This window comes from Neovison vison, chromosome 2 (genome assembly GCF_020171115.1).
Source record: "Neovison vison isolate M4711 chromosome 2, ASM_NN_V1, whole genome shotgun sequence".
In the NCBI taxonomy this organism is placed as follows: domain Eukaryota; kingdom Metazoa; phylum Chordata; class Mammalia; order Carnivora; family Mustelidae; genus Neogale; species Neogale vison.
In genome coordinates this window covers 239264575-239325522 of record NC_058092.1, presented here as the reverse complement: position 1 = coordinate 239325522, position 60948 = coordinate 239264575, and the positions used below count along the sequence as shown (strand labels likewise).

Below are 60948 nucleotides of genomic sequence, written 5' to 3'. Positions count from 1 at the left end.
CAAGCTGGGCCCCGCGTGGCACGGGCTCCTCTCCCTGCCCCCGGCGCGGGCACCGTGTCCCCCGCAACAGCAGCCCTATTTTTCCTCTCCCCGGGCTCACCTTCCGTCTTGCTTTCCCCGCTGGCGGCACCGGCTTCTGAAAGGGCTGAACTCCAAACCCCGACTCTCACGGGGACCCATGGCGCCCCTAAGACCTTGCTGTTGGGTCGCCCCTCTGCCCACTGAGGGCGAGTGCTGAGCTGGAGTCCGCAGTGCTCAGACATTGCCTAACGCTGTCTTTGGATTCTGGGGCATCTGCGCAAGGGCCGTCCCTTGGCTTTGTCCGCCGCCGTGTGTGGCGTGAGGCCCGCCTCGCACTCTGGGGGTGCCCTGCGCTCTCTCCCTCTGGCCACCCGTGTCCCGGCGGCCAGGCCGGAGGGTCAAGTCAGGTCGGGTCTTGGGGAAACCAGAATGATTTGCACGGGTCCCACTGGGACACGGCCGTGGGAGTGCGGACGGCCCTCCTGGGAAAGCCGCTGGCCTTCTCCCCGGGGGTGCTCTGTCCCCTCACGAAGCCCGGTGGCGGCAAAGAACCTCGGAAATCACGCGAAAGGCCCCGTGGGAGTTCTGTGTGGGCGCCGGACCTCACACCGGCACGTGGAGAGGTGGTGCCCGGATCCCTGGGCTTGGAGATGATCCTGGGGCATGCCCAGGGCGCTCCTCTACCTGGTCAGAGAGAATCAGGACCTCCCGCTGCACCCCGTCATTCGGCCTCAAGATGACCTATTTTCTTTCTCTTAAAAAAACAATTTTTTAAGGATTTTTTTACTTATCTGAGACAGATACAGAGAGAGAGAGCGCATGAGCAGGGAGAGAGGCAGAGGGACAGGGAGAAGCAGGCCTCCCGCTGAGCCAGGACTCGATGGGGCTCGATCCCAGGATGCCGGGACCGTGACCCAGGCTGAGGGCCGACGCTTCACCCTCTGAGCCCCCGGGCGCCCCAAGGTGACCTATTTTCCTAGCAATGCCATGCTCTGGGATTGCCAACTAGGCAGCATAAAAGCCTTCCTTGAAGAATAAATATTCTTAGACCTTTGTGTTTTAAGTATTCGTCTGTACCGGGAGAGCCGGCCGCACGGCAGGAGGGCCCTGGTGGGTGCCGGCCGCCCCTGCAGGCTCCCTCCTGCGGCCCTTGGGTTCCTGACAGGGCGCGTCGAAGCCACAGGACCGTGGGGGCCACATTCCCTTCTCCTCCCGCCTGTGACGTCAGAGGTGTCTCGCGGCGACGAGGGGAGGGGAGCGTGTCCACAGCTCGCAGGGCGACACGGATCCGCGCAGGGGCGCAGCAGACGCCTTCCGCCAGACACGGTCCGGGCGCTCCCTGCTCACCTCCTCCTCATCTCTGGGCCCAGACCTCGTGGGAGATAGCACCCCGCGGCTTTATTTCCTCTCGGGCACCACGTTTGTTTGCTGGCTCCCCACAATGGAGGGCCCACTCTGGGCGGACCCCTTGCTGCCCTCCCCTGGGTCAGGCCTGGCCTGTGTTTGGCGTCGCAGCCTCCGACCTTGGCGCACGAGGTGGGGCTGCGCGTCCCGTGCAGACCTACGGCCAGAGCCCTCAGTCAGACAGCGCCGAGGCCTGGGCCAGAAGGGCCCAAGAGAAGCAGAGCCTCGTCTGTAAGCTGGGGTGTCCAGGGCCCCCCGGGAGCCGTGTGCAGGGCAGCAGGGTGCCATGAGCCTGCAGGTTTGCCTGGGACAGACGGTTGGTTGGTCCCGTTGGACGCACACAGGACCCGGGGTGCTGACCTCCATCTGTGAGGAGCACCAGGTGTGCGGGCCGGACGGCGGCTTGACCCCCGGGACAAGGTCACGGGGAGCTGGACCCGAGGTGTTGCGCCCAACTTGTGTCTACAGGCCCCCGGACGCACGCCCTCCGGCCTCGGAGCAGGGTCGCTGTGTGTGTCCGGGGGAGCCTTGCTCCCAGCTTCCAGCCGCCGTGGGACACACACCCGGCCCAGTCCTGGGCCTGCCCGGGGCTCCTCCCGGCTCACTGGTCTCCCGGTGCCCAGCAGCTACGTGTGGGATTTCCGTCCCGCCCAGGTCTCCCGTGAAGCTTGCAGGTGGCCGACACAGTGTCCTGACGGCCGTCCGGGAGTCCCGCTGTGTGCCCTCTCCCACCCTGGGGTCTCAGGAAGTGGGGATGGTTGTGCCCCAAGCCACAGGCTCCGTGCAGTGGGATGCACGCTCTCCCTTCCCATTCCTGGAAGCAGGCCACTTCCGTGCCTGGCCCACCTCCGCCCGCCTCTTTCCCCCAGATGCCCTGGGCTAACCTCAGTCTCCGGGGAGTAAGAGCGGCGTGGGGGGCACAGAGTGGATTTCCTCTTCTCCTGACCCACTGTTTAACACACGCTCTGCTCCTCTCCATCCGCTGGGAGTCTGGAGTCCCGCGTCTGCCTTTCTCTGAGCTCTGTGATTGCCATGGCTGAGCCCCCCGCTAACCTCAGTCCTGGGGTGTGTGGCCGGCCCAGCGCTGTGCTGGCACCCGGGGGAGGGTGCCGGACCCTAACGCTCTCCCTTCCACTCCCGGGCGGGTCCTCCCACACCACGTGCTGGGCCACGCGCACAGGTGCCCCCTGAGGCTCCACGCGCCATTCTCCGTGTGGCACACCAGGGCCCTCGTCCCCCCGCCCCCCGCCCGGGGAGCAGCCTAGACTGCACTGACTGCAGGGTCGTGGGTGTCCGGGGCCCGTAGCGTCTCACGAGTGCCCAGGGCCCGCATCTGGAAGTGGAGCCGGGCTCAGCGGGTGCTGCAAAGCCCAAAGCGAGAGAACGAGAGCTGTGAGCCGTGGAGCAGCTCTGACCGGGGGGCACAGGCCTAGGGGGGACACAGGCCTGGAGGTAACAGACCTGGGGGGGCACAGACCTGAGGACAGGGACTTGGGGAGGGTTCAGACCTGGGGCACAGGTGGAGCCATCTGGCCGTGTGGTAGTCAGCTGGGGGAGCCGCGTCCTGGGGGGCGGGCAGGTGTGGGAAGCAAGACTGGTCCAAGCTGCCTGGGGCACTGAGATGCCCATGGGAAGGAAACCAGTGGAGGGCAGCTCACATGTCAGGTTCAGAGTGAAGCGGGAGCCCTAGAGCCGGTCCGAACTGCTCTCACTCCCAGATGACCACCCCCAGGCACCACGTGTGCGTGGCCCGTGTGCGTGGCCCGTGTGTGGCCCATGTGTGTGGCCCGTGTGTGGCCTGTGCGTGGCCTGTGTGCATGGCAGGGAGCATCCTCCTTGAGGACCGGGACAGTTAGTAAAGCTGTAATTTCCAACGACCCCTTTCCCTAGGAGGGGCTTACGGCTGGGGGAAGTTAATGGAAGTCAGGATTCGGGTGGTTTCCCGCAGGCCTGGGGACCGCCCTTCAGAAAGTGCCCCTTACTCGTCCCCGGGCCATGGCAGGCTCTCCCGTAGCTCACCCTGTGAACCCCACGGGAGACTCAGCGGGAGGGCGGGAGGCAGGCTCCGGGCTTCCTGCGCGGGGGCAGCTCAGGATGGGGGTATCTAGGTGCCTGGGACTGAAGGGCACACCCTGTCCTCTGCGTGGTCTGTGTGCGGGGTGGCCTGGCCTCGCAAGGAGCCCGGGAAGAGGGATGGCACAGCCCCCAGGACCCACCTCTCAGCCTTGGCTCAGGCCGTCCCTTCTTCACACACAAGCCTGAGCTGAGCCTCCTGCCGGCACCAGGACCCACTTCCGGGGTGCAGGGGAGGGCTCCCTGCAGTGGTGGGGGGCAGCCCCTGGACAGCGGCTCCAGTGGGGGCTGGTGGAGGGCCCTGGGCCTTTCTGCCAGCTCACCTGGTATGTCTCTGTTTTTTCTGCAGTGAACTTCGACCACTTCCAGATCCTTCGGGCCATCGGAAAGGGCAGCTTCGGGAAGGTAAGGCAGAGCCAGCAAGGAGGCCATGGTCGGACCGTCCCCGCAGCCCACCGGCTCTGTGAGGCCGGGACCCCCACGTCTGTCGGTGGAGGATGTGGACAGGCTGGCAATGAGGGGGGTCAGAGTGGGGTGTCAGCCTCACTCAGGAGCACTGGGGTCTTCCGTCCAGGTCTTTGCGGGTCTCTAACACGGCTGGGAGCTGATGGCGCAGATGGCACAGCTGTGGGGCTTTGTGGGACCAAGACCCCGACGCCTCCTCACTTGAGACTCTGACGCCCACCCCGCGGTGGGGCCACTTTCCTCAGAGGTGGGAGCCCACTCAAGGCCGCAAAGGAAGTGCCTTAGAAGCCCCTGGTGGGGGAGGAGTGGCCACGGATATTCAGTGTCTGGGAGCCGCCGTGACCCTGTGACACCAGGCTGCTCCTGCAGGGGTGCGGGAGGCAGGGCGGACAGTGCAGCTGAGCCTGTGTCCTCATCCTGGCCGCTGCGCCGTCGAAGACGTCTCCCTGCTCCTTTCGTTCTCTCTTGTCCACATCTAACTTCCTGATTGCTGCCTTGTAACGTCTCGAGATTGGGGGTAATTATAACTCAAAGAGGCTTAACGAGCACTCTGAGAAGGTTAAAATTAGCTCTCGGGACTTGGCCTTGTGGGCCTGCTGTAGATGGGTCACTTCTGGGTGGAGAGTTTCTTCGGAGCAGAGGAGGCGGCTTGGCAGAGGAGGCCTTGGCTCCCCTCTCCATGCAGCTGCATCTGGATGCCGAGCCTTGGGTCCCCCAAGCCTGGGAAATTATAAACGTTAGCAATGACCTCCTTCGCAGGAACCCATTCAAACACTCTCGTTAAGAAGAGTATTTTTAAGATCTGCTGGTTGGGTTGCCCCCTGCCCACCCTGCTTCTCCCAACCGACTGTAAATTCTGTCTGCTGGGGTTCCAGAGGGCGTGGGGAAGGTCGAGGGACAGACAGGGTGGGGCTTAGGTTAAGGTTAAGGTCAAGTTAGGCGTTGGAGGGCACTAGCCCTCACCAGGTTTCAGGAAGAGTGGCGTGTATGGGGAGACACGGAGGACGAGCAGTGTTGGGGACTGACCTGGGGCAGCCACTTCTCTGTCCCCTGCCTCCTCCCATCCCTGTCGTCCCCCTCAGGCTCCTTCTACACTGCTAGGCGGCACACATGCCCCCACTCCCGTGTCTGCAGAACCCCAGGATTCTGGGTTCTCTGACCAGTTCTAGCTTTGAAAAGCTAGCTGGCCACAGGTCCCGGAGACGGGACTCTGCAGAGCATGCAGGTGTGCCGGCAAGGTCCTGCTGAGACTTCAGCCTCAGACGCGAGCTGCCTTGGAATGGCTCCCTAACGAGGCCGCCTAATGAGGCCTGCAGGGTCTCTGGGCTGTAGTCCCAGGGCGCCCTGCCCTCAGTGGCTTTCTGGAATGTGGAGAAGCCAAGGGCCTGTCACTGACCTGGGCTCTGGGCCTTCCAGCTGCTCTCAGTGGCTGGAGCAGTGACCCCGATGCAGAAGCTCCCCAGGACTCAGAAGGTCAGCTCCAAGCGTGTATGGCCGAGCCTGTAAGTGCCTGTTTGTGGCCTTACTTGAGATGTGTGTGTGCAGGCCCTCCATGCCCGACCGCACAGGGAACCCTGGCTCTCTGCGGACAACTGGGTCGAGTAGCTGTAAACACCCCGAGTTCACTGATGCCCCCACTTCCCGAGGGGAGGCAAAGTGGCGCCTGTGACAGGACCAGCTCTTCCCAGCAAGGGCTGTTCCCTCGGTGGCTGCCCCACCTTTTGGGGACGCATTTGTGACCGCCCTTGACTCCCTAACAGCCACTCCCAGGCTTGCTGTTTCTGGACCTTGGGTACAAAGTCTGCTTAGTGTTTTCGGTTTTTCCGGGTTTTTGTTGTTGTTGTTTTGCTGTTGTCGTGGAGTCATACACAGTTGCAGTCACCTGGAGGTGCGTGGCTCCGGACTGCTGAGTGACCACCTTGTCCTTGTCTCGACTCCCTTGTCTCGGAAAACTGGAGCTCTGCCCCCATTAAACGCCCCTCCCCTCCCTCCCAAGTCCCCCATGCCTGAGAAACCACAGCCCCCGGGGAGATGGCTTTGTTTTGCAGAGCAGAATGGAAGCTGGTGCTGGAAGCTCACAGTGTGTGCCCAGAACCCCGGCCCCACTGGCTGGCAGGTGGAGGGCCCTTGTGCCTGGTTCTTCTGACCAGGCCAGGAGTGGGTGGGGCGATTCTCAGTGCAGGAGGCTCCTCCCGGCTTGCTCCTGTGACTGGGCTGGGGGCTAGGGGTGGGGGTGTTGTTCCCAAGACGCCTGAGCCCATGTAAGCCCAGCAGTGGGCCTCACTCCTGTGGGGCAGGTGAGCAGGCAGAGCAGGTGAGCGGGTGGAGCAGGTGAGCAGGCGGAGCAGGTGAGCGGGCGCGGGCAGGTGAGCGGGCGCTGGCAGGTGAGGGGCGCGGCAGGTGGAGGCCTCTGCGGTGACGACGGTGACCACCCTTGGCAGGCGCCGTACGCCACTGCCGGGGGCCTCGGGTCGCAAGTGACACTCGGCCCCAGGGAGCGGCAGAGGTGACGGGCGGATGTGCGCGAGCAGCGCGGGGAGGGGAAGGGCTGGGGCGCTCCTCCGCCGCGGGGTCCGGCCGGGCCGCCCTCGCCAGCCGCCGCGGTCTCGGCCCCCCGCCGCGGTGTGACAGGCCGGCTGCGACCGTGCGCTTCGGCCCCGCCCAGTCACGCGGGAAGCGGCGCTCGGATTGGCCCGGGAGGGTCATGTGACCGGGATGGGGCCGGCGTTTTGGCCGCGCGGGGGTGGAGGGGCGGCGCGGTGCTCTGGGCCTGCTGGGCTCTGGGCCTCGGGGCAAGGGGAGGTCCTGCTTCCCTGCGGCGAACGGCGAGGGCCAGGCACAGCGCCCTCCCCGGGGGAGCCTGCGGGTGCGCCCCGACCGTCCTCGCCGCTCCCGCCCCGGCCTCCCCCTCTCTGTCCCCGGATGCCCCCTCCGTGTCCCCAGCCGCCCCTTCCCTGCCCCCTGTGTGCCCCCAGCCATCTCCTCACCACCAGCCCAGCTCTCGGCGCCCCTGCCTGACCTGTAACTAACGAGTATTCACGCCAGCGCCGACGCACTGTTCTGGAACCCGACTCGGACGCGCGCCCCCGGCCCTGGCGCGCCCCACCCAGCTGTGCTCCTTCCTGCCCTCCAGCCCCCACCCTCTTCCAGGACGCCCACTGTCCTCATGCTTGTTTTAACATTGGAACTTCTACAGAAGTGTTGTCACGATCAAGACAAAATCATGAAATTTGGGTAGGAGCTACGGTTAAAGGTTAAGAGAAAGTTGCTAACTTACCCAACTCAGGCTTCTCCATTGAAATGTTACATTTTTGGTCAATCTTTGGCGTTCTGTTCTGTTTATTATCTTGTTCTTGGAGTTTCTGCTTATTAAGCTGTTGCACACATTATCTTTGTTACTGTTAACAGGAGATTTTACTTTCTAGCGTTGCAGTTTATTGGAAAATGGTGATGTCTGTCACCCTGTCAGCCCCCGAGGCCACTGTGGCTGCTGTGGGCCGGGGACCTGGGTGGTCACTGGCTATGGCTGATACTCCTAGCCTGGGCAGCCCTGTGGCAGGTGTGGCCAGTGGGTGGGGTTCTGGCTTTGCCAACCTGAATGTCCTCCTTGCTGGCAGGTACGGGCTCCCAGTGATGCTATCCACGGGGCAGAGTCTGGGTCTCCATTCGGGACAGGGGTGTGCAGAGCCTCCTCAGGGGGGCACCTGGTGAGGCTAGACCATCAGGAAGCAAAGATTAAGGCGGTAGAAGGACACAGCCCATTAGAAAGCAAAGGCTTGTCATTTGGGGGTGGGTGTCCCCTTGTGAGTCCAGAGTCCCTGACCCAGATGCGTTTTCCAGAGACGTGACAGGCTTTTGCACAGTGGGCACAGTTGGGTGTTTGAGCAGGAAGGCCCTGGCCATCGTCCTGCACCCCAGCCCCTCTCTGCCCCTATGGCCTGGTCCTGCCTCGGCAGGTTTCTGCCCTTCCTAGGCCAGGCCTCTTCCCACTAGCTGCCCCGAGTGCCCTGTACCCCAGGGCACCCCCTTACTCTCTGCACCTACAGAAAGTGAGCTGTTGCTCACACAGAGCCTTCTGGGAGGGCCTGCTGCTGTGCATTTGCAGGTAGGTGGGCCTGGCTGCCTTCTGTTCCCCTACCCAGCTCAGACCTGTCAGGAGGCCGTGGGTTCCGAATTAGGGTGCTTACTGTGAGATCTGGCAGATATGGGGGCTCTGGGGACCCTTTTCCCTTCCCGCAGGTCTGGCTCTTGTAGGAGTATTGGCTGAGCTGTTATGGGGTGGGGGGAGTTCGGACCAGCATGTCTTGTTTCTCTCCAGTTTATGGGGGAAAAGCTAAGATAATTGGGGTACAGTGTGCCTTGGCTGCAGACCCCAACAACTGAGGGAGCTCCTGAGCCCCTTGTGACCACCAGATCTCAGAAGGACCTTGGAGATGAGGTGGGAGGGGTTAGCGGGGGCCGGTGTGGCAAGTGCAGTCCTGGGGCTCAGGGCCTCGGTTCTTTCCTGGTGGACCCTGCTTGTTGAGGACGCCCAGCCGTTGCCGGGGAAACACCTCAGAGGCAACAAAGGGCCTCCTGCCCAGCACCTGGGGGCAGCATCTACAGTTAACAGGGGGCCCTTCTGGGGTTTCGCCCTCAGTAGTGGCAGGAACGCGGTGGGGGTGGGGACGGTGCAGCTGTGGCCGAGGGCTCAGAGCTGTTGTGTCCTGCCAGCTCCTGGAGCAGGCTCACAGCCCCTACTGAGAGGTCTGGACACCCGGACCTTACAGGCCTGTGCCTCCGTGCCCTTGTTCCCATCACGTGCTTGACTGTGGCCTGACCACGCCAGTCGCCTTGGGAACCCTGGGAAGGAGCATTGCTGAAGGCCGGGCTAGCGACAGTCAGCAGAATTCACGGTGTCCAGTCGCATCGGCAGGGGCCCGCGGCTGGTGGCCTGGTGCTGGTCACCCTTAGGCAGGGCAGCCTGTGGGCCCGCACACACCCAGGCCCTGGGTTTCCCCACAAGGCTCCATCCTCGTAGCCACATAAATGGTGCAAATGACCCTTGACAGGGAAGAGCCTCCCCCATCCCAGGGAAGCCCACGCGCATAGGCACGCACGTAGGCACGCATGCACACACACACACCTGCGTGAATCAGTAAAACCCCAAAAAAGTCGAGCAAAGTAGAAAATTACTCAAACTGATGATAGTAGTTGAAATCTTGAAAAGGCCAGTGCACAGAAGAGATTAAAAAAAAAAATTAACTCTGCTGTTTAAATATCACCAGGCCCGCCAGTGCCACCTGTGGGCGCGCACGCCCAAGGCCCAGAGCAGGGACTGCAGCAGGTGTCTGCACTCCCGTGTTCACAGCAGCGTGGGTCACGGCAGGCACGGGGGGCAGGGACACGGGCGCCCAGCACGGATGAAGGGATGAGGTGTCACGTGTCCTGCAGCCTTGAGAGGAGGGATGGGCCGGCACCTGCTCCCGCATGGAGGGGCCCTGAGGGCCCTGAGTGTCCCCAGGCAAGGTCGGCAAGGCCCCGGTGTGCTTACGCTCCAGGCTTGGAGCCCCAACGCTGTCGGGGGGGCTTGGCATCAACCCCCGTCCGCAGAAGCCGGGCGGGCTCACAGGTTTCCCGTGGCTGCAGCGCCGGGGGCTCCCCGTGCTGCCGCCCTTCCCTCTCCATCTGGCCCCACAGAGTCCATGTTCAGACTTCAGTTTCGCACATGACCTTACAAGCAGCTCCTACTTGGGGCCCCTGATGGGAAGGGTTTGGCCCCAGAGCCAGCAGTCATTTGAGGGACCTTGCCCAGCTGACCTGTGTCCATCGGGCCTCCCAGAAGGGGCCCTGCTGGGCAGGCTGGGGTGCGGGCTGAGGGCTCTCCAGGGGTGAGGGATGCTGAGACCCAAACAAGCCACACCCGAGGGAAGAGGAGTGTGGGGGGCGGGCATAGGCGCTGGTCAGAGAGCCAGAGGAACACCACGTGTGCGTGTGCGTGTGCGTGTGCGTGTGCGTACCGTGGGAGGACTTGTGAGGCCAGTGGGGGCCCGTACCCAGCCAGAAGGGGCTGGACGGGGCAGCAGGGAGGGCAGGTGCTGAGGGCACAGCCTCCTTCCTCTCCCTACCCCAGGGAGCTCGCTCGGTGGTGGCGTCCACACCGGACGCTGCCCAGGCCGAGGGCTGAAGCTGTCCGCGAGCTGCAGGTGCCCAGCCCTCTCCGGCGTCACCGTCTCTCAGACCTGCAGTCCCAAAGAAAGCCAGCGTGGTGGCCTCCCCGGGGGCAGCATCTGACGGACCGCCCATCCCGTGCTCCGAAGTGGGCCAAAGCACAACGGGAACTTGCTGGCTTGGTCTCTGGGTCACTCGGGCCTTGCTGGGCCTTAAAATAGCCATCTCCCTAGAGACTGATTCCGGAGACGGAGGACGCTCCCACCCACTTTCTCGGTCTTGTTCCTGGCCAGCGCGCAGGTTGGGCGCTGCTGGGGGCCGAGGCCGGAGAGCTGCAGCCGGTGGGGGGACGCTGAGGGTGAGCCCACCGTCCCCTAGGAGCCGAGGGAGAAGGAAGCTTGCTTTGCCAGGCCTGCTGGACACGGCTGATGGCTGGAGGCTGTTCTTCAGGACTGGGAGGTGGTACGGCACCCTTGGCCCAGGCTGCTGACCGTGGGAGCCCAAAGGGTCCATCTCCGGTGAGCGTGTCTGGACATCTGTCGCTTCTGCCATCTCCAGTAGCTCAGGCAGTGCCGTTTGTCAGGGCAGTGACCCCTGGGTCCCCAGGACCCCAAGCTCCAGGCCTCCCCATGCACCATCGTGGAGCTGGGCCCCACATCCCTGGCCAACCAGCCTGTCCTGTGGGCTCTGCCTCATGGGGAAGCAGGTGGGCCCATGCTTGGGCGGCTGAGGCCCCGGCTCGGGACCCACAGCCGCACGGTGCGGCCTCACATCTCCTTTCGTTTTCCCTTTTGGGAAACCTCTAGCCTAAACACGATGGGGAGGAGGAGCAAAGCCACCAGCCCTCCAGCAGCTCGGGGTCATCTTGTCTCAGCTGCTTCCCGTCCCCAACCTCCTGCCCACACTCAGGGTAGGCGAACCGGACCCCGAAAGGGTCCCGCTTTATCTTTGAGCCTTTTCGCGGGCGCCTCCGCTCGCATCTCGGTCCCTCGGGCCCCCGGGGTGACCCGTGCCGGTCGGTCCCACAGACGCGTGTGTTTATTCGATGACTCAGACCCGCATGAGGCCCCCGCCCCCCTTCTCGCTGCGCTTCCTTGTAGACATTCCGGATCAGTGTGTGTGCTGGTCCCCGACTGCTCCCCACCAGCCCCGCCCCATGTGAGCGGTCACGTCTACACCGGCGGGGGGATCCGGTGTGACTTGCCACCAGGCTCTGTCTGAGTTAGGCCGCCAGGGATCGGCCCCCTCGCCCACGGCTTCCTGAGCAGCGCCGAGGAGTGGCGTCCCAGCTGCCACGTGTCGTCCCCAGCTCGCCGCCGTGCTGACGAAGGTTCTCTGTCCTCAAGGTGGAGAATAGCTCGTCCAGAAGGACACATGCCTTCTTCCCCTACCGGACAGCTGTCAGGGACAGAGCTGGGCCCCGGGTGTCCTCTGGAGGCCAGCAGAGCGGAGCTCCGTGGCCACGCTGACGCTGTGGACAGGACACCTTGCTGTCCCCTGGTCCACACGCTGTGACGCTGTTGGCGCCCAGTGTGACGGTGTCGCGCTCGCTGGGGGGACTGGACTCGCTGGGGGGACTGGACGCTCTGGCCCCGAGGAGCAGAGCCTTGGTTTCCCTGTGGGGCCTGGGCTCTCCTGGTGGGGGGTGACACTCACCTGCCACAGTCTGGGCGCCGGGGCAGCTGGCTGCTGCTGGACGTGGCTGCTTTTTACAGGCCTCTGTCGTGGCCAGAGCTGGGAGGTCCACGGGGGGCATCCCCTGGGGGTCGGGCACTCATGGTCCCTGGAAGTCATTCCCCTCTGATGACCCGCCTCCTGGACACACCCCGTTTTGGTATTATTTTGCTCTCAATTCTTCGGTTTCGCCCTTGGTGTTGAATGTGGTGTTTGTGGAGGACACGGGCGTGGTGCCACGTGGAGATCTGTCCAGCCAGGTCGCTCAGGAGTGCGCAGCCTGTCCCGCTGTGCCGTCCTGTTTCCTCCTCCCTCCTGGAAACATCCGTCTGGAAGCCGCACAGTTTACACGTCCATTCGTTTCTTTTTCTTCCTATGAAATCCGTGGTGGCTTCCCACACGGCGTTCCTCCGGGCATAGCTTTTCGTGCCACAGGATTTCTGGACCTGACGCTCCACCCGCCGGCAACTCTCCGGCAAAGCTCTGTTCTGTGTCGGCGTGACACGGGGCAGGCGTGCGGACGGGTGTCCCGTGGCTGCCGGACAGAGAGCACAGATACAGTGGCTCCAGCCCCGCGGACGTATTCTGTGGCAGTGTTGGGGGTCGGAGGTCGGCTGTGGGCAAGCCGTGGGCTGACGTCAGACTGCGGGCAGGCTGACTCCTTCCGGAGGCTCCAGGGGCACCATCTACCTCCTAGAGGAGCCTGCGGGTCCCGGTTTCCTGGCCTGTGGTTCTGCATGCCTCAGGCCCTGCTTCCTTCTGACCCCTGTACAGGGGTCCTCCATCTTTGCCCTGTACAGAAGCCCGTGATGACCCCAGGCCTGTCCGCTGGGGACGGTCCGCATCTCAGGGTCCTTCACATGATCACATCTGCAAAGCCCCCTGTGCCACATGTGGCGACAAGCCCACGGGTCACTGGGATTCGAGCATGGACATGTGGGGGCCAGTGTCTGCCGACCACAGCCCCTGGGGGGAGGGAGGGGCTGTCCCCTGTGGTGCAGTCTCAGGCAGGGCCACAGTGACCCGCGTGAGCCTCCGCTCAGCTTCGCCAGCGTCTCCGTGGGCACGTTTGTGGATGCGGACACGGGGGCTGGGAGGTAAATGCACACGCGAGTTCCTCCTGGGCCGGCCACCGTGGTGCTCTCCTACGCAGCACCTGCCACGCCACGTGTCGCCGGGGCTTGGATGTTCGCCAGTCTGACGGGAGAGAAATGGCATCTCTGAGGTTTTGCTCTGCCTTCTGTGACAGCGAGGCCGTGTGGAGGCCCTTCGTGTGTCTGTGCCGGTTCTCCTTCTGACCCTTCTCTTACTTCTAGAGGCTCATTAGGTCAGGGACACGCACGCTTTGTTTCTGGTGCAGACTACAAATTTTTCCCCCTGTGCTGTGTTTCAGACAGACATGTTTTCCCCACGTGGAAGATGTTCTGTTTTCAGATCTTGTTTATTGGCCTTTCCCCTTGTGGCCAGGGGCCTCGCGTCCCAGGAGTGCTGTCCTGTCTCGGGTCACAGAGCTCTCCTGGGTCACGTCTACGGTTCAGCTGCACATAAACGCTCACGCAGCCGGAGTCCATCCTGGCTATCGGGGTCACGAACGGACCGTGTTGGATCCGCTCTAGACAGCTACACCTGCCCCCGGCTCAGCCCACTCTTGAGTCTTCCCAGGGAGAGCACAGCCGCCCTCACCCCTGTGCTCGCTTTGAGCCTGTCAAACCCGGGTGTAGAACCAGGTCATGTGCAAGCAGAGGCGGTTTTAAATCTTTTGTTAGGCTTTGGCCTTGACTGCAGGTGCTGCGTTTGCCGGCTGGGGTGGGGTCTCTCGGGCTGGGGTGGGGTCTCTCGGGAGCCCCTGCATTCACGTGCCGTTTCTCTGTCCACATTCCTCGTCCGTCGGAGGGACAGTCGCAGGACCTGCCCCTGGGGAGCCGTGGGGACGACAGGAGGACATTAACATGCTCCCCCCAGGGTGCACGGGCACCGGGTCGAGGGCCTGTGTGGCTCACGGTCCTGTGTGGCCAGGTCCTGCCAGCGGTTGGCTCGCCGACCATTCTACTGGGGGTCCTGGGGCAGGAACGTGGCCAGACCTGTCCCTTCTGCCTGGAAATGAAGCTCCCCTGGTTGGCACTGGAACCCTTTGGCTTAAAATGATAAAATATTCATTATTGTATGCGAGGCCTGCTGGTGAAACATCTGGGAACAAGGAGGACGAGAACAGGTCCGTGGGGCTGCTGGCAGAGGCGGGCAGAGGCAGGTCAACAAAGCGTATGTGGCGAGAGGGGGAGGAGCCGTCTCAGAGCACACAGAGCCCCGCACACCTGCCCCTCCGGCGCACCTGCCACGTGGACTGCCCGCCGTCCTGGGAGAGCCCGGCGCCTCCCCTCCACCCCGGGCGATGGGCCCGCCTGCCCTGGGGCTGGACATGGGTTCCCGGTTCAGGGAGGCCAGGCGCCCTGTGGGAGGTGGTGCTGTGCAGACCCGCGCCCCAGCTCCCTTTCCTCCAGCCCAGCCGGACTGCCCGCACCCTCTCCCCGGCTCCAGAAGCTCCTGGGCGGGATCAGGAGACAATTTCCTTGTAATGTTTGAGGCTTTAAGTACCTGTTGTCAGGCGTTTGCTTTCTGGGGAACAAAAACTACTTGGAGAGGAAAAGAGCTTGGGGTGAATCACTAAATCTGCAGAACATGCCGACAGCACTGGATTGGAACGGCAGTTACCGAGCCATCGGCCGCCCCAGCTTCTGGCTGCCACGGGACCCCAGCCGCGCGGGCCGGGCAGCGGAGCTCCTCGTGCATCGGTCGGATTCTGTCCTGTTGTCCGCTTGGGTCCTCCACTGGAGGAAGCGGCTCAGAGCCCGGACCCGGGCCGTCTACTCTCGTCCTGGAAGAGCCGCCTGAGCGGGACGGCGGGGACGGCGCAGACAGACGGCGGGGACGGCGCAGACAGACGGCGGGGACGGCGCAGACAGACGGCGGGGACGGCGCCCAGCCCCAGCACCGCAGACCCTGCTGTTCTGAGCTCTCCTGGCAGAGAGCCCGCGGGGGCCACCAGACCTAGCCCTTCTAGCCACGGGGAGCTCCAGCCCCTCTCGGGGGGCCTGACGTGACCGACTCCGCAGGGCAACGCTGGCGCCCTCGGGACAGTGACCCTGTGGGCCCCACAGCCCAGCAGCCTCCCAGAAGCGGTGTGGTCGGCCGGCCTGGTTAGCAGAGGGGAGCCAGGAGGCTGGGCTCTCCCAGGAGAGGGCTGCGTGGGAGAGCACCCGACAAGTGGCAGGGACACGGTCAGACCGGGGCTCAGGTTAGAGTTCAGAGCAGGGGGGTCAGGTAGAGGTCAGAGAAGGGCTCAGGTTAGAGGTCAAATCGGGGGCTTGGGGTCGAGGACAGAGTGGAGTTTCAGGGTCGAGTCAGAGCTGGGGCTTGGGTTAGAGGTCTGAGTGGGGGGTTGTTGGCTCCCTGCTGAGCAGAGAGCCCGATGCAGGACTCGACCCCAGGACCTTGGGATCATGACCTGAGCCGAAGGCAGAGGATGAACCCACTGAGCCACCCAGGCACCCCAGTGGGTGGGGGTTTATGTTAGAAGTCAGAGCAGGGGCTCAGGCAGAGGCCAAATCAGGGGCTCGGGTTAGAGGTCAAATCGGGGGCTCAGGGTAGCAAACAGAGCCAGGGCTTGGTTAGAGGGCCGGCCGGGGGCTCAGGGTAGAGGACCGACCGTGAGCTCGGGGTAGAGAACAAAGTGGGGCTCAGGTTAGAGAGGTCAGAGCGGGGACTTGGGTTAGAGGTCAGAGCAGGGGCTGGTTGGAGGCCGTCAGGGTGACGGACACTGGATGGAAGCAGGGTATGTCCATAGATGGGCACCCTCGGAGGGTCGGGGACTGTGTTGTGTCCTGAGGCCGCGGTCACGCAGCGCCGCCGCTGGGGGCCCACAGCAGCAGAGACATGTCCCCCTACAGCTCTGGATGCCAGAACGCCAAAGTCAAGGTGTGGCTGGGCTGGGCTCCTCTGAGGCTCGGGGGAGGCGAATTTCCCATTGGCCTGGAGTACTAGTGGACATAGGACAGACAAAGAGAACAGCACGTGTGTGTTCAGGGTGAGTTTTATGTGACCCAGGAGCCCTCGTAAGGAAACAGCCACAAGGAGGTGGCCAGACCTACAGGTTTCCATCTGGGTTTGGACAAAGAGGCTGGTGCTGAGGAGTGACTGGACTCGGGGAGCGGAAGGGGAGAGTCGCGTGTCAAGGTCTGTCCAGAATTCTCTTGGCGTCGACTTCCCATCCTCGGGGCGCACGGTTCTCCCGGTGAGGGAGGGCCCCGTCCACCGTCGCCCACACGGGGCTCTTCTCTCAGGAGGAAGACGGACGGCCAGGGCGCCTGTCCTGCACCCGCTGGCGTTTAAATGTCTTGGCTCACGACGTGGGAGCCCGGGCGGCTCACTTTGGTGGCCGTCCTACTCCGCTCCCCGCTCCCCTTTGAGACGTCCCCCAGAGCGTCCCCGTTGAGACGGGACACAGGCAGCTTGCTCCTTCTCTCTTTGAGCCTGTGTCTTCGTCCGGAGAAGAGGTCAGGTCAGCGACATGGCTCTCCTTTCACGAGGCGGGGTTGCACGTGGACCGCCCAGCTCAAGGCCAGGTTCTGAGTCCGCAGGGAGGCCTCTGCTGGGGCAGGGCAGTGTTCATGTTTCGTGTTTGAAGGCGGAAGGCGGGGGGGGGGATGCCGGTTTTGCACAGAAAGCACAGAATGGCGCGCCCCGGCTGACGCAGAGGACGTCCGGCGCGGGCCCCCGGGCACCATCGCTGCCACTGACACACAGGCGAGAGGCCATGAGTCACACTACGTGTTTGCAGAGAGGTCGCGTCTCGTGGAACTCAGCCTGACGTTTACATGCGTGTGGCAAGAATAGTGGCTGACCACGTGGCTCTTCGAAGTCTGCTTTGCTAGAACTTTCCCACAGGGTCCCGGATCCAATGTCGCCTCTTGAGACTGAGAAGCCGGGTCACCAGACTCTGCCTTCACGCCCTCTAAATTAGGGTGAATTCCTGTCTTCCAGATTCCCAAGATCTCCCCAATTCCTGGGCCTGTCAAGAAGTGACCTTCTTTACTTGCCTGTAGGGCCAGGAGCCCCACGTGCACACCAGGCTGGTGCGCCCCTTACCTCCGTCTGGTCCAGCGTCGCCTGTACCGCTTTCAAAAACGACCTCCCCGTCGACGTCTTGGTGACATCACCATGAGTTTAATTACGTCCCACGACAAGGAGAACAGACTCCTCCCGTATGCAGACAGGCTGGCGTGAAAGTCGGCGTCTTTGATCACAGTCGCTGAGTTTCGGAGGAGTCGGGTGGGGAGAAGGGGTAAACGTCTCAGTCCTGCCTGTAAAGGTGTGATTTCCCAGATGGGCCATGAACTACGGAGAGCTTGAGAGAAAAGAAAGATGGGATTTCTTTCTTTCTCTTCTCTTCTCTCTCCAGGCAGGCGGAAAGTCTTGAGTAAGAGTGAGGGGGTGACGGGGGCCTGGGGGGCTCAGTCGTTCAGATCTGCCTTCGGCTCAAGTCATGATCCCAGGGTCCTGGGGTCGGGCCCCGTGTCAGGCTCCCTGCTCCGCAGGGCATCGGAGAGAAACGGGATTTCTTAAGTCTGGAGACCCAAACATCAGAGAACCAGCAATGCTTCAGACCAGAAGTCGTGGAAGAGGTCATCATCCTCATGAGGTCAGCCAGGGCCGCGTAATTAAATCCAGTTTCCTGAAGCCACGAGCTTCTCCATTAGTTTTGGAAGGTCTCCGGCTCCGCAGCGTGCTTTCAGGGTCCCCACGGAAGCCCTTCCCGGGGACTTTCGGAATGAAGACAGAGGGCTCTGGTGTGCGCTCGACTGTAAGACAGTGGTCCTCTCCGAATGTGGAGACAGTGAAAGCGGCCGTGGTTCGAGATCTGACGAGAGATTTTTGCAAAATGATGCAGCTGACAAGGAGATTTGGTTATTTCCGTGGCTGTGCCATTTATGACAATAACTGGAATTACCTGCGATTCTACAGACTCCAGGGGCGTTGGCGGGCAAGCTTCAGCCACTCTGCATAATTTCTGAAGCACGGGTATTAGCAGCACGTGTGCGGATGGCGGAGCCTAAGGGTTAGCGACACTTCCCGTCTGACGGCTTCCGGGTAACCGAACGCGTCATGTAAGCCTAACTGGGTAACATCTATATTTTTCTAAGGACAAATAAGAAATCAGTAACAAATCATAACAAATCAAAAAGACTGTGTTAAATTTGATTTGGGGAAGTTTGTAAAAAACAGGCAGAAGTTTTAAAATATTTGATTAAATAAGATCACAGATCACAAAGCTTACTTACCAATTTAACCAAAGTGACAAAGACTTTAAAAGCAAATACAGCAAGTAACATGCATGGGGGGAAAAAGACCACTTTGTTCTTCCCTGGCCGCTGGGAGGGCGGTGCTTACGGCTGTGTGACCGGAGCCCGGGGGGCCAGGGCTGCCCGGCTGGGCACAGGCCGTGGCCGTCAGAGCTCCCGAGCTCTCGGCTCGCCAGGAGCCTCCGAATGTGCCTCGTTGGATGGAGGTGGAGACGCTTCGGAAGCTCCGGGCTTCTCCTCCTGCGACCTCGGTCAGGAGACCCCGGGGCTGGGGTTGGGGGGTGTCCACCTGCCGCTCTGGGTCTCTCGGGTGTGCGGCGTGGGGAGAGCCCGCAGGCTGTCCCCTGTCACAGTCTCAGAAATCCTGAGGAAGAGCGTGGGGAGCGGCGGAGACAAGCGGGTGACTGGGCTTTAATGGCTGTGGCCACAGCCCACGGAACACATTCAGATGATGGCCGGGCGCCCCGGGGCCCCGCCGCTCCTCTTTGTCCTTCTGCATCTCCTGGGACGGCCCCAGATCGGAGGCCGGGCTCGCGGCGAGACGGGGATGCAGGACAGCCCGTGAAGCCCGGCGGTCTGTGGCCCGCTGGGAGAGCACTTGGGTGTCCCTCCTGCAGGTGACTTTTGGGCTGTTTTGCGAAATGAGGGGGTCGAGTCCAGAAAGCACATGGTTCTCGCACTAGTGGCCTCACGTGTGGGAGGGGCTGGGAAGTGGCCTCACCTCCTTCCAGTCTCAGTCCGGCAGCCCCAGCTGAGAAAGCGAGCAGAGCTGGACCATGCTGTCCAGGGACACCGACCACTCTGCTCTGTCCCCCCCGGCTTCCAGGACAGCGGGCGGCCAGCCACGTTGGCTTCCTGGGGCCACTGTGACAGATGACCACACACCGAGGACCCTCCCTCTGGTCATCACATTTCCTCTTGCCGTAGATCTGCGTCCCCCAGCCCGTGTGGAAGCCCCCCAGTGTGCAGGGGTTCACGCGTGGGGTCTGTGGGAGGAGCTTGGGTTCTGGGAAGTAGAGGGGGTGGGGCGGATTCACGTCGGCCTCTGAGGGAAGGGGGGGCAGAGACCAGACGTCTCTGTGCGCGCCCTGAGCACCGGCTGCGGGAGCACCGTGCGAGCCGACACCATCTGCGAGCCGTGGGGTCCTCACCGACAACGGCTCTGCCGGCACCTTGCGCTTCGACTCCCACCTCCAGACTGGGAGAAAGAACCGTCTGCTACTTAGGCCACGGGGTCTGCAGTGTTTGGGCAGCGCTGCGGAGGATGCCTTCTTGGGGCTCTCCCCTCCCACTGCTCCTCCTCACGAGGACTCTGCGGGGCAGTCTGGGACTATCTCCTGGGACAGTCACACATCACAGGGCACGGGGACTAGGATGTGGGTGTCCCTGGGGCCATCGTTCTGCTGAGCACGGTAGAGACACAGCCGTGGTCGGTGGACACGTGGGCACGACAAAGCCGGGGGGACGTCGGGCTGCCCACAGGCACCTGCGGGCTCCTGGACAGGGGTCTCTCTGCTGCGTGTGGCCGCAGTGGGCAGAACCACCCCAGGAGCCTGTCCTCTCTGGTGGCCTCCTCAGCCCCGGCCGGTGTCCTGCTGCTCCGGGTCAGCAGAGGTCCCCACGGGTGTGATGTTCCCGCAGAGGAGCCGCCTCACAGTGGTCACCACCCCTGTCCCCACCAGCAGGGCTCTGTCCATCCTGACGCCCCTTGGGGACCACATTTTCAGGACTGTGCTCCTTTCAGAGAACAGACACCCTGTCCCCTGTTCACTCTGGGGGAGAGTCAGGGAAGACGGGAACTGCTCCCAGCCTTTATTTGCGTGGGAAGGCCTGGGCGGCACGGAGAGGGCAGGACTTGGGCTGTGGCCTGCCTTCCCTGCCCCACTCTTCCCGCCGTCAGGAACGGGGCTCCCGTGTGTCTGCCCCCGCCCCAGCCTGGGAAGAGCATCGAGGACGGGCTTAACTCGTGGCGTCAAGACCTCGTGGGGGTCTCGGAAGTACGAAGCGAAGCAGGTCTGAGGCCGGGTGCAGGTCCCCAGGCTGCGAGCTTCCTGGCAGTCAGCCCAGCGAGAGGACGTTGTAGGCAGGGCTTTGCGGGGGCCTGGGGGGCCTTCACGGGTTCCCGGGCAGCTTTGAGATGGGAGCTGGCCAGGCTCAGAGCTCCGCGTAGCTCAGCCTGGCCGAACGCCCCCTCCACGCCCGGGGACGTCACGCCAGCCAGCTTTGCCTCCCTGGGGCCCGGCGGGAGGTGTGTGGCTGTCGCCTTGGAAACCGCCTCTGCAGCTCGTGAAGGTCCTGCACTGGATGACGTGGGCGCTGGGCTGACGGCGCCTGGTTGTCGTGTCCAGCGCCCCACAGCTAGTGGTCACCCACCACCTGCCTGCCAGACACCCTCGCTTGAACAGAGCAGACGCCAGAGCGGCGGGGGCTGGGCTGCCGTGTGCCCCGTGCTCCGGTCCTGCCTCTGCCTGCGCCCGCACTTCGTCTCCACACTGGATTAAGAGCATAGCTTGTGGTTTCTGCTTGGCTTTATAAAAATCTCCACACGTCCTCAAAAGCCTTTGTAAATTCTGTTCCAGGGGCTGCGTGGTTTTTCACGGAGCTCCCTTGCCCGTGTCCATGAGGTTGTTGGGAGATAAGGTTGCTCGAAAGTCTGTTCTAAGCAGTTTGCTCAACTGTGATGATCATTTCCCGGAAAAAGCACCTTTGTTTCTTAGGATGCGCTCCCAGAGAGGGAACGTAGGCTTCCTCCAAGGGCTGGATCCCACGGGTGTGGCCCGAGACTCTGATGCTCACCGACACTTCTGGTCCAGGACACCTGCCTTTGGGTGCGGCACCCGGGACAGTCTCCCACCCACCTGGAGGTCCAGAACCTTCCATTTCCTCTCCTCCTTTCCCACCCCAGCCCACCCCTGGCTCCTGCAGCTTGGAGACCTGAAGCCCGAAGGCATGGGGTTCCTCGCAGGTGGCTTCGGTCACCTGTCCATGAGCGGCCTCCCTACCACTTGGATGGGGGAATGAGGCATTGCCCCCCCCCCAGCCTATGCTTTTGTACATTAGCCCCGCTTCCTTTGGAGACATGGGTCCCTGGTTCTGACGGATGCCCCCGGCCGCTCGGGCTTGCCCCAGCTGACTCGGGACTGCTTCTTGGGTCTCTCTGTCCCACACGTGTAAACGCTGCCAGCGATAGCACTGGTCGGCTGTATAGTCCAGTGCCCTGGGGGACTAGCATGTGAGAGCCGTGTGGGACCCTGTTGTCACAGGAGGGTCCCTGTCGCCACGGGGATGGTGGCCCAGGGTTGACGAGGACAGCAGCTGTCGCACGTGGGGTCTTCCTCGACCTCCCCCAGCAACCCTCCAAGTCAGCAGCTGCCCCGAGCGCCGGGAAGGGGTGCTGGTCCCCGTGGGGAGGGGCCTGCCCCACCAAAGACCTCCCGTCATTTCTGGGTTGCGTCTGGTGCGGGCGGCAGGGGTAGGGGTGGCGGCGTGGACACGGGCGTCCCGTCCGTCCTCCAGGTGTGCATCGTGCAGAAACGGGACACCGAGAAGATGTACGCCATGAAGTACATGAACAAGCAGCAGTGCATCGAGCGGGACGAAGTACGCAACGTGTTCCGGGAGCTGGAGATCCTGCAGGAGATCGAGCACGTCTTCCTGGTCAACCTGTGGTGCGTGACCCGCTGCCACCCTCCCTGACCCCGGGGCCCTTCCCTCCGCTCTCTCCTCCCCTGCCCTGGGGACTCCGCATGCACTCAGCTTCCCTGTCCCGGGGCCAGAGCTGTCCAGGCGTATGGGTCTCCTGACCTACAGGAGGGCCAGGCTTTCCCGCCAAGGGGCCTGTGGCCCATGGAGTCGCTGGCGCTAGAGTCAGTGGGGAGAGTTCTGGGGGCCTGAGCGCCTCCATAAAATGGGCACCGAGACCAGCTCCTGGATGGGAAGGAGCCTGGAAGCGGCAGTGAGGTCACCGTCCTCTCTCCCGTGGGGGGTCGTGCTGCCCAAGGGCGCCTCCCCACGCGGGGTCCTCCCTGACACTCCCAGCCTGGGTCCGGGCTCCCTGATGGGCTTACAGACCGGACCGCGTCCCCGAGGGCCCCGTGGGCCAGGCGCCAGGTGGCTGGGAGGGCTGCACACACGGAGCTCTGGTCCTGGTAGCTAGCGCCGCCTCGGGACGATCGAGCCGAGGGTCCCTCAGCTGCACGTGGGGGAGAGGTGGCCCCGCCAGCATCTGGGGACAGAAGTGTGGGACAGGGCATTGTTGAGAGTGACTTGGCGCTAGCTTCTCCAGGGGACACACTCAGGGCTGAAGACCCCCCCATGGGTCATTCCTCTGGGGACTCCGCAGGTGCGAGAGGTCCCTCAGCATGGCCAGCAGCCCGAGTCAGATCCCAGGGTCCTGCCTGCGTGTAATCAGGAGGCAGGAGCTGGCCGTGCCACAGGGGATGTAGCCTTGCCCGGGTACTAGTGGGAACAGAGTGGGACCCCAGGCCGGCAGGGCAGTGGAGCCCGGAGCTGCCCGGGCCTTCTCCAACTCCTCACCCCTGGACGTGGGCCCCGCCTCCCGCGCTGTGGCCAGAGAGCCCAGCGATCGTCTGGTCCCTGTGCTAGCAGAGGGGATGGCGGGGCCCTGCTCCTGGGGAGTGCGCGTGGGAGGTTGGGGGTGTCCGGGCTCTTAGATGGGGGGGTCATCGAGTGCGGCGGGCGCTGTGACCCCAGCTCGCTTCCCACGTGTGTGCCACGCTCTCGCACGGTGCCCGCAGGTACTCCTTCCAGGACGAGGAGGACATGTTCATGGTCGTGGACCTGCTCCTGGGCGGGGACTTGCGCTACCACCTGCAACAGAACGTGCAGTTCTCCGAGGACACGGTGAGGCTGTACATCTGCGAGATGGCACTGGCCCTCGACTACCTGCGCAGTCAGCACATCATCCACAGGTGTGTGCCCAGGGGGTCACCTGCGGGCGGCTGTGCTCCAGCGGGACCTGGACAGGCTCCTGCACAGTCTGCCCGGCCCCTGGCCTCCAGAGCTGCCCGCAGGTGTGGCTCCCGAGCCCATCAGCGCCTGGCTCCAAGCCAGCCCCGCGGCTGTGCACCTGCTGCCCCTGGGGGTGGCTTCCATGTAAGCAGCCCCAGGTGGGCTGGGAACGGGGTCCCCTTCAGCTGGTCTGTCCAGCTGCTAGGTCCTGCCCGGCCACCACCGAGCAGAGGCCGTTGCTCATCGGCCATGCCCCCGGGGGATTGAACAGTTGTTAGGGGAAAGCAGATCAGGAAGATGAAGATGGCGTGTTAGAGTCAGGGAGATAGGGTCTCTGCGCTCCTGCCCCGGAGGACTGTTACCCGGTTACGATCCAGGCACAGACGCTGCCTGAGCTCCGAGAGTCAGGCCCGAGGAGGCCCGAGGCCAGCCGGAGGGAGGCATAGACCCCAATATCAATTCTGTGCAGCCCCAGGGTCTGGGTGAGGGGGCGGGCATCTGTCCTCCGGGGCTGCAGCACCCCTGCATCCGGTGCACTCGCCCCCGTCCGTCGGGCCGCAGCAGGTGGCGGCTGGAGGCGCCCCCGGCCCCAGGCCCAGAACAGCTCATGTCGCCTGGTTCCGCCAGAAAGTTGCCAGGTCCGTCGTCTTAAGGCCCACTTTGGTCTCTGGGGCGTCGGCCTTGAGTGGGGAGGGGCCCGAGGGACCCCCTGCCCCGCCGGGGACTGCAAGGCAAGAACAAGGCACGAACCGTCGCCCCGTTTCCTGCTCCCTCAACAGAGACGTCAAACCTGACAACATCCTGCTGGATGAGCAAGGTGAGCGGAGGCTGGGCGAGGCCGGGCACGGGGTGGGGTGGGCGGCGGCATCTGGCCCACGGGATGCATCGTCTCCTCTGCTCGCAGGACACGCACACCTGACCGACTTCAACATCGCCACCATCATAAAGGATGGGGAGCGGGCCACCGCACTCGCCGGGACCAAGCCGTACATGGGTGAGCCACGGCCACTGGCCTGCTGTGTCCGGCCCAGGCTGGGGGGCGGGGTGGGGGTCACTTGGGTCACTTCCCTGCAGGCACAGGGCTGTGTGGGACTGGGGCACAGGAGGATCCCACCGCCCACACCGGGGGGAGGAGGGACCCCCAGGCGGTCAGTGGGGAGGGGGCCCGGGGCCTGTGGGTTCGGGACACTCAGCTGCTTCTCCCTCCTGGAAAGCTCCGGAAATCTTCCAGTCCTTCGTCAGCGGTGGGAGCGGCTACTCCTTCGAGGTGGACTGGTGGTCAGTGGGGGTGCTGGCCTACGAGCTGCTGCGTGGATGGGTATGGAGCAGGCTGTGTCCCCCAGGGGTGGCCCGAGCCCTCAGGGAAGGATGAGGCTGCCCCCCCATCCCCAAGGGGGCTCAGCGTCTGCGTGGAGAGACACTGAGCAGGTGCAGGAGGGCTGAGACCTGTTAGAGGGTCTCTGTGGGCGTCCCTGTGCTCTCACCCTGGTGTCCCCTCCTGGGGACCTCTGGGACCCCCCACCCTGGAGGACGGCAGCCCGTCCTGGCCTCGGGGCCAAGCCACCTGGGCCCAGACCCTCTCGGGGGTGACGTGCTTCCTTCCAGGCCCCGGGCTCCCCCGGGAGCTGCACCTGCGTGGGGGGAGGGGTGGGCGTGTGGCAGGTGCCTCTGGCTGTGGGGTGAGGCCCTTGGCGCAGCGCTGCCTCCCCCGCCCCAGAGGCCCTACGACATCCACTCCAGCAACGCCGTGGAGTCCCTGGTGCAGCTGTTCAGCACGGCGAGCGTGCAGTACGTCCCCAGCTGGTCCAAGGAGATGGTGGGCCTGCTGCGCAAGGTGAGCCCCTCCGCCCGAGGAGGGCCGTGAGCACCCTGGCCGCAGGCCCCGGAGGCACCCTGAGAAGACCCGGCCCCCACTGCACCTCAAACGGCCTGAGCACGCGGTTGTGGCGGCCCAGGGGACCGGGTCAGGACTGCTGTCCGCGCCTCCATCTGGGGTCCAGGGCTGGGATGGCCCCACCGCTCTGCACTCAGGGAGCCCCACTCGGAGCACACGGGTGCCTGTCGGGTCAGGATGGGGTGTGGGAGAGCCCCGCTGCCTCCTGGCCCTCAGGGCTCTCCTCTGCATGCACTCGCCCCTGCCGGACACCTTCACCCCTGCAGTGATAACCAAGCAGCCAGAAACTCTTGGTCCCTGGGGGACTGTCCACCCGGTCCCTCGGGGGCTGTCTACCCGGTCTGCACCGACCACTCTGCCCAGGGGCCTCCCATAGTGGCATCTTGGTCCCCAGAGACCCAAACAGGGACTGGGGACCCTCTGTATGCCAAGCTTCACACCGTGGGGAAGCCTCAGGTAGGGTCTGCCACATTTTCTGTAACAGGAAGGACAGCATGTGGGGGGCACGTAGGCCCGGGGACCTGGCCACACAGGGCGCCCTTGGACTCCCTCGGGGCCTGTCCAGGTCCTTACTGTGGCCCTCATTGCCACTAGCCAGGCCGAGTCTGCCGCCTGCTGGTGAATTATGGTAGAGGGTCCCCGGGGACCCCACCTTGGCCAGGCTGTCCCGTTGGCCACATTACTGCACTGACCCGAGGTCGGGTCCGTCCTTGCCTGGCCCTTGAGGTCCTCGCAGCGAGAGCTCCCTGGAGTTCCCTGGCCTGGGGCAGGCGGTCAGCTGTGGGCACCGGGTCGTGGGGCCCAGGCACGGTCTCACGTGGGCCCCATTCCAGCTCCTCACAGTGGACCCCAAGCACCGAGCATCCAGCCTCCAGGACATGCAGGCGGCCCCGTCCCTGGCCGGCGTGCTGTGGCAAGACCTGAGCGAGAAGAAGGTGGCGCCGGGCTTCGTGCCCAATGTAAGCCGGGGAGGCGGTGGGGGTGGCTCTGGGAGGGCCTGGGCGCCCTGCTGGCCGGGCTCAGCTCTCCGTCCCCCCACAGAAAGGCCGCCTTCACTGTGACCCCACCTTCGAGCTGGAGGAGATGATCCTGGAGTCCAGGCCCCTGCACAAGAAGAAGAAGCGGCTGGCCAAGAACCGGTCCCGGGACAGCAGCCGGGACAGCTCGCAGTCGGTGAGGGACGCGACCCCCCCCACGCCTGCTCGTCGTCCTCCTGTGCAGATGGGGTCCCTGCTGCTCCATCCTGCCCCTGGCTGTGGGGCTCCCGGGCCGGGGACCCATCACGCCGGCTGTGCTCCCGGGGTCTCACACGCTCGCCCCGTGCGCGGAGCTCGTCTTATAGGGACACCCTAGCCCCAGATGACCCTCTCCCAACCTGACTCTGTCACATTCCAGCGAGCTGAAGGGTAGGAGGTCACTCTGCGGGGTGGGAAAGAGAGTAACCCACAGCAGCCCCTCTCCTGCCCCGGGAGTGCGGGGGCGCCCCTGGGGAGCTCGCGCTGTGAGCGTGGGACCAGCCCGGCCCCTCCCCCAGGTATAGCTGGTCCTCACAAGGGCACGCGGGGTACAGGGGTGGATGGCAGGGGTCACAGCGGTGACCCTGTACGCCACCGGTGCCGCCCCACTCCTGGACCGGTCTGAGCCGGCAGAGGCCCCCAGCCCCAGCGCCACCCCCTCACACGCGCTCCCCTGCACAGGGGTGGGGCAAGGAGTGGGCACGGGCCGGCTGCTGGTGGCGGCCCCTGGCGAGCGGGGCTGGAATTGCGGGTGTGGCGCCGCCCATTCCCCCGTGGGGGCTGTTCTGCTCTGGGTGTGGGCGGAGGCCGCGGAGCCCCTCCCTGCTGCGTCCTGCCGGGAGTCCCGCTGTTCCGAGGCCAGGGGCCCACCAGGGAGGCCGCCCGCTGTGGGTTTTCGCTTTCTCGTGGGAGGGGTCGTTCTCGGAGGCGCTGGACTCGACGGGCCGCGGTGTGTCCACTCCTCTCTCGTCCTGCTTCTGGCGTCTCACCGGAGAAACTGCCGCCGACGAAGGCCACTGAGGTCCAGTCCTGCGGCTTCTTCTCAGTGTTGGCCCATCTCACCTCTGGGGTCCGCTTTCGGGGGGTAGCGGAGAGCGTGAGGTCGGGGTCCGGGTCCGACCTTCGGCCCGTGGACGCCCGCGTTGGAGAGACAGTTCTGTTCTCGTCGAATGGCTTGGCGTCGTTTTCAAACGTCGGTCCTCCAAAAGTAGGGGCTTGTTCACGGACGCACGATCCCATCCCTGGATCTGTGGGTCCCCCTCGTCTGCCCGGTGCCTGCCCCACCTGTCCGATGACCACAGCTTTGGTGTCCGCGTCGAGATCAGGGACCTGAGTCCCGCTCTTTGTCCTCTTTCAAGATCGCTTGGCGGTTCTAGGTCTCTTGCATTTCCGGTGAATTCCCAGAGGCTCGGGGAGTATGTCTGCTCAGCGGGTCTGTTTTTGCTGGAAGTGGAGCCGGTCTCGAGGCCCCCGCCACTCCGCACCGGGGGTGACAGCTGTCGGTGTCAGCACTGCCCACACACGTGTGCCCGCAGACGAGGATCCACGCGAGGGTTTACTCAGGAAATCCGCCTGGGGCGGTTGGTGTCAGAGTCCTGAGGACAGCGGCTTCCATCTCGCACCCCCCGCAGCCCTCAGCTAAGGGGCAGGAGGGCTGTACGTTTCTCTGGTCTTGTGGCGCGTGTGCGTGTGCGTGTGCGTGTGTCGGCCGAGAGCCGAGTGGTGCAAGTGTGGGTGTCCTGCCCTAGAACCGGACGCGCACACGGACACGGCACAGGGCTTCCTGCGGACACGCGCCCCACAGCCGGGGAATAGGGGTCCTCTGTGCACCCTGTGGTGTGTGAGGCCCGCCTTGGCCCACCCGCTTCCACGGTGCCCCGGATTGTTCTGGAACCAGTCCTCAGGCCTCCTGGGGAAACCGAGAGGGGCGCGGTTAGCTGGCTGGACCACAACCCTGGCCGCTCCGTCCTCCGTGTCCCTTCACGTACCGCCCCACCCTCCCTTGCCCCTCTGGGGGTCTGCGTGTTGGCGGCTCCCCTCCTGGTGTGACGCGGACCCGTGCCCAGAGAGCTCGGAGGCCCTGGCCACATCGTTTCTCAGGCGGGAGCGCGGGCTCTTGTCCGTTCATTATCAGCACGAAGTCGGGCAAGGCTAAGATGCGTTCTCGGCCCAGAAGCCCTGTTTACTCCTGATGGTGGAGACCGGCCACTCAGTCAGGGTGGCGACCCCTCTGGGAGGCCACGGTGGCAGGGCAGCCACCGGCAAGGACAGAGCTGTACACACCGAGGGCTGGCCTCACCTTCAGCGGGCACTGACCCGCTGGTGGGAGGAGCTTCTGGGCTTGGGGTGCCCAGAGCCCACGTGGGACCGGGCGCAGTTCACCGGATCCCCCCACTGCAGACGGGTGTGGACAAGGACATCTGGAGGATGTGCCACTTCCTGCTGCTCTCGTGCGGTCGCTGTCACGGTCCGCGCGGTGCAGGACTGGGAACGTCAGGCAAGCGAGGCTCTTTCTGGCTCTAAGCCCGGCCTTGGGCCAAGGCCACAGAAGTGCCACTGGCCGCCTCGGGTGACTGCAGAGCGCTCCTCGTCCTTCCTGTGGGGGCACGGAGAGGACGCCTCTGTCAACCCAGAGGCTGTGCGCCACACCCAGAGCTATGCGAGACTGCTGCCGCCGGCTCAGCCGCTGCACCCAGAGCTGCCGCGGGGTCACGCATGCCGTGGCCCCCACCGTCTGCCACGACCCAGGGGCCAGGCTTGCCAAGGGAGCAGGAGAAGAATGGGAAGCAGCATCCCTGTGCCCTGAATGTTCGAAGGCCGAGGTACAGACTTAACATTGTGGATGGGGACACTGGTCACTGCCCACGCGGACTGTGACTTATTTGGAACCCAGGCTGCTTTGAGGGGGGCAAGACCTTCTCCGGCTCCTCCACCATAACCCGGGGACGGCCACGAGGGCTCTACCAGATGCCATAGGAGGGCGTCTTGTTCATGCACTTGTGGCCGGCAGTGGACGCAGCAGCCACTGGGTAGGGCTGGGGTCGCTGCTCATGAGGTGGGCGTGGCCAGGTGTCTGCTCAGATCTCGCGTCCAACAGACGGGTGAAGGCAGTCCCCCTTGCCCAGGTGTGCTCAGGAGAGCGGTCACAGCTGTGCTTGGGAAATGGTGGTGGTTTCCCATCAAGGTGGCTGACGACAGCTGCTCTTGTACCCGTGGTCTCCCTGCGTGTGTGCACGTGTGCGCGCGTGTCTGAGTGCTCAGTGTCCACCTCTTGGAGTGTTAGGAGCACTGTCTGTGGCACGTCAGATGTCACTAGACCCCGGGCCTCGAGGTGACCTCCTCGTCACCACAACCTCACTACCTGTGACTGTGGTCACTCCCACCTGGTTAGGTGCGGCTACGTTACGTCCAGGCTTCTGTCGTTCTGGCATGCCGTCGTCCGCGTGGACGGCAGGGAGCGCCGTTGTAGACAACAGGCAGTGCAGAGCTGCTCCGTGACGCCCCGGCCCTCGCCAGCTCCTTCCTTAGCTCCTTTTGAGCCTCCAGGTGAACACGGTCATCCGAAGGCCCTTGGTTCTTGACTCTGGAGTCTGTCGACCCCAGATGGACTCTAGCTGCCCGCTTCTCTTGAGACTGTCCCCCTCGGCACTGGCCCCGGCTGTTCTGGGATCCTCACTGGGCTGTCATGTCTCCCAGGATACGGGAGCCACCCTGCAGCGTACTCCACCCCGCTCCAGGGGTCTCGCCAGAGGATGAGCTCGCCGGGCATGGAAGGATGCCCCATGCGGCCGCGTAGCCCACGTCCCGCCCTCGCACTGCCCTCCGGCGCCCACCCAGCATGTCCTACCGAGGCAGGGAGCGCCTTTCCGACCTTAGCAGGCTCTGCACCGGCCGTGCTGCTGGCGACTGGGCCGTTCTGAGGCCAGGAGGGCCGGTAGAGGCAGATCTGGGGGGGCTGCTCTGTGCCACCTGCAGGAGCCTGAGCGGGGGTCCCTCTTGCAGGCTCACAGGACGAATGTGCCCGCCTGTACCCACTCAGAGGCCCTCCCAGGTTCTGGGGTCCAGCTCCTTCCTTCCCACGGCCTTGGCTTTGGCGCCGGGAGGGGAGGGAGCTAAGCCAGGGGTGGTATCTGGCCAAGTTGTGCTGCGGAACCTGCCCTCTTGTCCGCGTCCGCTCCGAGGCAGGAGCTTCAATCCTGGGCATCCTTTGGCCCCTGGCTAAGGGTCATTCAGGAGATGCAAACCCCCAGATGCTGTGGCTGCTGGGACAGTTTCTCCAGCAGCCCAGAAGATCTCCAAAGAAAGCCACAGGTGCAGGCAAAAGGAGGACAGGCGGGGCGGGAGGCCTCAGTGGCCACTATGCTCATCGGTCTGTTTTTCTGACTAATAGGAGAATGACTACCTTCAGGACTGCCTTGATGCGATCCAGCAAGACTTTGTGATTTTTAACAGAGAAAAGTGAGTGTGTGTTGGGGGTGGGTAGCAGCAGGCCGAGAGGGGCTTGAGGCACTCGGCCACACAAGTCCTGAGCCCCAGCAGCCATGAGGCACCAGGGGGCCTGGGAAGTGGACAGCCACTATCCTAAGGCATCTGGGGAGCAGCCCTGTGGGCAGAGCGTCGAAGTCCCCAGTTCAGGCTTGTGCGGGAGGAGTCCTTGGGAACTTTCAGTTCTAAACAGGGGCCTAACAGCCAGAATCTCCTGGGGAGACACTCGGTGCACTGCCCAGACAGATCGACAGCTCGCGGCCCTGCGGAGTCGTGTGGACTGCTACCAGCTACTCATTCCCTAAACCCCTACTGAGTGCCAGGGGCTGTGGGTCAGGGTGGTAAGAGACGCCACAAACTGCCAACACACCTGCTGCAGGGGAGGGAGGAAACCTGCCCCATGGGCTCAGGACAGGAGGGGCAAGGAGGGCATGGAGGAGGCAGCTCTGAGCTCTCTCCTGCCTCAGTGAGCAGGACAATGTGTGGGCACTGGTTTAAGGCACTGGCTTCTATCGCGGAGGTCAGAGGCCTGAGTGAGAACAGACTCAGCCAAGCTCTCTGCAAAGCTTTGTTCCAGAAGAGCGGACCCACCAGCCCGTTGCACGAGCCTCAGGCCACCATGGTCACAACCGGGCGCTGCTGGGCTGGGTGTCGCTCTCAGTTCCCCGCAGCGCCCGCGGGGGCAGGTCCAGCCGTGTTCCCAGTCCTCGGACAAGTGGGCACTGGCCACGCGTGCCCTGGGGCTGCTGCAGAGAGCCCCTCGTTGTGTTTCCCCACCAGGCTGAAGAGGAGCCAGGACCCCGCAAGCGAGCCCCTGCCCGTCGCCGAGTCTGGGGACGCTGTGGAGGACCGGGAGGCCGTGCGCCCTGCGCTGCCCATGTGTGGCTCCCTCTGTCCCTCCCGCCTCAGCGAGAGTTAATGCTGCTTTGGATACTCATCTGTCGGGACGACGGGACAGGCGGAGGGCCGTGGCCCCTCATGGACGTTCTCAACCAGGCAGCCCCGCTCCTCCCAGCATAGCGCCGGCTGGTGGCCCCGTTCCTCCCTGGTCCGGATTTCCCTGGAGCCCACGTGCTGGCTCTCGGAGGCACCGGGCACGCGGAGGCTGTCAGTGTGGCCGAGGGCTGCACCAGGAGGCTGAGTGCCCCACTCCCCGGAGGCTCTGTTCCCTGCAGTTGTGGCCTATGGCCTCTCCTGGTGGCTCCCTGACCTGCTTCCCCTGACCCATTCCCCCTGGTGGGCACCAGCCCTGCGGTGGCCACTGGACACCATGCGCGGGCCACCAGGGCCCACTCAGGCTTGCGCTTCCGGGGGGAGGTGAAGATGTTTTTATAGATACTCCTGCCGTGTTTCTGTAGATTTCTCACCTCTGAGCATCACGACATAAGAGCCATCGTGGTGTCCGTGTGGTGTGTGTCGCGTGCCCATGGCCGTGGGTCTGTCCAGGATCTATCCACAGGCTGAATGGCTCCCCCAGTCCCGCAGCTGCAATGGGGGCACCCTGGGGGCACAGGGCCTGCCCCGGAACCAGAACCGCAGGTCACGTGAGGGGCTGGCAGGGCCAGGCAGAGGAGGCAGGCTCCCAGCCCCACTCGCCAAGGGCCGGGCAGTGAGACACATGACCTCATGTGCTCACATGGGGACCCAGGGCTCTGGTCAGCAGCAGGCAGCCAGGATCCAGAGGTGGCCAGCTGCAGGATGCCCCGTGGGGGGTACCAAGCGCCCAGGAGTCTAGGTGGAGACCTGGTGATGTCGGAGACTCGAGAAGGGGTTTAAGGTTTTGTAAAAGTAGGTGAATCTTGAGCGGACAGGTGGCCCCATTGGTTAAGTTCAGATCTTGATCTCGGGGTCTTGAATTTAAGGTTTCCTGCATTGCTGGCAGGGAGGTGGGTGTGGCCTGGCTCTGTGATCATCTCTCTCACTGGTACCTGAACAGGGGCCCCAGCAGAGCCCCAGAAACCGGACTGGGAGGCTGCACTGACCCTGGGCCAGCAGGAACATGGAGACCACCAGGTTGGACCTCTCCAGAGGCCGGCCTGGACCATGGTGGCTTCACCAGAAGCCCAGATTCAAGGGTGGGGCTGTCTGAGTCCCCCAGAGGACACAACTGGTCAGCACCGGGCGCGGGCGCCGGCACGGATGCCGGAGTGCCAGCAGTGTGGGGGGTGGGGCCCATCCCAGACCGTCAAGCTCCCTTGCCTGGCGATCACGCACACCCTGTTCCTAAGCGAAGACACCCTTCTGGGAACATCCCACACTCGGAGGAAGAACTGGGACCGTTTCTTTGAAGCAGGAGAGCTCTGCTCAGCCCGGCCGTTCCTCCTCCTGAGTCAGAACCTGGGGCGGGGGTGGGTGGCTGGGCGTAGACCTCGGGCCAGGGACACAGCCTCCCGGCGCAAGGGGTCGGAATGTGGGCTCAGGTCTCCAGCCCAACCGTCTCCCTCAGAGCCCCTGGCCGTGGGTCATGCCAGCCTCCGTCTGTCTGGCTGTGCTCGGATCCAGTGGGCCTGGATTCGGGCGTGGCTCCCAGGCCCCCTTTCTCAAGGAAGAAGGGCCCTGCCCCCTCCCTGCTCAGAGGCGGAACAGAGCTGTCCCCGGGGGTGGGCGGCACGGCCAGCGCGAATGTTCCCGAAGGGCCTGTGTGGAAAGCGCCCGCGGGAAGATGAAGTCAGGGTTCCACACCAGCAGCTTCTAGCCCAGACGCCTTTAATCGCCCCGATTCCTGGGGGTGCGGGGCGCAGGCCGCCGTCTGGGCTGCGCGTGGCATGCAGCTTCCTGGCTACGGTTGTCCTCGATGCACAAAACGGCTGCTCTAGTCGACTACGGTGACGTACACTCAGTGGTGAAGGGACAGCATCTCAGCTAAATGACCCTAAGCCCCGGAAACAGGCGACTGCGCGGGCGAGTTCGGGCCCTGGTAACGCGTACGAGCGAGGCCGTCCTTCGCTAAGTGCCCCGCGCGTCCCTGAAGTCTCAGCGGCTCTGGGGCGGGGGCCGGCTCGCCGGGGGCTCCCCCACGCCAGGAGAGAGGAGCTGGCAGGAGGCTTTGCAGGGCCGTGATCCCCGGGGGAGGGGGAGCCAACGGCCTGAACCTGTGGCCTGGCCTGCTGTCTGCACATCTGTGAGGCCCCGGGGGATCCTGTGGGCCTGGTCGGGCGGCCGCCCTGCCTCATGGAGCACCAGGCTGTCCCCCGGGCCACCATCTCCAGCCTCCTCAACCTGGCCGTGAGACCCCTTCTCCTTGCGTGGGCTCCTCCTACGGGACCTGGGACCCCAGAAGGGGAGTTTCTGGGGCAGGGCAGGTGAGGCCAAGCACCTTTCAGGTAAATTCAGCAAAGGGACGGCTACGTGAGGTGAGCGGCCCCCACCAGCCGCTGCTGGGCGGCAGCGGGACACCAGCGACTCGCCGGGCCGCACGGGGACGCCTAGGACAGCGAGGTGATGTTGGAACGGCCGCCGGGAGGCGCCATGATCTTCTGGGCCGTGCGGCGGGCGATGTGGTCGTCAGCCTGAGAACCTGGAGAAGAGGCGTGAGGACGGCCGGTCGCACTGGCTGCCCCTGGGACCTCGGCCGTGGCCACTGCGCCCCCATCACCCACACCGCGGGCAGCCCGGCGCGTGGACGAGGGGACCGGCCGGTGCCCCCATGCTGTGGCCGGGGTGCCCAGGAAGTGCGGCCGGGGCGAGGCCTGCTCATCCCGCCGTGGGTCTCCGTCCCGTGGCTGGAGAAAGCTGCCCCCCGATCTTAAGCTGTCCCTGGGGTTTCCAGGGGGAAGTGCCCAGACCCTGTGTGTCCGGAGGCGAGCAGGGACTCTGTCAGGATGGCTGGGACATCGGGGGCGGGAAGGGGGAGGGTCAAGCTCCGGTTTGTGGGGAGAAGCCAGGCTCAGGGCCTTTGCGGGAACCCACCACACGGCGTGCCCGACCAGAGGCCCTAGCAGCAGCCGGTGCACCAAGCTACCTGAGCCTTCCAAAGTGTCCCCACGTGTCCCCTGGGCTCACAGACCCCTCCCTTACGTGCCTCCCGTATCACCCTGAAAGTAGAGGGGCCGGGCCCCACGTGGTGCTCAGGTCGCCACATTGGATGCCACGCTCCCCCCTGGGCTCAGAGGGACGGCGGTCTCCTCAGCAGGACTAACGCAAGGAGGGGGTCGCTGGGGCTGTGCTGGGGCAGACGCTGGTGCAGGACGGGGTTTCCCCACAGGTCCACACCCCGGGCCCCCGGAGGTCGGGCGGAAGCATGTTCTGTCCCCAGGCCCCACACTGCCCGGTCTGCGGCCTTGCTGAGCTCGCCTGCAAACAGGCTGGGCCCTGGTACCTGGAACCCCAGGGCTCCTCCCGCCCCGACGATGCACCAGCACAGCACCCCAGCTCCACTCACCAGACAGGCTGAACCCCGACCGGTGCAGGTTGCGCACGGGTGGGACCGAGATCTTCCCCGGGCAGGACGCCCGGGCCTGGGCACTGCCCCCCGGCTTGGCGGGCACCATCACCTCGTGGACAGGCCCGTCGTAGAGGCCTCGGGGCACACCGTGGATCTCGGCCAGCTGCGGGGCGGGGGGTGGGCGGGGATGAGGGGGTCTGAGCCTGCTCCCTCCGCCCCACGGGCCCCCTCGGCCGGGCTCCAGACCCCCGGACCCCGCCCGTGGAGGCGCTCCCCTCGCGTCCACCTCCACGCGTGCACGCGCATGGCTCTCTCCTCACACCCGTGCACGCAGCTCCTCCTGGCCCTGGGGCTGGGCAGCCGGGTCCTGGGCTGCAGGACGCCCCTCAGACAGGGTGGCCCCAGCGAGCAGCCGCTTCTGACAACAACGCCGGCCCTGACAGCTCCGCCTCCTCGCTTCGGAGGCCCCAGCCGAGCACCCCCTCCAGCCTGGAGGAGGCCCTGGGTCTCCCTGAAAACGGCCCAAGGCCAGCGACATTTGCCAGCGGCTGCAGCAACGGATGAAGCGGCCCGTGGAGCCGCGGAAACGCCCTGTGTGCTTGTGCCCCCCGCGTGCGTGGCCCTCGGGACGCGTGTTCAGACTCGTGATGGCGGCCGGCCCTGCGGGGTCACCACGGGGTGTTGGCTCAGGTCAAGTGGACCAGCGTGAGGCTTTGAGTCCGCCCACCCCCCATCACCCCGGGTGAGGGCCTGGGAGCCCCTCAGCTCTCTGAGTGCCGGCGCTGCCCGAGGCCAGGTCTGCGGCCGGCACCATCCGGCATCCGCGTGTGTCCCGGGTCCCCCACACCACTGAGCGGGAGGGAATGGGGGTGCCCGGCTTCTGGCCTGGACTCTGCACCTCCACCGGCTGCGGGGCTGTCCCAAGGCCCTTCCCGCAGCGGCGGGGTCGGGGCAGCGGCGCAGCCCCCACAGCCGGAGACCGGCAGGTGCGTCATCGCAAATTAGAGCGGATTCCACCGTCCTTCCTGTGTGCTAAGGAGACCACCGTCCCGGCCCCCAGCCCGCCCTGGAGGCTGGTCCTCCTCACTGTGGGTTCAGACAACATCCTTCTACAAAACGGGGCAAAGCAGAAATGTGTGTACCACATGCACGTGTGCGTGTGTGTGAGCCACCAGTGCGCACCCTGGGGCCTAGACAGACGCGGGGCACCCGACAGCGGCGGTGGCCAGCTCAGCCCGGGCTGTGGGAAAAGCGCTCACAGCGTCTAAGCTCATAAACGCTGCTGCGGAACCTGCACATCCCCCCGTGTTTACTCACACGCACGTCTGCGCACCGGGCTGCGCTCGGGACAGCAAGGGGCCAGGCTGCCTCTCCCGCGGTCTCGGCAGCTGTCCTGGGGCGGCGGCCCCTACAGACACTGCAATGCAGCCGCTGCCCAGCCCCCGTCACCGCGTAGCCCGACGCCCCCCGGGGCCAGGGCACTGCCGCCCGCGCCCTCGAGGAAAAGCCTCGCAGAACGCCATGCCCCCCCGCCGGGTCCACCCCGACCCCGCCCTGTCCCCCCAACCCGACCCCCGCCCCGTCCTCACCCCGACCCCGCCCGGCGCGGGCCTTACCCGGTTGCGCGCCTTGATCCGCTTGTAGACAAAGTCGGGGAACGTCTTGCGGGGGATGAAGCGGCCAGCCCCGGGGGTGACGAGCAGGTTCCCGTCCTCCAGCACCACCCTGCCCTGACTGACGACCACTGTGGGGGCTCCTCGGCACTCGAGGCCTTCAAAAATGTTGTACTCCACGTTCTGGGGAGACATGGGAGGGTCGGGCCGCCAGTGCGGTGGGGCGGGCAGCATCCTCGGAGGCTGGGGCACCGGCTCTCGGACCTCTGACAAGGCCGGGCCACGCTGGCGGGGCCGCAGTTCGGAAGGAACTGCCCACGGCCGGCTGTCCCGGCCCCTGAATCCCGTTCTCGGGACAGAGGGCAGGCAGATGAGCCACTAACAGGGCTGAGTCAGGTACGAGGTGCCCCTGCCCAGGGCTGCGGGGCCGGGCCCTGACCTGGACCTGAGCCCGGACCCTGACCCAGACCCTGACCCTGACCCTGACCTAAGAGCCAGGATTCTCTTACCAGGTTGTGGCTCTTGGCAGAAATGATTTTTGTGGCCTTGGGGTTCCAAATAACGAGGTCAGCATCCGAGCCCACGGCCACGCGCCCCTTCCTCGGGTACACGTTGAAGATTTTGGCGGCGTTCGTGCTGGTCACGGCCACAAACTCGTTCTCGTCCATCTTGCCTGAGGCCTGGGAAGCAAGAGAGCCAAGTTCGGGGGTGGGAGGGGAGTCCAGGCTCCGGGCTCCCGCGTGGACAGCACCCCCCATCCCTCAGGCAGCACATGGTGTCGATAGAGTGTGGACCCCGGGGTCGCTCTCTGGCTGTGCACGAACTCCACGCTTGCTGTGAGTCAATGAAGCTTTGACAATGTCCGTGTCCCCTGAAGGATGGGACAGCGCCCCCCGGATGACCGGGTGGCCTGAGGAAGCAGGACCTCTGCTTGGGGAGGGGTCGGGGCTGGAGTTTGGGGGTGCAGGCAGTCTGAGGAAATCTGAGGTGTTTGGGGGAGACTACTAGCGGCACAGAGGGCCATCCCATAGGACACAAGGAACCCCTCTCCTGGATGCTTTCTGTGGGTGACGGGAGTCCAGGGGAGGACCTGGCTAGCCCGCAGAGCTGGAGGTCTCCTCCGGGGGGCCAGAACCAAATGCCCAGTGAGCCCACCAGCCCTGCCCCCCTTCCATGTGGCGTGCTTAGTAGTCTGTGGCCTCCCTTCCGAGTGAACTGCATGTGGCACGGCCCGTGGCCCCCACGCCACTCACCACACATTTCTCCCAGACCACAGACATGCGCTCCTCGATGCCGTTGGTGCCCTCGGGGATGAGCGTGAAGTTGTCTTTGCCGACAGCCTTCTGGGCAGTGGTGAAGGTGCAGTGGGCACTGCCGGTCACCTGGAGGTCCCCACTGAGAAACGTTGGGGTCAAGGGAGCCCACGGTGGCCCAATTTTTGTGAGCCAGCAAAGGCCACCATCAGCTCTGTCCCCCTCCCCAGCCCACACAGCCACGGGGGCTGGAGGGTATCCAGGAGAGCTGGGCAGCACTGCTGTCCCCATGTAGGGCACAGGAGGACTGGGTAGACCAGTGTGGGGCCTTGGCCAGGGACGTCTGGCCCAGTGTTTGTGCAGAAGCTGGAGCTGCCCGCAGGCTGAGGAGCTTGTGGGCAGGGCTGGGCCCCCCTGGAGCAGGTCCCTACCTGGCCAGCAGGGAGGTGAGGTGGTCCCCGGTGCTGGGGTCTGGGTTGATGGGGGGCGATGTGACGAAGGCTGCGGCCTTTGCCCAGTTCTTGCTCCAGTAGTGCGAGCCACTAGCGCCCAGGCTGGCAGTGACGGGCTCCCCGAACACGACCACCCCTGCCGTGAGACCCATGAGAGGCACCCAACCGGCCTGCATGCCCCCGGGGACCCGGGCAGGGTGGGGAGGCTGGCCCTGTGCTGCTCATTTGCCCTGACTGCCCCTCCATTTCCCGACACTGGACAGCTTCCCACACTGGGGGTGGGGGCCTTGCTGGACCCGCTACCCCACACCACCTGCTGGGGGGTCAGGCCTGTAGGGGAAGCAGCCGGGCCACGGTCACGGTGAGACATGATCAGCTGTGCCTGCCCCCGCCTGAGGCCTCTCCCGATAGACCTTAGTCCTCTGCACCCCAGCCTCCTCCAGCCACGGGTGCTCTGGGGGCAGACCCCAACCCGCAGGCTGTGCACCCCAGCAAACAGTGATGTGGGGCTCCCGCGGGGCCAAGGGGGCCAAGTTCCATCACACATAGAATCAGGCTGTGCGTGCACACAACACACGCCTGCACAAGCGCGCACGCGCACACACACACACCCACACACGTGTCCAGCTCTGTCCCTTCTGGGCAAATGGTGCCAACAGGGGAGCAGCTGCTACCCCAAGAAGACAGGAGACGGGGCCCCACCTGAGGCGGGATGGGGCACCTGTGTCTCCACGGGCCACAGACCCGAGACCCCCCCCAGCAAGAGGCCAGGCAGGGCAGCCCCGGCTTCTTAGACGTGTCTGCTCTGAGCCTCTGGGTAGCCAGTCAAGTGCTCTGTCCTGGGAACGTGACCCCTGACCCCCAGAGAGCTCCCCGCACGAGTGTGTGGGGACCAGCCGGGCACTCACCCCTGAGCTTGGCTTGGGCGATCACGTCGGCTGCATCCTTGCTCATCACTTTGGTGACGTACAGGGGGCAGTTGGCCTGCTTGGCAATAGTGACGGCACGGTACACAGCCTCAGCCTCCACCTGGGGAACACGGAGGCGCTCAGCCCGGGCCAGGGCCCCGAGGCCTCCTTCTGACCCTTACCCGGGGATCCTGGGCCCAGGGGGGACACTGTGTGTGGCTGAGGACCCCGCCTGTGGCTCAGTGCCCAGGATCTGGGTTGATCTGTGCAGTATCAGAGCCTGTCCCCACCGCCTTCTTGGCCTTTGGGAAGGACCTTAGGGCCACCCATGGTCATGAGGGGACATGAGCCCGGGGGGGGGAGGGCCCACTGATTCACACCCCCCCAGAGGGGAACACGTGCGTCCCCATCTTGCCCTGCCGTGAGGTCAGGGCCGCCACCAGGCAGAGGTGGTCTGCGGTGCAGTCAGGGCTGGGGTAGCAAAGCCCTACCTCCTCAGGGCGGCTGAGCACGTGGCCCTCAGGGCCGGTGATGCCAAGCTCCAGCAACCGCTTCTGCTCCTAAATAAACGGACAGGTCACCACACTGCAGCCCAGGGGCAGCTGGAGCCCCGCAGAAGCCCCTCTGGGTGATACCCAGGAGACCCCACCTCCGAGAGGAGCCCCGGCCCCCACATCTCACCAGCGCCTGCCCCCACATCCCCGGTGAACCCTGACTCCCCACATCTGACGTGAACCCTGACCCCCAACATCTCACATGAGTTCTGCTCCCCTAAACCAAGCCCTGGACTGCCAGGCCCCCCAAAATCACAAGCTGCGGAGAACTCAGAATGGGGGAGGAGGGTGGGTCTGGAAAGGAGTGACCCCAGCTCCCTAAGTTACAGATGAGGCACGGGGCTTGGAGAGCGCACTCTGCCTGCTGCACTGGTTTCGCTGGTGGGGGCAGGCCCACGGGTATGCTGGGGGCCTGCCATTGGGGTGGACAGACCGCATCTCCCCCAAGCTTGCCCTTGAAGACCTGTGCCTGAGCAGCCTCTTGCGTGAACGGAGATGGGGATGCCAGGCTCCACCATGGAGAAGGCGGGAGAAGCAGAAGCCCATGGGCCCAATAATGAGACTCGCTAACATAGTGGGGTGTCTCCCAGGCGGCCCTGCCCACCCACCTGTACACTGAGCTCACCCACAATGTTCTCCTAACCACGCCGCAGGGCCTGGCCTTGGACCAGAGGGGCACACGCAGCACACGATGCCCTCATGGTGGGGCAGGTGGACCAGTTATCTGGGAACCCATGTGCCCCTTCCCAGGGCTCACCGCCTTTGAGCTTGGGATGCGCTGAGCCCGCCCTGCCAGGAAATTTCTCTGCGGGTCTGGAATGCCAGGGGGTTGTGCTGCGTGTGGCCCTGGGAGGAGCCCCCAAACAGCCCAGGGACCCCAAAGTGCCTGCACCTGGGGGCACCCATCCCACAGTCTGGGGCTTGAGGGGCAAGCATGGGACCAGACCCTGTACTCAGTGGTCAGAAGGAAAAGGACCAGCTCCCAGGGCGGCCTCAATCCACAGGGGCAGAAAGCACCAGGAAACCCCATCTCAGTCCCCCCAAAAGTTCTGGGGAACTTCTGGTAAGTGTGATAACAGATAATAAGTGTGCTACGGCCCAAAGCCCCCCAGGCTCTCCCAACTCCTTGCTTGCTTGTGGGGTGACGTGCTCAGTGTGCGTGTCTAGGAGCCACCCCTGCCCCTCACCGCCCGCTGGCAGCCCGCTCCACACCTCCTGCACGATGTCCCCGTTCTCGGCGTGCACTTGAGCCAGCGCACCCAGGTCCCGGATGATGCTGAAAATCTCGTACATCTGGGAAGAGAGTGGACAGGCGTGTGGGCGGGGCTGTGCCGTCAGGGGCGGGGCCGCCGGAAGCACCCGCTCTGCCCTCCTGACACCGGCCTCACCTGGCCGTCCGTGCACTGGCACCTGTCCTTGTACGCCATGAAGACCAGGAAGGAGTTCACGCCTGCAGGAGAGGCAGGAGGAGATCGGACACTCAGCCGCTGGCGGTCAGACGCCCGGGGGCCTCCACTGCGGCCCGATCTCCTCCCGCAGGAGCCTCGTCCTAACTAACGCGTCAGCTCCGCCACGGAACGCTCGTGCGGTTTCAGCTGCAGAAATTTTGGTTAGAAGAGGCTGAGCCTTGTTTACCGACTGGCTTGTTTGAGCACAGGCGGCGAGAATAGGGTTTGAAAGGGTTCTGCTCCCAGGAAGAGCTCAGACGCTACGGAGACGCGTGGCCCGTGTCCCAGGGCACGACAAGGGGGCCGACCGCTAAGGACAATTACAGACGCAGAGGCAGGTGACCTCCTCGTCTGCATCCTCTGGAAGTAGAACAGACCTTCAATTTGTCCAACTTCTCCCCAAATTCAACTCCCCCAAGCGCGGGGTCAGGCAGAAGCAGAGCCCAGCCTGGCCAGCGGCCCAGGGAAGTGCACCTTCCCAGCCAGAAGCAGGGAGGCCCAAGCTCCCATGCTCGCCTCGGGCGATGCCCTCACCTTTGTCCTTGACCAGGGCCTCCAGCTCCTCGCGGATGCTCTCGTGCCAGCGGGGGACGTCCACGTGCAGAGAGTAGTCGCAGCAGGCCGCGCCGTCTGCGCGCTCCCGCCACTGCTCATAGGCCGTCAGCAGGCTCACACCCGCGTCGGGGAACACGTGGTCCACTGAGGGGGCAGTGCGGTCAGCCGGGCCCCCACTCTGGTCCCTGGGAACCACCTTGGCCTCCAGGGGAGACTGGCTTCATGTTCCCAAGAGACCAGGAAGTGCATCTGGGCCATGGCCCCCTTCCATGGGGCTGGAGCCACTGTGAGCCTGCCCACTGGTTCTGTCTGAAGAGGCAGCCCCTGGCTTTTCTCTGAGCAGAGAGAGGCCAGATCCAAGCCCTCCTACTCCCTGATGGCCATCCCAAGGACCACCGGTGGCAGTTAAGGGGCTTAACCTCCCACACAGGGCCCAGCGGGAGGGCAGGAGGAGAGCGAGGCGGGGAGGGGCGGGGAGGGCGCTGTCCCTGGTGCCGGACGTGGCCCACCTGCCCGAGCCGCGGCAGGAGGCTGGTCTCCCTCCCTTGTTTGCACCTCACTGACTATACACACCTCCAACGGCGCCACCCGACCCCTGGGGAGACCAAGAGTGCAGGCCACGGCGCTGCCCCTTCCCCTAGCCAGGCTCAGGTCCAAGTCCAAGCACTGCTCACAGCCTCTCCTGAGTGCAGGGAAAGGGCTCGGAGGAAGGGTGGCCAGCAAGAAGGCACGCCCACCCACGGGTTACTGGCCAACGCTGTGCCTTCCTCCAGTGCACCCCTCATGGGACCCCTACCCTACAGTCCCTCTGCGGCTCCAGCCCGGGGCTGGCAGGCTGAGGAAGACACAGCTCGACAGAGGCCAGCCTCGTGCCTGTGGCATCTGTCCATCCTCATGGTGACAGCTCATGGCTCGTCTGATGCCTCGGCACGGGCACGAACCGGTGACAAGCACGAAGCTGTCCTGGCCACCGTGGCCACCGGCGACAAGCATGAGCCGTGGCCAAAAATGGCCAGTCTCCCCGGTCCAACTAAAACGCGGATCACTGTCGGCCGGTTTTTTGTTTTGTTTTTTGCCTCATGGTTGAGTAAACCAAACCAACCCATGATTCCGGCAAGGGCGAAACACCGCTTGTGCAGTAGCCCAGAGTCCTCGGAGCAGCCTTTCTGGTGACAGCAGTGACAGCAATGACAGCTGCGCCAGGCACAGCAGAGCTGCTCACGGGCACAAACGCACCCTCACCCCCTTCTAAGGAGGGTCCTCCTCCCGCTCGGTTTGCCGAGTGTGACTTCTAAAAGTTAGCGCGTTCCCCACAGCCAGACAGCTGGGACGCAGGGCAGCCAGCTGCGTTGGGCCAGGGTTAAGCCCGGCAGAGAGACGCTGCACCCACCCTGGGGAGCTGTGGCGTTCAAGGCCACCAGAGGAGGGGCTGGGGCTCGTCCGGGCTCTGAGCTCCTCCCAGTCAAGTTCACCACCGGCAAGCCAACGCACCTTGCGAGCTGTTAGGTGGGGCTTCTCTGCCGAGCTCCCATGTACCAGCTGCCGCCCGGCACAGAGCCGGCCCGAAACAGGGCAAGGATCTCTGCCATCCTCTCCCTAGAAACACAGCCTCCTTCCTGACACAGGCAGGGATTTCACTCAAACCAAGCTTGAGTCGGTTTCAGACAACACGACCCCTCCGTGTCCACAAGGCATTTCGGTTTTGAAAACCTAGTCCCTGGCCAGCTGCCAGCTTCCCAGGAAATACTAAATTCCTGGGCGCACATGCATTTGCTCCCGTGGAAACCCCAGGGGCGTCCCCGAGCTACCAAGGCAAGATGACTCACCATGCAAATGGGGATAACAAAAGAATATGCAAGGCTTTCCTAGACTGAACAGTAAAGGGAAACAGACCCCAAGAAATGCCTATTGTAAGGCTCTTCCCGCAACACACGAGCTTGGCCAGTGAAGCAAGGCGTGGGACGGGTCCCCCCGACACAGGGAGAGACTCACAGATCATGGTGGTCCCTCCTGCTAGGGCGGCCTTGGTCCCCTGGCAGAAGTCGTCTGCTGGGGTCATGCCCAGGACGGGCATCTGCAGCCTCGTGTGGACGTCAATGCCGCCGGGCAGGACCAGCAGGCCATGTGCGTCGATGGTTTTGATGCCTCCGGGGACAATGAGGTTTTCTCCAATTTGTCTGAAAGCAACAGAGATTTCACTGGTTACAAAGAGCCTGGGTCAGAACACGAGCAGTGAAGCAGGGAAGCTTCTGCTTGGGCTCCTGGAGGAAAAGGGCAACACGGCCAGGACTTCCCTGGCCTGACCCCTGGAGATCCTCAGAGAGCACCACACCCCCACCAGGGGCTCAAGACGGTCACATATAGGATCCAGCCTGGGCTGGCCTGACTGCCCTTGGGACGTCCAAGGGCCTTCCACGTGCCGCTGTACGGCCTGGTGGCTGGAGCCACGCACGACACCAGCAGAGAAGCGAACAGGTGCGGTCAGCAAGGACTTCCTGAGCACCTGTTGTGAGCCCCAAATCATCCTAAAGCTGTGATAACAGGAACGAACGAACGTCCTGCTTCCCAAAACCTTGCCACTAACTGGCGAGATGTTTGATCACTCAGGGCCTGGGCCAGAGCTGGGTTTTGGAAAAGGAAAAAAAAAAAAGAAATCTAGGTGGCTTTCACCCAAAAGTAAACGTGTGGATAATCTGTGATCCGTGTGTACGCTGTGATCTGTGAAGACCCCGGAGGCACGGACTCACTTGATCACGCCGTCTTCCACGTACAGATCCGCGCAGAAGGACTGGTCATCGTTGACGACCTTCCCGCCCTTAATCAAAAGGCGGTCGCTCTGCCGGAAACAAGGGAAGATGGGTCCGTTTTCTCCACACCCAGTTCTTCAACGTTGTCCCGTAACTTCCCACCCTGGGACTATGCGCGAACCCCTCGGCCGCGGTCTGTGTGCCCCGAAGCAGACACGGAAGCCAGCGCGGCCACCAGCTCCAGGGACGGAGCAGAGACGCGCAGCGGCAGGACCGCTCGACGGCGGCTCCCACGGGCCCCAAGTAGGTCCCGCACCCGCCTGGCAGCCGCGTAGCCTTGCCAAAGGCACAGTGACCCGCGGGGGCCGGGGCGGGGGTGCAGGCGTAGCAGCGAAACGCGTTACATTCAAATGGCTACCACCTAATCCATAGCACTGGGCTCGGATCAGAGGCGGACACAGTCCCACGGTCCCACCCTGGCTGGAGGGCCGGCTCCCCCCAGGGCTCCTGGATGGCCGCTGGGTCCAGTTCATACCAGCATGCTGTGGCCTACCGTGCTGCCAAACGTGGGGGTTAGAGCAGCGCCCCAGCAGGCAGGGTCCCCGCCCCGGTGGGGGACGGGCTCCCAGCGCAGGGAGAAAGACCAGGATGAGAAATGACGCAAGGCCGTCGCAGGCAAAGCAGAACACAGAGGCTGGTGTCGCAGCGCCAAGGGAGAGGCAGTAGGGCTGCTTCCGGGGCAGAGAAGGGCCTCCTAGGGGGGCTGGCTGGACGTGAAATGGCCAGGGGCAGGGTTCCAGGCCAGGGGACAGCCCCTGCACGGGCCGTCAGGCAGGAACAAGCTTGCGTCGATACCGGACACGAGAAGGAACAAGCTTGCACTGATACTGAACATGAGGTGCCAGAACGTTCCGCACGGAAGGGTGAGGGGCTGGGAGCCTGGTGCAGGTGGGACATGCTGGGCTTGGGGTGTCAGTGGGCCCCCCTGGGGGGGCTTGAAGCACGGGTTTGAGCACGATCTGGTGAATCACACTGATTCTGTGTAAAAGTAGAATGTGCCGTTTGAGGGAGGAAACGGGGCCATAGCCTGCAGCACGTGAGCCTGCGCAGGTGAGATGGGGGCCTCGGGCCAGGATCCTGGGGCCGAGCCGAGATGGGGCCGAGAGGGGCTGGGAGACGGGCAGGCAGGAGCGGCTGATGGAGAGGCCGTGGGGTTGAAGAGCCAAGTCAAGACCATGGGGTCGTGGTGCTGCCTGGACGCGGGGGAACAGAGGGCCAGCAAGCGGGGCCGGCGCTTGGCGGGACACCCGCACAGCCTGGAGCTGGGGCACGGGGTGGGGGTGGACCCAGGGTGCGGCAGCAGTAAACCCACTTCGAAGAACCCGCTAAATGGTGGGGAAGGGGTGGAGAGGGGCAGAAAGCGGGGCCATGCGTGGAACGTCGCACGGTTGTCGGGGTGACGGTCGGACTCAGCAGAGCAGTGTGGGCCGCAGCACGGGACGCGAGCAGAGGCCGGGAGTGCAGAGCGCTGCGCAGGAGAAGCCGGCTCCCGGCCCTTCCTCCGCCCCCCGTGGGCGCCTCTGCGCTCCCTCTGACCTGACCGGGCAGGAGCGTCGGGCCGACCTCACAGGGAGGTGGGGCCCTCTGCCGGGGCTTCCACGAGTCCACGCTGTGGCCAGGCCAGGGCTCCAGCCTGAGGTCGGTGGCTCTTCACGCACCATCGGCCGACGCCACGGAGCCAAGCTGTGCGGTGCCGTCCGCAGGAACCCCGTGGGACGGCTGAAGCGCCGCAAAGCCCGCACCGTGGGACCCTTACTGCGCTATCCTCACATCTTCTTGATCTCCGTGCGGACCACGTTCTCGGGATTCTAGTCACTAGGAAAACCACCACCCGCCATCCACACAACAGCTGACACACGGCCACAGGCCACAGGCAGCCCCAAGTAAGCCCAAGGAGACCCAGGACGGGAAGGCTTTGGGCAGAAGAGACCTGTGGGCTGTGTCTCCCCCTGTCCCCCGTTAGGAAGAGACTTGTAGTCACTACACTTCAATACCCCTCCCCTTTCAGGCGCCTGAACTCAGAGTCTGGAAACCATCCTGGGTCTGGAACGAAGAGGGTAGGCCGCTGGGACACTGTGCGATGCCCATCGGGAGGAGCGTGGGAGTCACCCGGAACAAGGTGCCTCACCTCTGTCCCACCCGACTGCAGCCCAGAGCTGGCCACTTGGCAGGCTTCCCACACCAGCGGGATCCCGAGCCAGTCTGCAGACAGGACCCCCGCCTGCGCGGGAAGGACAGGGGCTCCTTCCTCCTTGAGCATCTCAGGAAGTGAACCAGGGAACCCCTCCAACCTCGGCTGAGGTCAACTCCAGAGTCTGTCTCAGCCCCAGCAGAGACCCCTGCCCCCGTCCAGCTGGCGCAGGGGCGCCTCCCCCGCTCCCTGGAAGGGGCGGCTTTGTTTCCTGGCAGCGCGGGGTGGACCATCTGACCTCCAGCACCCCTGCATGTAGTTGTGGGGGGGGGGTCTCTCCTTCCGAGAGCCGGGGCTGCCAGGGTGCTTGCTCAGCCGCGACCGGTGAGCGCTGGTCTCCCCCGGAGTCTGAGATCCCCGGCTCGGTGGAGGGGTCCGAGCCTCCAGGGGCTCCAGGCTGAGCCGCGGGGGCTGAGTCGCTTTGTCTTGGACAAAGAGCTCCCGGCAGGGCGGAGGCGCGGTCCGGAGCTAGCCAGCAGCGCGCGCGGGGAACAGCATCCTCGCCTCAGGCCTGGCTGGCGGTGCCGACAAAAGGCCACGTCCGCCCGCCGAACCCTGGACAGAACCCCGAGGCCGGGTTGGCCGGCTTCCGCGCCGTCCAGCGCGGGGAGGGAGGGCACCTCTGCGCTTCGGAGAGGAGGCCTTTCCGGGCCGCGGGCCCTCGCCGGGCGCACAGGAGGTCCCGGGAAGCCGGCGTGGCCCGGGACCTGTGCGTCTGGCTCTGGAAAGGGGCCCCGGGAGGCGCTCGCGGAAACCCCGGCCAATGGCGGCCGCGCGGGAAGGAACCCTGCGGGCGGGTCAGCGCCGGGAGAGGAGCGCGCGGCGGCTAGACCCGGAGGCAGAGCGCTAGGCGCAGAGCCGGGACGGTCCGCCCGGGAGGGGGGCAGGGGCGAGGGGTGAAGGGGGGCCCGAAGCAGGCTCACCGTGATCCGGGGGACGCTCTTCTTGCCCTGGAAGGACATCCTGCTCCTCCGGCCGGCTCGGCCGCCTCGCTCGGCCCGCGCGGCCTAGCTCGAGCGGAGCGGGCCTGGGGGTCCCGGGCGGGGGCGCGCAGAGCTCGGGCGTGTACGTGGGGGCGCGGGGCGTCCGAGGGCGAGCATGGCAGGCCGCGCGGCTCCGCTTCCGAGCCCCGCCCCCGGGCCCGCCCCGCCCCCCGCCTGCCGCGGCTCCTTTGCGTTCGAGCCCCGCCCCAGCCGCTCAGTACCCACCGGCTCCAGCGCCCCAGCCGCTGCGGTGGCCACTGGTCCGATCTCTGTGCCCCAGGCCGCACGCGGACACCTGCTGCGAGGGGAGGGGGGAGAGAACGGGTACAGGTCCTGGCCGCCGTGTGCGCGGGGTTTGCACTCCTGGAAGGAGGGTGGGGGAGGTCCCCGCAAAGTCCTGCCAGGCCCTGCCCTCGCTCCTGCCCAGCCGGGAACCACCGCCAGCGCCCTGGTGACCCGAAGCACCCGAGGCCGCCGGGACTGAATTTAGTCTCAAGTCCAGGCCCAGGCGTTGAGAAAGCTGGGCTCCCTCCGGGCCGGGGCCTCGCTCCTTTGCATCTACCCCCTGGACCTGGATTGGACGCAGGGCGGTGTACTGGCTCTGGGACCTGGCGGTGGACACACTTCTCCGCAAGGCTGCTCTCCCGCAGGTGCGCAGAGCTTAGGGACAAGGGGACAAGTTGGGGAGACGCAGAGAGAGAAAGAGATAGAGAGAGAAAGAGACAGCAGCCCAGCACCCTTGACGGACCAGAGATCCAGAACCAAGAGAAGAGGCCGACAGCGCGGGACAGCTTAGTCCCCGGGACAGACACAGCCACCCAGATTGAGGGAGGCCTCGCCTTCATCCCTCACAACGCCTCCGTGAGCCTGCAGATTTGGGAAGAGAACCAGCCCCAGCCCACGGCCCTGCGGCTACTACCTGCTTGGGGCCGCAGCCCTGCATCACACCAGGCAGCTCTCCCAGACTTTCCGGAGCCCCCGGGCCATCGCTGTCTGGCTCCCCGGTTCCCTCTGGGTATCCACGTGGCCCGCTGTAAGGCTCTCCAGCCCAAAGGCTCCGATGGCCGGCACCCGGGGTGTCCAGCTGCAGCGTCTTGTTCTCGAAGGCGTCCTCCACACAGAGGAAAAGGCTGCCGAACTCGGGCCTGGCCGCGGGGCTGCCTGTGCCCAGCGTTCCCAGGCCAACGGGCAGAGGCTCCCCGGGCTCCTCCGGCTGGTGTGCAGCCATGGCGGGTGCCGGTGAGGAGCCAGCGGTCCCCCAGCCTCCTGTGGCAGGTGTGTCCGCTGCGTGTGGACCGGGCCAACCCGGTGCCTGGCTCCCCACGCCCCCGCCCCCTTGCCCGCCCTCCTGCCCGCCCCCCTGCCCACAGGCCCTGTGAGGGGCTGGCGCTGTCCGCGCAGGGAGTGCTGAACGCGCTGGGCTGGACCAGGGGCGCTCATTTGGTCCTGGCGAAGTGCATGGGTTCTCAGCTCCCGCTGAAGCCGCAGGCCACCGGCCAGAGGCACGCACTGAAGAGATCACTGTCTATGGGAACTCCAGCCACATTTCCCGGTCCCCTGGGAGGTCCCCCAACTGGCAAGGAGGCTAACTCCAAACATTTGGCAAGCGGTGGTGGGGGGGTTGTGATGCACCCAGGAGAGCTCCTCCTGATTGCCCTTAAAGCCTTCAGGGTGAGACATGGCAGAGCAACTCAGCCTGCCCAGGGTCATAGGACGATGCTGTCCATCTGTCAAGCCCTGTACAGAATGACTTTTAAGGAAAAGTTATCCCAGCCTCTGTTCTGTTAAGTCAGCAGCATTTCAAAATGTCAGTTTGGGCAATGAGAGGGCTCTTGTTCTGTGGTAGCAGGATCATTCCTGCAGAGCCAAATCAGTGACTGCCCCACCTCTGGTTTCCACTGCCCACAGCGGATGGATAAAACAGCCTCTACTTACCTGTGTGAAGTCAGTGCAAGTGAGATCTTGTGCCCAGGGTTCTTAATCAGTCACAGAAATTCTTCTACTTTTCTAAACTTAAATTTTCTCTTCTGGTTCTCACTTGATAAACAGCTACAGGAGGAAGCCTGCCTGGTGGCTGACCTCAGCCAGGGGCTGCCAGCACCTGGGACTTCAGAGCATGTCTTGCAGGTGGTTTTCCGTGAGGCAGGATGAGGCTGCAGAAAAGAAGCTTGGCTCCCCTCCCAGCACGCAGGAGGCCCAGTTCCCCTTTTGGTGTGGAACATGGCTCGCATGGCCACTATGCCCAGACTTTAATGCTTCGGGAAGAGGGGAATTTTGATCTTCTAAGATTTAAAACCTTTTTTATTAAAACTGTACCATAATTTACAAATGAGTAAAAATCCTCTGGTATATATCATAGGAATCACAATACAAAAATATGTGCAAAATTTTGTAGTTGACCACCATACAAACCTATTTTGGGCCTGTGAATACTGTTTAGCACGGACAGAATATCACATTTAGAATGTGGTTGGTAAGGACCTGCTTCAGGGAACAGAGACACTGTCTGGCATACTGCCATGGTAAAATGAGTCCTAATTCATGGTTGCATAAATTTACAATAAAGCTCTTTAAAATACAGTAAACAAATATATGATTTGATACATATATTTACAACTTGGTTTTCCTGAGCCTAAATGTAAATCCATTACTGTGTTAAAACACACAATCCGTCTTAAGGTTTCAGTGATGCGGTGATGCGGATTGACGTCACACTGCCGCCAAACCCACTCCGGCACACGCTCCTTCCCGACATCCGGTGTGGTGTTGCCAAGCCGTGTAAGGCACGCGGGGTGTCCTGAAGGCTATGGGTTCTGCAAGAGCTGAGCACTTTAAGGAAGAGCCGCCGTCCTTCAGCAGCCGGGACTCCAGACCGCACACGCGTGCACATCCATGTCAGCCAGGGACCGCAACTTCCGTGGATTTCTGGTGCAGACAAATGAAAACATCTGTGTTGTTCTGGGTATCGCGGGCACAGTGTGATTGTGCAGATAACGCAGGTCTGCTTCTTGGCTCCACAACAAGCACTTCTGGCAACTTCTGGTCCGTCCTCTTGTTCTATGAGAGAGTGTGGTACTGACACGCAGATGTCCCTTTTGAGGAGTTTGCACTAACGAGCCCAGATACTTTCAGGAAATTCAGTGCAGCGCACTGGTTTATATACTCCAGGATTTAGAAGAGCATGTAAAACACCTGAATTCTTCAGCTGCCCCTGGACTAGCAGGAATCAGTACAAACCCTCCTATCCTCTTTTTGCTTGCTTGCTTGTTTTTTGTTTTTGTTTTTGTTTTTTTCCAAAAGCCCAGTCTCAAATTGCTGGATTTTGTGATTGGATGAAGAGAAGGTGCCTGGGACACAGGAATGGAAGCCGCGATCTCTACGGACAGAGCTGACATCGCAGCCCCAGCGGCCTCCAGGAACGTGGCAAGGGTACAGTCGCGGTTTGGTGCATGGAATCTTACTTAAAACATCCACTGAGCCATTTTCACTCTGCACTTTTACATTTAAACAACAACTTGGTGAGCACTGGTCCAGATCTCCATGCTTCTCTGTCCCGCAGAGTTTGCCCTTTTCCAATTACAGAACCATGACGAGACTGTCCGGCATGGGTGTGGATGGCCTAGGACGTGCTCCGAACAGTTGTACAACGTGCAAAATCATGAGGATCCACATGAACATGGGAAATGTGGGTTTGGGTTTTGAGTGCACATCATTAGCTCCTGAACGGGCGGCCCACTCGGCGGCTGATCGGACGGCGGCAGGAGCCTCCCCGCCCGGAGTTTCCGGACGCCTGCGTCCCGCGCTCCAGCCAGCCCCAGCCTGGGCGTCCCCACAGCTGCGCTGCAGCTTTATGAGCTCGACTACCGTTTGCCATTCGGTTCTGAGCACGACGTGTGACGAGAGGACGGGGTTACTGGGATGAGACAGAGCCACGCACAGAGGACGGAGCAAGATTCCCGACTTGGTCTGCAGAGCCCTGCGGCAGGCGCGGGAGCGACGGACTCACCTGTACCCTGCCAGGGCGTGCGTAACCCTGGCTCTCAGGACCACGGAAAGGACGGGTCCTTCCTGGGCAAGTGTGGGTTAACGACGCAGCAGCGCCCTGGCCAGCGGAAACCCTACGCCCGCTGAAGAGAAGCCTGTCTGTCCGATCTTGCCAGCTCTCCCCGATTTCAGCCGGGGGCATCAGCCCGGCCTGGTGCCAGCCGTGTGCACCCGAGCTGAGCGGGCCTTCCGGAGCACATAGAAAATGAGCCTGACACTTGCAGACGCGGTCACCCGTCCCTTCGGCCCCTCAGAAATGCGGTTCGCTTTGCTTTCATGCCCCGTTGTGTGTGACGCTCTCACCTGGCTGCGGGGGTCACCAGCAGCTCTTCAACCTCCAGGCGCCCCAAAAGAGCTCAGATGTTGTCTCCTGCTTGAGCACAGATGACTGCATACACGGAGCCTCCCGCACAGGACGCACACGCACACACACACACACCTGGCACCCCCGAAAGTGTGGCGTCGATGGAAGAGCCACTTCCCACCCGGACGTCGGGCTGTGTCCGGAAGACGTTCCCGGGCTGTGGGCCAGGGCACTCGGCAGGAAGGGAAGTCGGGCTCAGCGCGGGCTTCACGGATGGACTGTGTCCTCCCTGCAAAAGAGGGAAGACAAAAGCTTTATTCCGGTGGGAGCCACCGAGGCCCTGGGAGGCAAGGCTCGCAGGGGGGAAGGTCTGGAGAGACGCCCCGGGCAAGGGTGCTGGCGGAGCGTGGGCTCTGCACGTGGTTGGATTAGAGGCTCCAGCAGCAGCTCCTGCTCCTCGGAGAGCCACAAAGATGAGTGCGGAGGTGGCCTCGGGGCTCCCCTGCCACGCCTGGCGCAGCCGTCCGTCCGAATACCCAATGGCCGCGTCCTCTCACTGCGCACGCGGTGGGCCGCTGCCAGGCTCCCAGGCTTACTACCTTTCACACCTTAACAGTTTAGAATGAGTCATGAAGGAGCTGCTGGGGCTTCTCCGCCCAAAGATGAGGTGCCCTGCCTCAGCCGTGGGGCAGGGGCGCCCAGGGCAGGACCCCTGGGCTTGCACACACCTTCCTAATCTAGGAGATGCTGCAAAGAATTCTTCTGGTTTGGGGTTTCTAACTTACCTGCTAAGAAGAAAGAGCCCCCCAACTCCTGCGGAAGGAAACCGGGTGGTCACATAAACCAACCCCCGGCACACATCACAGCGGAGTCTCTGGACGGCTAAACTGACACATTGTCCTTTGTCTCTTCAATCGGATTCACGTCTAAGCAGATTCTCCTCCAGGCATCAATTTCCAGGATGTTAGAGATGAAGGACCAGCCCAGCCCTGTCACTTTGCAGACGGAAAAACTGAAGCTCCAAGATATCTTATCTTGGGACCCCACCCCCAACAACCAAGGTCACACTTCCAGGCCAACCAGAGCCAGGGCCCCTAACCACGTGCGCACCAGCTCTCCCCGCCATGGCCCTGCTTCTCTGAGCTAAGACAGTAACTGTCTATGGTATGAACTTCACACATACAAACACAAAAAACATCTGATGGAAAATAACGTGCAGAATCCTAAAAACCTCACTCTCTAAATGGAAGGAATGAGACAATGGCGTCTGGTTGCCTGCGGTAGCTTGATGCCCTCGCCTGAGCGGGTCCTGCCCGACGGTGCTAACGCATGCCACATATTACCGCTGTCTCCAGAAGGGGTGACTCTGCCCTCGTCCATGAGCACAGCACCGGCCCCACACTCGCCTGCACACACTCAGAGGCATGGTTCTGCTTTCAGGATTCCCAGCTTCCCAAGTATCTTTTGCTTCCCAGGCCCACCTCCTCCGGGGGACATGGTACTCCCCACCCCTCCCTTTTCTGACCACAGGCCCAACTTCCTGACTGTCCACACAGTCCATGAGCTTCTCCAAGTTGGAGCCATAAAAGCCTGGAGACAGGTGAGTGTGAGATCATCTTGTGAGCGTGACCTTGGTCTTGTGGCCCTCTGTGGCATCCACGGGGGGCCCCCTCAGTGCCCCACCAAGCCCCTGGCCCAGAGCTAGGGCAGAGCCCTGAGTGCCTCCGTGAGCAGGAGCTGGAGCTGCTGTTGGCAGGAGGGCCCGCTGGCAAGGTCAGTCCTTGACTGGCCTCTGGGAGCCTCGCCTGTGATGCTGTCCCCGCAGGGCCAGGGGGTGCGGGTGGGCTGACCGTGACAGCTCCAACGGAAGATGCGACATGTGGCAAACACCTGTTTCTGGGCGCCTGATGGCCTCGTGCACACAGATGGCGGCCTTCTTGCTGCTGGGGAGGGGTGAGCTCCGTGCGGCCCCCACAGGAGGCCGAGGGCACAGGAAAGGTGTTCCTGGATCCCCCCAGACCGAGTCTTCAGGATTGCCGGTCCAGCTGTGCAGCCTGATCACGTCGCTGAGGTAAGTCTCAACGCCGGGACCCCCGTGCGCCCGGTCCTGATTCCTGGTGACTCACAGAGAACGTGGGTGTCTTGGAGACTCCCGGACGCTCTGCTTCCCGCTGCGGGGACCTGTGGGAGACCGTGCGGCCGCGGGGGGAGGAGGAGTCGTGGAGTCGGGCCTCCAGGGGCACACCTGTTCCTTTGCTTGGCTGTTCCTGTGGCAAACGTCTGAGTGTGTCTTAGGGGTCAGGTACCACGGAGGGCACACGGGCTCACCAAGGACGCCACAGGGAGCAGGCCGGAACACCTCTACGTCGCGTGGGTCCTCGGAGGTCACACGTCACACGAGAAAAGTCCAGCACGCCGACGGGAACGCGGCTGAGTGCCGTGTGCCAGGAGAGACACCGGACGGGGGAGGCACTGCTGGCACAGGGCGGGGCTGGCGAGGGCGCCCAGAGCCGCTCAGAGCCCAGGGGACAGAGCCGGAGCACGAATACTTGTCCTGTGATGGGGGTGACGTCCCCGCCAAGGCAGGCACGCACGGCCCCAGCCTCGCCCCTCCTTCTGAAGGGAGCACTTCGGGCAGAACTGTCGCAGCCGCTGTGCTAACGGACTGGGATGAACCACAGGAACAGGCAGATAACCGGAGCCATGACAAGCTCTCGCTGCCTGATTGCCGAGATGGGCAGAAGCGGGTGAGAGGGCGGCCGGCCGGCCCCGCGGGCATCTGCACGCAGACTCCCAACCCAACTGACACGATGAGGGCAGAGCCTCGGGGAAGGCGGCCAGTGGGACCCCACGGGTGACGCAGGGGTAAGCGCGGAATCGTACATACGGGTTAGGAAACAGTACTCAGATCAATGTCAAAATAGAGCGTAACAGGCTCCCACCATCTGTGTTTGTGCTGGGAATTCCCGCTGGGATCTCCACTGTTGGGAAACAGAAAGCTGTTGGCAAAGGAGACAACGTCTTCCTGGGGTCGGAGGAGCCCCCCGGGATGGGCGCCAGCTGCAGATGGTGAGCGCCAAGGGAAAGCCCGGACCCGCGCCGCGCCAGGGTTTCCAGAAACGCGCGCGAGACGAGGAAAGCCAGGCCCACGCGGGGTGGTGACAGCCACCTCCGCAGACATCCTGTGGCCCTGCCCTTGCTCTCTGTCCCCAAGCCCCGCCCCAACGTCCTGTACCACAGGCCCGGGAGAACCCGCACACGTGCACACAGCATTCACTTTGAGGCGGAGAACAGAACCTTCCCACATAAGCTGTGTGTCTGGGAAAGTGTAGCCAAACGTTTCCAAACCAGAGACAAACAGCAAAACTAACTGTGCTTAGAGCAAAGGTCTTTTCCCCCAAAGCTCTGACGTGGGGAAATATCAGGAAATAGAGGGCCTCACTCAGAGAACCAGCTGCGCTTCCCCGCTTGCAGGCCCCTGTAGGCCTTCCAGCAACCCCGCAGATGGTGGCCCAGCCTGGCGGGCGCCAGCGTGGCCGTGAGTCCCTGCCCGCCCTGGCGTCCATGAGCCCCTCCCCAGCCGCACAGAGCGGAGCCTGGGGGAGGCCCAGCATGAAGCTGGGCTGGTCCTTGCCCTTGGGCGCCGTCCCCATTCATACCACGCCCCGCCCTGGTGTCCTCCCGTGGCTTTGACTCAGAGGCAGCCTGGTGAGCACGCAGGAAAAGCAGCGGCCCCATTGGTGAACAGCAGCTCACCAGTGAGGATGTGGCCCCAGGGCCCTCAAGGGCTGCTGCGGTTCATTTCCTGCATGAACTCGATGGCCCACCAGGGCCCAGGCCTTTGCTAACATTAGCCCGAGTGTGTCTGCGAGGTGGCCAGCATCCGCATCCACAGGCTGAATAAAGCAGATCGCGGACCCCGTGCTGGTGGGTCTCACCCAACCAGGTGAAGGAAAGCCCACCCGAACGAAAGGGTGGCTGAGAGGGAGACCCCCTGCCTGGCCGTGCGCTGCGACAGTGGCCTTTTCTGGACTCAGGCTTGGGCTGCATCAAGGGCTCCCCTTGGATGGGAATTTATAGCGTCAGCTGAGACCCGTGGACTCAGGCTGCCAAGGTGCCCAAGGCCCCGCTGGGTCCGCAGCCTGCAGGACGCAGGTCTCCATTCCTGCGCCAGCCGGGTCTTCGCGAAAACTCCCTCCACGGACGGGCCGATGGAGACAGACACAGACACACATCCCGCCCGTCCCGGGGCTCCGGGAACCCTGACCAGGACCGCGCCTTACCCGTAGACTCCCACACCTCGAGGCCGGGGCAGACAGAGGTCACCCCACCCGGTGCGGCCGCGTCCCTCGGGGCAGCGGCAGGAGCTGAGCCCAGGCCTGCTGGCTCCGTGCCATCGCCACGTCTCCTGCTGGCGACTCTCCCCGAGCCCCAGGCAGACGGCCATGGTGGCGCGCCCACTGACGCAGCTGCAAGCGGGCCTGGAGACCGTGAAGTCCCCGAACGTCCCGGGAAAATCCAACCAAAGAAGGCGTCTCCCGCAGCCAAGACAGAAAATGCTCGCTCGCGGCCCCAGGACCAGGAGGGGTCGACAGTCCCTGTGGAGGGGCCTCCGGGCCAGAATCCCAGCGGGCGCCAGCGTGGGGGGTCCATGCCCTCACTGGTCCAGGGCCTCGGTACCTGCGGGCTGCCCGAGAGAGCGGACTCCGGGTCGGCCCCGCCCTGGCCCTGGGCTCTTCGGGGTGCGCCGCGGCGGGGGCCCCTCTCAAGCTGGAAGGCCGTGTCTGTGGAGTTGAGTTCCTGCGTCTTCTAATGTGGCCTTCCTCCACCGGGGTCGACAGGGACCCCTGGTCCGCTGACCTAATGACCTTGGTGGTCAGGCAAACTAGACCATTGGCCTAGAAGGGAGCAGACGCCAAGCCGGCAGAGATGGATGCCGGGACCAGAGTGGGGACGGGCCGTGAGCCCCGCTGGACGGGACAGGACAGGATGCCCCCATCTCAGTTGCTGAGGCACTGGCTTGGGACTAGTTCTCAACCTCCCTCCTAAGCTCGGTCCACCGCAGGCTCGTGGGAGGGAGACGTGGGGAGGGGGCACCACAGCGGCTCCAGAGGCTCCACAGCTGGAGTCACAGAGCAGCCCTGCCAGGGGGCTCAGCCCGGTCTCCCTCACAGGCTGGGCAAGGCCAGAGGCTCCAGGGCCTCCCAGCAGGCTCCTCGCCGTCTGTCCACACTGCTGTGTGTCTCAGACGCATCCACCAATGGTAAGTGAGGCCCCGGCCCCTGGGGACCAACGTCCCCCCGTCCCCAGGACACACACCGCACACACAGGTGCACAGGCACGCACACGGGCGCACACCCACGCGCACAACTTCTGCCTCGTTCTCTGGTGGTTCTGGGACTTGTTTCCAGCAGTTGCTCCCGCAGCCCTGGAAGGGGCCGCCGACTGTCGTTTTCCGACACCGCCTTCTCTAATGAGGCCTCTGTTACTAATGGCTTCATGGCCATGCCAGGGAAGAGATCCGTTACTGCTGTCACCGAGACGGTGACGTTCTGGACGACCAGACCGCCGGCGCCGGCCCCGAGCCGCAGGCTGGGAAGACCACCGCGCCTGGCGGGGGAGGGGAGGGCGCGGCGGCTGCTCTTCCGTGGAGGCTGCGAGCCGGTCTCGTAAGGTCAGAGCCTTCCACGACAAGGTGAAAACGAGTTCTAAGCAAAGAGCAAAATAAATTGCTCTGAACGCAGTGTGAACCAGAAGAGACTGGGGGCGCGCCCTCGGGCTAGGCTGCGGGCTCCGACGACCCCGCGTCCCGGTGCTGAGTGGACGCGCAGAGGCTCTCCACACCCATGAGCTTCCCAAGAGCAAGCCCCAGGCGTCCGGCAGGAGGTCCCAGGGAGGTCACGACGCGGCGAACGCCCGACAAGCACAAGGGCAGCAGGTGCGTCCAAAAGCGCGGAAAGCGCGACGCCTCCCTACAGAGTGGCTCGCGCAAGCACAACACGACGCCTTTGACGAACGCGGGCGTCGGGCACGAAGCTCTGCGCAGCCGCCGCGGGGAAGGGGGCAGGGGAGGAGCCGGGGTCGGACCTAGAGGTCAGTGTGCCCACGGAGGTTACAAGGAACAGAACTTGCTGGGACACTCCGGGCCCGCGGCAAGACGGGGGCAGGAACCCGTCCGGAACCAGCCGATTGTGCAGTGACCTCCTAGCGAGCGTATTCTGACACACAAGTGTGCCCACAGCGTGGCTTCACATAAAAGGGAGTCCGCACGGGCTTCTCGCCCACCATCGGACAGGCAGCATCCGGCTCCGGTCCCAGGCCCTCTTCGTGTCCACCTGGGGTACAGGTCGACCTCGAACCCCACCACGCTCCCTGGCAGGGCTGGCGGCCGGAGGAGGGTCCCGCGGGAGCACAGCAGGCGCCGAGGTGTTTAGGGGGCTCTCCTACCGCGGCAGGGGCCTGGTCCCTGCTCCCGAGACCGACAGGCAGCCCCTGAGAGCAGCGACCCCCAAAACTCAGCCACCACTCCCGGGGACAAAAAGCCTCAGAGAGTTGCCGCGCACACTTGGGTGAACCTTATCCTGCCTCTTGCTCTGTAGATGGACCAGTCAATGAGCCGCTCTGAAGAAGAAAATGTCACTGGGTTATCATGGAGAATCTACAGGTATAGACAGATATTTTTTAAATGCACTTTCTTGTTCTATACGCTCACAACGCTCGTTCGCTGTGGACAGACTGTGAGGGAGAGAGGCTTCTCCCTGCATCTCAAGGACAACGACATGGCCATCCTTTGTGGCCCACCTGGAGGCTGCACAGCGTCAGCGATCTGCGCCAGGCTTGGGAAGTGAGCAGCTGCGCGCCGGCGGCCGTAAATCCGGGTCCGCTGACAGTTCATGTCTCACATGTCTGGCCTGCGGACCCGGAGCAGGCAGGCATGGTCCCCGGAGACCTGGCCTCCACCCTGGGAGCCAGCGGGGACCAGGCACGGCCAGCACAGCGCCGGGGGACGGATGCGTGGACGGCTAGATGATAACGGACACGTGGACAGGTGACAGCAGTCAGCAGCTCTGTCCCCCAGGGCGGGGAGGATACTGCAGCCAGGACAGGGCATGAACCAGCCAGGTCTGTGGAGAGCTCGTCACGGAGGGCTGGACAGAGCAAGGGACAGATGACTGCAGGAGAAACCTGTGCTTTGGCCCAGACCATGCCCCGTGTGCAAGAAAGGACTTGGAACCAGTCTTGGATGTACGAGCCAGACATCAAGCCATGCGATTCTAGAAGGACACGTGGCAGAAAGCACCAGTGAACTGAATCAGGCAAGGTTTTCTTAGGTCCAACACTAAGGGGTTGGGTGGGGGTGGGGTGACTGCAGGGGACACGAGACGAAGTTGAGGCCTGTGGGACAGTCCTGCGTCAGCCCTGTGGGGGCACAGGCGTATGCCGAAGCCCCGAGAACTGCACGGCCCGGAGAGTGAACTTCACGGACTGTAAGCAAAACAGAAGTCGGCATGTGGGGAAGGGGGACAAATGGGCGGCACAGCCACACTGGGAGAGAGGGGGAGGAAGACAGCGGAGCCACGTTGCGTCGGAAAACAGTATCTGTCTGGATGCCACAGGCTGAGGAGTAAAGGACTGTGCACGGGGTCCCCTGGGCTGGCAGAGGTTCCCCACAGGGTGTGCCATCGGCAGCTGTGAAGCTGTTCCCCGTTTCACTGGGGCTGAGCACAGTGGGAGCCAAAGAAAGGGGCCACAGGTAATAGAGGGGGGACTGGATCTGGACGTGTTAGCCTGGGGCTGGACGTATCAGTGTTGGACTCCCAGTTTTATAACAGATGAGGAAGAGATGGTTGATAGACGATGGACGGACGGATAGATGATGGACAGACAGATGGACAGATGGATGGATGGACAGATGATGAATGATGGACGGATGGATGGATGGATGGATGGACGGATGGACGGATGGGTGGAGGGATGGGTAGATGATGGACAGATGGATAGACGGATGGATAACGAATGGATGCATGAATGGATGGATGGACGGATGGATGATGGACAGATGCAGGGTAGACGGACAGATGGACGCAGAGATATGCATAGGCGTGTGCGTGTTCATGAGTACGTCCATGCTCCTCCCCTAAGTAGGCCTAGAGATAATGCCGCAGCCCCTGCCCCAGGGCAAGGGGCATATCCAGCACCCAGCGAAGTCAGTTCCTAAACACCATCCTGCAACAGGAGGAAGGCGCTCCTTGGGGCAGGGACACTACAAGCTCAGCCTGGGGTGGCAGAAGTTAGGAATGTGCTCACTCAGCAGACAGGGCGTGTCAAGGGGGACACAGGAGTCACACGAACACATGCTCCAGGGCTCAGGCCCGGAAGGTAACTAGTGACGGTGTTGGGTTGTAGCCCGCAGAATAAAGTAAGTGTGCCCAAGTCCACACCGGCATGAATAACCAGACAGAGAAACGAACGATAGGACAGGGACGGGTTTTCTTCAGAGAATGAAGAACACAGCAGCGACGGGGACCCAGGAAACCCGTGAGGGCCCCGCGGCCACTACGGCCGCACAAAGGCTGCGGACGGGTGCCAAGCTCAGTGCCCAAAAGCCTGTGGAGGAACAGGACATCTGTGGCCTCCGGGGCCTCTCCCCATGTGGTCGCCGGCTGGGACACCACGGTGGCAGAGGCTGGCAGGCGCTGCTGTCCAGGGGAGATCAAGCCTAGTGCCCCCCGTGCTCCAATGTACGGACATGCTTGCTCTTGGCCGTGGCCGTGGGGCTGCCCCTGCCTGTTAGAGGAAGAGCTGGCCCCAGGGTCCTGCGCACGACCTGGCAGGGGGTTGGAGCCCCTGTCCCCGCTGCTGCGACAGGCCAGACTGGGGCCCCGTCTCAGACATTGGTCCCTACCTTGGTGATTGTTCGAGAATGCTCTCCCTGAACCCCGG

General features: G+C 63.7%; 2 protein-coding genes across 2 annotated transcripts; one reads left to right on the top strand and one right to left on the bottom strand.

The window, feature by feature from the left end:
• Window positions 1–3852: 3852 nt before the first annotated feature.
• STK32C (serine/threonine kinase 32C) lies at window positions 3853–31902 on the top strand. The gene is made up of 11 exons (XM_044240760.1): window positions 3853–3903; window positions 21660–21811; window positions 22901–23074; window positions 23894–23931; window positions 24019–24108; window positions 24329–24432; window positions 24832–24948; window positions 25842–25967; window positions 26050–26181; window positions 30415–30482; window positions 31290–31902. Exons 2-11 carry the CDS (start codon window positions 21693–21695, stop codon window positions 31426–31428), a joined length of 1107 nt encoding a protein of 368 aa, XP_044096695.1. The 5' UTR covers window positions 3853–3903; window positions 21660–21692; the 3' UTR covers window positions 31429–31902.
• Window positions 31903–33934: 2032 nt separating this feature from the next.
• Window positions 33935–46144, bottom strand: DPYSL4 (dihydropyrimidinase like 4). Its single transcript, XM_044236855.1, has 15 exons — window positions 46140–46144; window positions 46020–46092; window positions 44424–44512; window positions 43669–43853; window positions 41656–41820; window positions 41062–41123; window positions 40886–40966; window positions 39611–39679; window positions 39120–39240; window positions 38191–38347; window positions 37760–37901; window positions 37016–37186; window positions 36510–36689; window positions 34891–35056; window positions 33935–34026 (listed from the first exon to the last, which is right to left on the bottom strand). Exons 1-15 carry the CDS (start codon window positions 46142–46144, stop codon window positions 33935–33937), a joined length of 1758 nt encoding a protein of 585 aa, XP_044092790.1.
• Window positions 46145–60948: the final 14804 nt, after the last annotated feature.

Coding starts and splice junctions, on each gene's coding strand:
- STK32C (XM_044240760.1), top strand. CDS start 21,693: ATGTACGCCATGAAGTACATGAACAAGCAGCAGTGCATCGAGCGGGAC. Junction 23,932..24,018: donor CATCCTGCTGGATGAGCAAG/GTGAGCGGAGGC, acceptor CTCTGCTCGCAG/GACACGCACACCTGACCGAC. Junction 30,483..31,289: donor GTGATTTTTAACAGAGAAAA/GTGAGTGTGTGT, acceptor TTTCCCCACCAG/GCTGAAGAGGAGCCAGGACC.
- DPYSL4 (XM_044236855.1), bottom strand. Junction 40,967..41,061: donor GCCAGTGCACGGACGGCCAG/GTGAGGCCGGTG, acceptor CTCTCTTCCCAG/ATGTACGAGATTTTCAGCAT. Junction 39,680..40,885: donor ACGGGGACATCGTGCAGGAG/GTGTGGAGCGGG, acceptor CCGTTTATTTAG/GAGCAGAAGCGGTTGCTGGA.